Below are 60,948 nucleotides of genomic sequence, written 5' to 3'. Positions count from 1 at the left end.
TCTGGAGATACTTACCTCCATAGGGAGTACCAGTAAGCCGCGCTCGCTGGGGTTTAAACTTTAGTGCTTCCGTGTCACACAGGCCATTAGGAAGCCAAACCGGATTTTACACCTTCCTATTGGCCTGTGGGAGCTTTGAAATGACACCCCTACAGAGGTATTTCAGGAAGCAGGGCGGTAAATCACTGGAGCTGAAATGAATGGAGTTCAGCTTCTGAGACACCCTGCTTCAAACCTGTATAAAATAAAAAATGTGATTGGATTGCCACTTTAATCTATGCAGTGTGCATCAGGTTGAACGTGTAGGTGTGTTTTATTGAACATGTGCAGCGGGATTAAAAATACGCTAATGCAGGTATAAAGCCAGCAGCTACAAATTTAAAAAAAAACCATTATGAATACATTTATTTCCAGTGGGGTTAATGTACATGCTTTCAAAAGATCTTCCCAATTCCCATGCACAAAAGTATACTAGGGAGAATGTGTGTGACGGGAGGGGGTAACCAGGTTATACAATAAAGGTTAAGCCCTCTGGTTACCCCTGAAACCGTGGGGTCCCTGGTAACTCCATAAGCCAGCGACCAGGGATAATACATGTGGAAAATAAAGTGACCCCTGATTTTTTTCTGTTCCCATGTTCCTAGAACTGTGAGATTTCTTGTGTGTCAGTTTTAGGTGGGGTATTTGGGTAGAAATGCAATTATTTTGTTTTCAGGAGTTCAGGGACCAAAGCTACCGGTAGTCGTTTAATTCTCCCCGGCGAGCTGGCATGATTTGCCAGTACGCGGGGTGAATTAGACTGGGGCAACCCAGTGTCCCCCAGAATCCTGGATTTCGAGCCCAAATCCATTTTGCTTATAAGTATAAGGTTCCTCAAAGTGTATACTTTAAAGTGTATGTTATAATGTTTTAGACATTTACTATAAGACTCTGTACAGTCAGCTAGGGCATCAGCATAGATGCCGGCAGGTCTGTAGTTTAAAGGGGAGACGGGATCTTGAGAGGTGTCGGGGTGCTAAGTGGCCCTGGCAAGGCGGAGTACTGGGTACGGAGAACAGAGACCCCCTGCAGGGAGGACCCTCTGGTCTGCCAGACTCAGTAGAGCCTGTCCAGTAGGTGGCATTGGATTGATTGGGGGAAGCGGCAGAATGTCGGCGCATTTCCCATTGGTCAATCCGTATGTCCCGCCCACGGGCATCCGAGCCAGCTTGACACACCCCTCCTCTGACAGCCAAAGGACGAGCCCCTTTTTCCTACTGGCTGGCGGGGAGAAATTCCCACGCACTGATTGGTTGCTCCTCCTTCCTCCATGCTGAACATAGAACAGCGGAAGGTATGTAAGGAGAAGCCCCAGTCGGAGAACCAGACCTTCCTGTGACTTGAGTTGAAGCTAGGGCAGGCTTTTCAAAGTGGCTTTGTTCAAAATAGCAAAGCAACCGGCTTTGTTTTGAAGCTAGAAAAGCCTGCATTGCAGAGACCAAGTCCTGTCTTTTGCAGCCAAGTTCTACAAATCAATGTAGCGGGTGCGGCCAGGATTTCTTGCCGAAATCAGTTCCAGGACCACCAAGACGAGGTCCCGGTCAGGACGTCCGGAACAAGGTTCCGCTCAGAGTACGCGGACGCCCTGCACCTAGGAAAGGCTAGATCTCATACCCCAGTAAGTGTGTATATTTCTGTATTTTGTGTCTGTGTTTCTGAGGTCTCTATCCAAATAAACCTTATTTTATTTCACTGCCTTGTTTTGCCTATTGACTGATCCCTAAAATATTAATGTGTTAAAAGACCTGGGCTACCATGACCATGTGCGATATAGATGTAACGCCTCTTTATTTTACTATACTTCAGTCTATGAGGTGGGGACCTGAGTCCGTACAATCTTGGTAACCCGCACACGTGTGTGGGGCCAGCAAAAAGGGGACAACACAGCAGGATATGTATAACAGTTTTATGAATGAAAGGAACAGGTATAACACAGATCAACACCCACGTGATCCTTATGATTAGGTTCACTACATAAATATACACAACACAATTGCCAACTACTCAGCATATCCCAGAGCTGTGTGTGTTAAAGTCACTATCCCCCCAGCCTCCCAATCCTGGGTGCTCAGGCAGGGCTATGAGACACTAGGAATTCGTTGGAGCTCTTTGATCAGAATGTCAGTTGTAGGCCTGCACTTCAAAGATAATTGTAAGTGGTACCCTTTCCTCTGACTGCAGGGGATCTCCCCCTTCAGTTGTACGTCTCCTGTAATGCTCCACTGTGCCGACAGCCCACTCTGATCAGTTCTCCTGTTCTGCTTCACTCTGTGCCGACAGCCTTACTCTCAGGTGCATGCAGCTCTGATCTCAAAATGGCTGTCCCCAGCACTTAAGGTTCACACCCTCTCATAGTCCCTCCTTCAGCAGCCCTGTTACTGGCTTAAAATAGTCACATGTCCCTGGTGTTTAACATTCTAGAGGGCAGCATCCTGTGTTTTTATACAGGGGGTTACAGCAATCTAAATCAGGTCAAACCTTTGGTGCAAAATAAAACTATTAAAAAAAAGTCATAGAAGACCTTGCTTTTAATGGGTGAACAGGTTTTTATGCACGTGTGCTAAAAGCACATCTCAGCAGATCTGTTGTCCGTTCTACTTCTGCACAGAGAAGGAGGGCATGAGTTCTGGCAGGAGGATTCTATTTCAATATGGAGTCCTAGGGTTATATCCACACATCCCTCACAAGGGTCATAAGGTCACGTTACCTAACCTAGGAATGGACGTTATATTCCCCAAGTTAACGTGGAATACACAAAGCTAAATACCAAAACACCCAGATCTCATTTGCATGCTGTTATCATCATGCTATTGTAGCAAAAGATTGCATGATTTTCAGGATGTTAAGTACATTTTAGCGTTACTCTGATATCAATACCCCAAAATAGATACTTTGCTTCAATGGAAGTAGAGTGCAAGAGCACAGGTCAATAATAGTAGATCCGCGTTATTCTACATGTAAATTATTTCAATCTGGACTTGTAACTGACTGATAATGGGATCTATATGGTATAATGTACATGTGTTGTGTGGCTAAATAGTACAGGGGGGCTGTGGGGAGTGAAGATTATTTTCTTTTTTGAACCATGACGGCACGTTACGTTTCCTAAAAATTCAAATTAAAATGTAATTAGTAAAACACGAGTTTCTATAAACTGCTTTAACTTTCTCTAGTTTTAGTTTAATAAAGCTAAACCAGGCAGTGGAAGTAGTGAGGGGGGGGCACAGCTGCACTGCACGTGGAGAATCCTGCCCCTCATCCTCTGTGACATCCATATACTTTTATAATGTAACAATGCTAAGGCGCAGATTGTGTTGCGTAATGTAGTGTGCGATTCCAAAATAGGACACAGCACGAACACTTATTTTGCAACGAAAAAAAAACCTTTATTGAAACATAAATGGATCCTACACATTAATAGCCATACAGAGAAAGGTTCTCAGCAACAATAAAGTTGCACAGAATCAGAAGCACAAATAAAGTACATGGAAATCCTTAGGCATTGTACAGTATAGAAAACTCACAATTGCACAGTGATTAGTACAAGTTTGGGTCAGTCAGCCTAGTTACACAGAGATATTGTTATTCAAGGAATGTTCTAGTATTCATGTAAAAAGCTGTATCTTCCTCATTGGGCATGGACAAGAGCACCAGCTCCCTGGCCATATCCAAATCCTTTGGGTCCAAAATTCTTTGCATAACAAGCTACAATGAAATAAATAAATAAATCACATCATTTCTGGTCATATGGCATATACAAATTTTTTATAGGTACAAAATATGGCATGCTATTGAATACATAATCTAGTGCATTTCAACCTTCCACTACAAATTGTAGTTCACCACCATGATAGATTCTAGGAATAACCTAAGAATCTGAGCAGGAGTGGGGGGGTGGGCGAGCAGGAGTGGGGGGGCGGGGGGGGGGGGGCGAGCAGGAGCAGGGGGGGGGGTGGGGTGGCGAGCAGGAGCAGGGGGGGGGGGTGGCGAGCAGGAGCCAGGAGGTGCAGGATCAAAAACTTTGCGCACCCCTGAATTAGGCAATATACTTTTCATATGAAGTGAAGAATTATAGGTAAACAAGCAAACTTCTGGTTTTGGCATAAGATCGGGTTGAGAATCCCTGTTTTATATATTTGTTGAAACGTTTTAAGTTTTTTTTTTTCGAGACACTTAAGCCCTTATTCTGTAAGGTGTGGTAGCGCAGATGATAAAGTCAATAGGACTTCATGCAATAGCACGGCACCTGCGCTATCACACCTTACGGAATTAGCCCCCTACAATGCAAAATACAGATATACCAATACATAACGTGAGCAGAGGTGAATGCAGAAGCAGGTAGACAATAGCACAATAGCAGCAGTTGCTGCGGCAGAGAAATGAGGTGACTAATGTCTAATTGTAGGAGTTCCAACTAACCATCTTAATATTTTACTTGCCTTTGCAGTAGATTTCTCCATCTTTTTCAGTCAGAGTAGTGGATTCTAGACTTTTTCCGCACTTTGCACATCTGAAGCAATTCTTATGCCATGGCTAAGAGTTAAAAGATGTAGAATTCACATGAGTAACAGGACTCTCCATCATAGCTTACCAACGGAACAACTATTTCCCCTCTTCGCTGTGAGAGAGGCCTGCAAGCTATTGATCTGCAATGGAAAGGTCTCTGGCAGCGATGGGGTTTCTCTGGCATATACGAATTAGTTTTATAGGTACAAAATATGGCATGCTATTGAATACATAATCTAGTGCATTTCAACCTTCCACTACAAATTGTAGTTTACCACCATTAATCATCACTATTCTTAGGGTATCTCAAGCCATGATAGATTCTAGGAATAACCTAAGAATTAGGCCATGGGTGCGCGGCGGTTACAGGGGTTTAAATTAAATGCCGGGGATAAATTAAGTGTATTTATGCCATTTTATTTCTGCACTCTGATGCAATATAAATGATTGAGCAAGGACCATCCTCAACTCGTTCTTAAAATAAAAAATAAATAAAAAAAACTACACACTTAGGGCCTCTCCATCCACCACTGTCAATAAAAATTAAATGGAATTAGTGCACACATTTTTCACTTAAATCACTTTTAAAAAGTGTTTGTGCACATATTCGTGCTTTGATCTATTTTTGCAGATTGTGTTTTGAGTTTCTATTCCATCAAGACTACAGATGTTGCAGATACTATTGGACACATCAATGCGAGGCTTTGCGTAAACATGATCTTGAAGGCTGCGTTTAAATCATGCACAATTTAAAAACACTGCTAATGTGCGCTTTAGTTCCTTAATAGACACGTGCATCATTGTGAAATGGCTTATAAAAATGCATTAATGGGGGCAGTAATGTCTGCTACATCTGAAAGTTTAGGTTTAATAACAGTTTGCAAAGAATTTGAATGGATAAGGTACAGCGTCAGAGTATCCGTACTGGGTATTTCCAGAGGGAAACGTGAAGCAGTAATCAAAAATCAATAAAGCATAGAATTTTCCATAAGCATAGTACTGTGAAAGCAAACTGGACATAGCCATGCTATTTTTGTATATATCCCGTGAGCTTCCCAAAATGAAAAATACACTGTTTTGCTGTTTCCATCCACAATAAAATGAAGACTGAAAAAGCAGGTCTACAGTATAGTGAAGTGGATTTGTGTGGTTATTAGACATGTGTGATACTGTAGCAAAACTGGCCAACATGGTTTTATTTTTTATTTATTTTACTGCTGCTTCTGGCAAGTGTCATGGAAAAGTCAAGAGAGATTTCCATTTTTGATAAAAATTTAGCCGTGGCTGGAAAAAAAGAGAAAGACCTAGTTCTTCAATTTTCCATTTTAAATGCCAGCCTATTGTAAGCAAGAATGCACTGGATTGAAAGTCAGAAAAAGGACAGAGTCAAGGTCTCATGAGATATAATCAAGCAGGCAACACGGGTTATGCTGCAATTGGATAAATTGAGGTCAATGGCAGTTACCACCAGGTTGGGTTATCCCCTGCATCGGTCCTTAGGAAATCCCTGGCTGTGTGTGGTCATGCTTCAGAATAACAGTGTAGCCATCTTACCTTTCCTGCTCCCATTACTTTCTCTGCAGCGTATACAGATTCACCACATCTAGGACACTTTTCAGCACCGCCAAACTTCTGAGCAAACTTGGAAGGATTTGAATTGGTGCTGGGACGTGATAGTGGTGTTCTGTAATTTTAAGAACAGGTTAAATGTGGATACTGGCTCTGTATTAAAAAAAAAAAAAAAGTATTTTTTTACAATATGTCGAGAGATTATTCATCAATTGTTACATTTTGCATAAAAAGTCAGTCATGTGTTCAATGCAAATAATTTCAAATATTGAAGGCTAATTACCAATCTATTTTAGGTCACATCGGAAAACATAACTTTAGTGAAGGTAATGGTTTAACATAACTCCGTTGGCTGTTATCCATTGCTTGAGTTTATTCGTGCCAACTTAGAATATCGACTTAATTAGTACAAACAATCTCATCCACTTACTCCTCTGGTTTAATGCCAAGTCTTTCCCCCCTGTCCATATTCAGAGTGCCTGCTCCTTGGCCGTATCCATACCCTTTTGGTCCATACTTTTTCCCGTAACAAGACCGGCAGTAAATCTCGTCATCATGAATAGCCATGGTTGTGCTATCCAAATTTTTTCTGCACACCACTAAGAATGAAAAGTAACAATTAAGGAAAGAAACTACCCTTTAAAAAAAACATTTTTTTTTTTTTACAAAAGCAACACAGCTGGCACCTGATTTGTAAGAAAATACAAGTTTAAGTAGACAAAATGACCTTTGTAGAACAAGGGAAAAAGCAGGACTGTAATCTCAGTAGGTTTTGTTTGCGAACAAATCCAGCTCACATTCTCTATTAAGGACATTACAATGGTGACATTTAATAACTGGAAAATGTGTGCCAGTTCTGATTGTGGCTGCACAAAAACATTTTTTGCAGATACCATTGAATGTTTTATTTCAAACATGATTTTTCCAGTGGGAAGCCACAGGATAGGAGTTGGCATATGTAGCACAATCCGGTTTTTTGTTTAACAAGTAGATGCCATTGGGCCATTTGCAGTTCCACTCATCCCAGATGGGTTGGAGGGGATGACCCAGAGACTGCTCATACAGTACACAGTAATTTAAGGTGAATAAGTACAGAAAGCGTGCAAGAGAATTTCGAATTTTTAAGAATGTGGCTTCCTCCTGACATTACTAAATCCTGGTTACACAATAAATAAAAAAGCCAAGATCCGTGTATTTCTAGCTTTTAAACAGCCATTTGGAGCAGAGTACGATCAGGATTCACCCTGCCTCCTGTAGGCAGCTGGGGAACCAACATGCAGGACATCTACAGACAGGCAATTTACTGTGAGACCTAAATAATTTTGCATCTTTGACAAGAGCTAGGTGCCCCTCCCTTATTGTGATGCTATAAAGCCACCTTCTTAGCCAAGTATCTTCTAGATTTAGTGGAAATACAACATATCCACTATAATAAAGCAGATTTTTCCCCCCCACTGCCAAATACAAAATTCAGTGACAAATAATGTCTTCTCCCTTAAGGAAGGGTAAAAGCATGGGGTGAAAATTGTGCATTTAAGGGATTGCAGCGTTAATGAAAATGCGATATTGCTGCTAGTGGCACTAAATCGCACAGAAACGCCCATTCAATCAATAGTACATTGCCTGCGATGGTGCAATGATTAGCACGGTCACACTTCAAAGAAGAAGCACATAGTCTCTGCTCTCTGCTAGTTCTGTATATACAGGTTCTGAAAGCACCTGTACAGGAAGGATATTCCCGACTTCACTAGGAATTAATCGGTGAATCAGTTCTAGCACAGTGTCCTCTGGGATAGAGATTTGGGCTTGCTACTGATCGCTTAGTTACAGGAGAAGTCAAGTTTGTGAAGATTGACATTATCAGGAGGGGAAGCTCAGGGCACCCCTTTTAACCTAAAAGCATGCCATTTGGAAGCTGCCAATACACTATCCTTAACGATGACTTCCGTCCTGTCCATGCTCAATGAAAGCACACCATGTACAAAATGGTCAGTACTTCCACTGAACAGGTTAAAATATAACATGCAAACTAAAATGAGGTATGTTTTTCAATAAAAACCATCAAAATATGGCTAGTACTGAATTCCTGAAAATATACTACGTATGCCTTGCTGAGAACATTTTGCCTAACAAGACATTTATATAGAACACAAAATGGAAACCACTTACTACATAGGAAGCAGCATCGATGATAGCTCTTCCCGTCACACTGGACCTCTTCAGCATGGTACACCGTTCTGCCACAGGCACCACATTTGTTTCCACCTCCCCAGTTAGGCATCTTGCTACTAAAAAAAATCAAGATAGCCAGTTGTTAGCATCCGCCAAAGCTACATCAAAAGTACTATGTCCCATTATATTATTTATACAAAATCGTAAGTATAGAAGGCAATGCTTCAAAAGATACTGTAATTATGCAGACAAGGAATGTACTACCTGTCTCGAAAGTCTGAAAATGCAGCTTAAAACCCCGTGAAATCTAAAAATATCTGAATTTTAAAAACACAACTACTGGATTCCTGACACCTCAAATATTCAAGTTATTTATCCACAAATGTGAAAGCATTTGTGACTCAGCAGAAAGTGGTCACAAACACTGTTCACAGGTACAATTACTCCCACAGGCTTCTACAAACTGCAAAAATGTGGGGGTCTTGGGAACGACATGCCAATGAAGTTAATCACTTATTTCCCCTTCATGCATTACAGGTTCATCACAACACCTTAACCGGCTGCGTCAACTAGTTTGTGTAAAGTCTAGAAACACCCATTCAGTGACGGGCAGGTCCATCACTTGGCTTTGAGCTGTGAAGATGGAAGCAAACGAGATTTGTGTACACAAAATGTGACAAAAACCTTTTATGAATCACATCTCGGAGCTAGGACAGGGTTCAAGAGCCAGAGTGAAGAATGATTACACTAGCAAGACTGCTAATTGATGCAAACTAGAGGGTCTTCCAGAGCAAAACCGCACTATTTTTAAACTTCAAGGACCACCCGTTCATGAGATCCTTACCAATAAGGACCATTAGGAACAGGAGGGGGAGGTGGGTAGCGGAGATTACAAATAAATATAAATACAAAAAATAGTGCAGTTTAAGGTTGGGAAACCTGGTTCTGTCCTGGGATGGGAAAAAAAATATGTAATTGCAGCTTTAATCTTTGCAAGGTAGATGTTAATATTTTTTTTTATTTTATCAAACATGAGGGTGTATGCATTAGATCCAATCTGGTGGATTTTAATAGCACAAAGAGAAAAAACAAATGCTGTACCGCACACACTCTTTGAATACTTACCAAATTGCAAAAAACAAAAACAAAAAACCCGGCCAATGGAAGAGCGACTTGATCAGCCGATGTTCAGGGAGACATTATTTTTATTTAATTGATGCCAATAATCATTTTGTGCTCAAGCTTTGGTGTCTGGAAATGCATTTACTTTTTACAGGAAAGTATTGCAAAATCTTGAACCAATTATAATCAATGCAGAAAAGAGATAATGGCCTTCTGTTACACTTTTATTCTTCCGAGTGAAAATAAGCCCAGGAAGGAAAAGGATAGAGACAGATAGACAGACATACTGAACAATAAGAGGGGCAGGGGAGTCAGAATCATACATTTACATAGCACCATGCTTTAATCGGGACTGCTTTCCATATAGTTTTACTGTTTTATTGCAAGCCATTAGTCTAGCACTCTACTGTAAACTACAGCGACATTGTTGTACCCGATGTGGTAAACTTTGCCCTTTAAAAAATACATACAAGAACAATGAAGGTCATTGTAATGTTTACATTTAGTGATTTAGAATGGATCATCTATTTTATTTATACAGTGCTGGACCAAAACAGTACAGGCACCCCGAGCAGGCAAAAAATATAAAAATTCGCCCCTCATCCTGCAGCGACACGATAATGTGACACCACATGATGTCCCAACGTGGTCATGAAAACACGTTGCCATGTGACGTCGGGACACTAAAAGAGGCAAATATGTGGAACATTCTTGCCTTTTTGATATGTGCGCTCTAACCCCAGCACCATCTTTAAATAGAGTTCTGCACAGCCGCAATGCCGAAGGACATTTAAAGATGGCGTGTTGGAGTGGCAGGCCGCAGGACTGAGCAGCAGCAAGGGACACTGACAAGGGCGCTCGGTCACGCAAGACATGGACGTAGCAGCTGCGCAGGACTCAGACATTTTAAATATGACGCCCCAGGCAAGTGCCTAGCTAGCCTGCGCCTTAATCTGGCACAGCATTTATATAAAACAGAACCATAAATACAACCTGGCTTGATGGGGAAACATCCCCTTCCCCCAAAAAATATTTAAGCACATGTCAAAGCCAAATCTACATATTTTAGATTTATAGGACTTCAAGTCTTTAGTGTACTTTATTAGACCATCTTCACAGCTGCATGCAATCTACAAACCCCCTCGTCAGCCAGCAGACATTGTACTTCTCTTTGCAGAATGCCATGGATGGGGAATGGGATTACACGTACTTCTTACTCTTCCACCGTTATTAAACACCATGTGGTGATTTTTCATAGAACATGTAAATATATATTTTTTAAAAATAAAAAAAATCGGAAGGTAAATAGATTGCTACACCTTAGTGATTATTATAGATCAGAAAGTGTGCAGCTCCAAGACAGGTTTCCATATTTCTAGTCATAAGATATAGTTTTCTTGGTCTTCATTTTCTTCTAGTCAGTGGTGATAGTTGAAATCCTCACAGTATAAAATCAGATTTGGAATAAAAATAGGGGCAAGGCTTCAAAGAGTAAAACAGATGTAACTTTCCCCACCTTTTATTAAAGTAGCACTGTGGAAACTATGCATCACCATTTGCCTTAGGATGAGATTGATCTATGCAGATTGATGTATATAGAACGTAAGATTACACAGTTACATAGATGAGGTTGAAAATAAAGACATACGTCCATCAAGTTCAATCTATGCTAAATTTAGACAGATACTTTATCCTATATTTGTATATACTTGGGTTTAGTAGAAGTCCAGTAGAAGCAATACACAAATTATTGCGCAATTACTTTTATTTAGCAACACATTGCCTTACGTTTCTTCATATTCTTTGCAAGAGTGTCAGGCCTCGTCCAGGGTGGTGCCGAGCGGGCGCGCACGCTCACGCTGGACCCGTTGCAACAATGCACGTGGCCTGCGTCGGCGGGCGGGCCTGCTCGGTGTTCAGCTGCTTGCCGAGCAAGCAAAATTGATTTTGCTGATCGCAAGCGCGTCACGTGAGCGGTTCGCCTAATGAGGGCGAACCAGCTCCCTGACATTGGGGCCGCGCCCCCAGATGCGCGCATCTAGCCGGCCAGGTAAAGCACGGCCGAGCGCCCGTTCCCTAAGCGTTCGAATAGCTGGTGTTGCAAAGGAGAAATGTAATGAGAAGTGGATTGTACAACATGTCTTTGGGGTACACAAAAAAGTGTGGTGTGTACTTTCTAGGGAGATCCACAGATTAAATTAACATATACAGAGCTTTTGAAATTTCAGACCCAGAAAGAGTCCAACGTGTACACACGCGCACACAAAATATATATATATATATATATATATATATATATATATTATAAAGACATGATCACTCAGTACAATTTGCATTCTCTCTCAAAATTACCAACATTAGACCAACCTTGTAAAAAGGCTTAAAGGTTTTGCCCATGTCCAGCAACCATAGAGTTATACATTTGAATTTTTTTTCTCATTAGATTCACACAAATAAAATCCACATACTGTATTTGGAAAGCTTACTTCTGAACAAATGCAACCTTTACGATCTAAATGTGCTCTTTTTGCAAGGATTCAGATATGAAGTGGTTCGTAAAATTTACGTTACAACTTCTGATGACGTATTCTACTGTTCAGCTAGAATTCCTGGCAACCACACCAGAACACCAAGATTAACATTCCTTTCCCTTTAAACAAGCATTTGGCCGAAATACCAAACAGCAGCTGACATAGATCAGGGCTAAATTGATTTGCTTTGAACACCAGCTCAAACTCTGTAACAAGTAGAACTTTTGTTGTTTAAGATTGTAGATTACCAATATCAGAAAAAAAAAAAACAACCTCTGTTCTTGGAACTCCTTCGTTTACTAATTCATTACAACTTTATTTTTTTAACTTTGACCGATACAAGATATCCAGATTAGCACTGAATTACATTACAATCGAACATAGGCACAATATTGCCTAATCACAATCGGGGTTGACCGGACTACCAAGGATTGTAGAGTCACTGGACAGAGAGCAAGTGTTTAATAAACCAAAAGTTTATTTAGCCAGAGACAACAGTAAAAACACACAATACTACTACAAACACTACCAAAACAGGTATATGGGGAAACTCCTTGCTGGAAGGTGCTACCAAAACGAGATTCTCTATGAAGGGAGGGTTTAAGTGGCCTCTTAGATCTAGATTCCACTTGGTTACTGGGTTATGAAGGCAACATTAGATAATTGTTGACCAGGTCTAGTAGGCAGATCACAATTGTTATCTAATGTGTAGTACATTGGGATACATCCGGGCAAAATATATTTGTCATATTGGCACAAACAGTATAGTATACAGAGAATCTTGATACCCTCAATTGTATCCCGGATTCATACATTTATGGATTGGGCTCAGAGAGCTGGTAAACTACACATTAGATAGCAACTGCGGTCTGCCAACTAGACCTGTTTTTCAACAATTATCTAATGTTCCCGAGGCCACCCATACCCTCCCTTCATAAATAGAGGACTTGGGGTATCCTATATACCCCGAGAGTTGTCGTATGTGCCTCTGTATATTTATACATATGGGTTCTCAAGTAATCCATTAGGTATTTGTCATCAAGGTCCAAGCTCTTTTAGGAGCTTAGCTTTTATACTGCGTCCGTCATGGAGTTCACGTCAATTCATACTTTGTTTGTCCATCAATATTTTATTTAGCATACTTTATTAAAGGCTAAGTTTTAAGATAATCTCATCATCCATCATAGGAATTGACGGCTATTTAAAAAAGGGTCTCTCTTGCACTAGCAAGTATTTGTTTATCTGGAACCTTGACGGGCAAAGTCCCAAGTATGGTACAGGACCACATCAGGGTCCATTCGACTAGGCTCAAAGACAGATACCGACAGATTGTACAAGGTCGATACACCGACCACTGCACTGACAGCAACTTTGATTGATATATATATATATATATATATATATATATATATATATATATATATATATATATATATATATATAATGTTAAAAAATCACGACAACTGACAAAACATTGTCAGCGTTTGCCCCCTCTCTCCACTTAGTGAGACGCTAACCAGTCTAGGGAGAGCCATGATACGGAAACCAGTCTCACGGCGCGTGGCGTATTACTGTATATGAGCCATGTGCAGGATGTCCGAGTTGTGATTTCTGGGGCGCCATGGGCCCGGAACATACGGCAACGAGCCCAAACATGGTCCGCTCTATATATAGACAGCATAGGCCACCAGATACAGGCCCAGAAAACACATCGGATATAGGGAAAATAAATGTCACAATAAACCGATGGCTGGGAGTCCTTCTCACCGTTTATGCTTCTATGTGAGCTTGCCCATCACATGCCTAAACTATTATTAATTATGACTTCTGCGCCAAGATATTAGTGTTCATTGCCCACTTGCAGAATACAGGATGTACATAAAACAGACCCTCTCCTTTCCATTACCTACAATTAGTTGACTATATAGCAACGTTTTCCTAGACTAAACCACCGACCATCTATTATGATGCATAACGTTTGATGGAAGTGGCTGTTTGAAACCAAATGCATTAGTATCCTATGGGCTAAACAAAGGATTTGTTTTTCCACCTTCCTCGATTAGGACTCTGGAACTCAGTCAGCAAATCCCGTTTTTTTTTTCCAATGTAAATCAATGCTATCACATAGAAAGATTCAAGTTGAGTTAAAATGATCTACGAAGGCTTTATATTTCATATACAAATGTGGTCGCCTGTGCTCTCCGGCTAGTCTTAGGAAAATCTGTGGCTCTCACAGAAACGTTGCAACATTTCTGTGATATTTCTGCAGCCAGACTAATGGCCCATCAGATTAACACAGTGGGGGGTCCCTGCAGTCCCAATCAAACGCATGGGACCCCAGCTGTGTTAATTCGATGGGTCATTAGTCTGGCTGCAGAAATCTCACAGAAATGTTGCAGAGTTTGAGAGATCGGCACAGATTTTCCTAGATTTTCCTGTGCTAGTCGGAGAGCACAGGTGACCACTTCTGTGTACACTGGTTATGTTCATGCTATATACACTTTAGTGGACACACGCACACACACGGCTGTACCTACAGCAGATATTACTGGCAATAATCAGGCAGGGCCATATCCTAATATAGGATTTATACAGTATGTCAAACATGAATACACTTTCGAGCTGCCATTAGACCTACCAGTGATTTATTGCTCTGCCACATTATATATTTGTTCACATTCCTTTGAATTAGGTCACTTATTGTATTAGTTTACTGAATAAAATAGGTTGGACTTGCAATACTTGGTTTACTTTATGCCCCTTGAAGCTCTACACAATAGGTAATGCTTGCCTATGGTATGGAAATCAATTTAGAGCGGATACGGTATGATTGGGTTAGTTTATTGCCGTTTGCAAACCGGGAGCCATTTAAAAATACGAGCCCGCCCTCGAGTTACTGATGGAGAACGAAGTGTGCATTGGTCACGTGGTTGATGCCACTTAGTCAACCACACCTGTTCTGAGTGGTCCATGCAGGAGCCGTGTTCTCCCGGTGGTCTCTATCGGCAGGAAACAGGCTATTTGCCACGATTATACCACTACCTCACTGAACAGCATTAGGAGTACTAGATTTTACCAATACAACTACTTGCCCCCAGCCTATCCTAGGTTCACAGGAAATGTTGGCTTTTTCACTCTGTTCAGCGAGACATACACTTATACACACAAGCTTATTAAGTTGATAGATCCTATTCTCGCTGAATACGCATTAGGAACAGTATATTTTGGATTAGATCCTCTGATGCTTATTGTTCTTACCTTATTGTGATGATTTTGTTCTGTGTAATTACTATTATAGCCCCACGGAGAATTTAAGACCGCTACTTTAACACTATTAAGATTTGATTTGGCAACTTTTAGTTTTGTTCTTTATACCACTTTATAGCGCGTTCTCTCACATGACCAATCATCATAGTCATGCCCAATTCAATATCCATGGAGCACTACAGTTTTAGTGCCACTTCAATTGGATTCTGGCATCTCTTAATTATTTTGAACCTGGATTACTAAAGATCAATTAGTACTTGATTACTTCCAGGTGGCACTCTAGACCAACCTAGGACTGTTTAGGAGAGTTATATTGTTAATGTTTAGAACTTGTTAAGTTTGAGGGGTTTTTTTTTCCCATCACACAAAAAAAACAGTGCTGGTACCCGGCCTCTCACCTCATCTCCATCGGGTTGCCATGCAATGATATGTTGCCATGACGACACGTCGTGACAAGAGGCCGCAGACTGAAGGTGAAGGTGGCGAAAGCAAGAGAAAACAGTGACAGTAGGTGCTGCTACACTGTACCGTCACAAAAAAGCCCTGGTGTTTCATCTTATTTTAATGTGCAATTTAAAAAGTTTATGTTTTAATTCAGTCACTAAACTTTTGATCTCGAGTGCATTACTGCAGTGTTTGAGTCACAAATCGAATTCTACAAAAAAAAAAAAAAAGCTTAAATATTACGTCCGATAATAAAATACAGTGGTAACATGGAAATCACGTAATATTGTAGTCACAAAAGTGCTATACAACATGCCATATATACCCATGGCCAACAGTTATATGAATATAGGTCTGTCACATACGGCACACCTGTGAACACGTGACCTGTATATGGGACAAGCATTAATACACACGGCTATCTAGGTCTACCCAGGCCAATTTTCTCCCTGCATGGACCAGCAAATGAATAATATCTTCCTCAATCTGTCCCAATATACCATCCATCTCGAACAGCACTTGTGAGCATGTGACATATGCAACCAGGGTTAATACACAGTCAATTCACCTCTCACAAGGTACTTCAAAATGAGTCAAATAGACACAAACCGCCACAGGAATGATTAAAAGTACGTAGAGAGCCTCTAGTTTCTGTTTATTAACAAAACTATGTACTCAACACAGTTCTTTCCAAACTAAAAGTGGCCTCATTTTAATCTGGTCTATAATAGTTACATACGCCTATAACATTATCTCTTACTGTGCATGCAATGTCTTGAATATAATGTATAATTCTGCTCACTTAATGTAACCATGTATTTGTCATCATAATTCTGTGCCCAGGGCAAACTTGAAATCGAGAGGTAACTCAATATATTATTTCATGGTTAAACATTTTAAAAATAAAAGCTGTTGTAGCCAAAAAAAAGGGTGTCAGAAAATGTAAAGGTCAAGGTACATTTTAAAGGGTTCGGTTTATTCTAGTGTTAGGAAAGCAATATTTCTGCACCTGCAGATGAGCCAATCTCGTCCACATCCGAGCCACTATTGCAATGTGACTGGTACCAGCAGTGTTGGGGTCATGCTTCCACTCAAGCAAGAGAACACTACGTTCTTAGAACTACTGTACGCTTTTTTGTTTGTTTCCCAATGTTGGGATTTTTTGCTGGTTACATTCTACTATTGTTGCAGTATCCCTCAACACTGAAGTAACCAAATAATCAATTAAAAAAAAAAAATTATATATACACGGTTTCTTGTATTTTTTCCTATATCTAACAATCAAGGTAAGGTATCCAGAATCATTTGTTAGTACACATGTAAATACATAGAGTTTATGATGCTTTCCGTGGATTTAATACTGTAAAGGATTATAGTAAAGTTGGGCGGGAGGCTTGGAAAGAACGTACAAAACATTTTACACATGTTCATTAAATGTTTCTCTTTGTATCCTTTAAAAAAAAAAAAACTAATTGGGGCAGAGGATTTTGTAGCATTCCTTCTAGAAGCCATTTTGATGTTAATGACCTATATTCATATATATCGTTATGGCATTCTGTATATCACTTTTGTCACTGAAATATAAAATATGTGATGCGTTACCACTGTATTTGATTTAACATTGAATTCTACTCTTAAAGTACAACTAAAAGAAAGCTTCATTATCTTCCACCTGGGAGTAGATTAGGAGATTAAGAACCGTGACGGCACAGAATGATTCCGAGAACACTGCAGTATATCACGTCAGGACACGACCACACATCCGAAGACACCGACCAATAGCTAATATGACATGATGGCTGTAAAGAAGCTTCAACTGATAACGAAGAATGCAAATTCAAATAAAGGTTTAAAGCTTAATGTATTCAGAGTTGGCAATAAAGATGGCTTATAAAAACGTAACTCCCGGGGAATAAATGAATAAAAATAGATTGACTATTGAACCATATGCAATAGTCTTACTGATTTTCCCCCCCCAATTGTGTCACAAATGTGGGGAAAGAAAAATACAGCCGGGATATAAACTTCCGTCACAATTTCAGACTCACAAGATATTTTGAGTGCAGTGAACAATATGCATGAAGTGCAGTGACATGAATACCAAGCACTTTGTTATTGAACGTTATACGTAGATGCAGCAAATATCTGGGCTGTGAACATTTGTTGTAAATACACTTGAGGAATTATTTGTTTTATTGAAGTGAAAAGTCATAAGACAAATTAAATCCCACAATATTTTTTCTTTTCTCAGTACAGCTATTGTGTCAGTTTTTTGTCCATCTCAAGAAGAATCTGTAGGGAGAAAAAAAAAAAACCACACCCACCTCAGAGAGCAGAGACCTGTATTATGCTTAGAAAATGTCACAATTCAGTTGAAGTCTCAACATTACTGCTCTCTGAAATTACATAAATTGTTAATTCAGTTCCAAATCATTGGCAATTATGGCTGCAAGAAGAGCTTCACTGTGTGACAGATGTACAGTACTGTCATGGTGTTTTGTTCCCAGTAGATTATGGTTTGCGGAAGCCAATTCTGGACATAGTCACTGGCTGCGTAATAGGGTTTAACAAAATCAATGCAAGTTGTGAGATCTTGGCATCCCTTTCCTAGTTATGACATATTCAACTCAGTTTTGAGTTTTAACTGTGACCCAAAAGCTGCAAGACCAGGTGAATTCTTGGACAGCAGCTCTAATTCCATTGGGAGATTCAGAGGCAGCAGAACTCCTTACTCTATATTCTGTGACACTGCTTCTCCAGGTTGAAGCTCAATTTGAAGGGAGCGCAGAACGTCACCGATTTAGAGAAGAAAAAAAAAAAAACCTACTATTTTCCTGTAACAGCTACCTGAGGGAACACCTCCACTACACAATTAATTTACAGTATGGAAGTAAAATAAAACAATTTAAAAAAATACTTCTAATCATCACAGGCTTTTCAAATGTAGAGAGTTAAAAGCGCTCAACATTTTCAGAGAGACCTTCCCAGCTCCAAGACTTTGTTACTGTACAATTCTAGGCAACGGTCTTGAATGGAGTTTCCTTTGTCACAGCAAGAGGCAGAATAGGATGTTTTGCTTGGGCTTGTTACATTGTTCACAAAGGAAGTACGGTTTATCCATTCATAAGTCTAGGGTTCAGTATAGCTACAGTACATATTCATAAACCGAACTGGTCGGCAACCATTTAAAAAAAAGAGAAATAGAAAAAGCAAGGACTCCAAGTTAAAAAATCCGTAAGGCAAGGTGCAAGTCCCATAAAAAAAATGTAGAGTATACTTTACCATTCAGCAGAACAGCAAATAAAAAGAGGCAGCACTCACAGGTAAGTATCCAAAAAAGTGTACTGTATTAGGACATATACAGAACCAACATTTCGATCCCAGGGAGCGATCTTCAGGGGGGTTTACACACCCCCCTGAAGATCCCTCCCTGGGATCGAAATGTTGGTTCTGTATGTGTCCTAATACAGTACACTTTTTTGGATACTTACTTGTGAGTGCTGCCACTTTATTTGCTGTTCTGCTGAATGGTAAAGTATAATATATACATATATTTTTGGGCATTTTCTACTAAAAGTTCATTAAAAAAAAAAATACACAAACATGTATTTTCCCATTAGCATTACCCTAGTTGTGCAGCCAGGAAACGGATATAAATACCGCCTTCTGCATTCAGTTACTGGGAAATAAGACTAAATTCTGCTAAAATCTAAAATGTTGACCAGTTAATGCCCTCTATAAAAATGTAAACAGAACCAGTGGCGTAACTAGACATGCGGTCCCCCGTGCAAACTTTCAGGGCCCAATTATAAGTGAACGTATTCCCATAGATTCAAAATTAAATATACCCATACACAAATATAAAATATATATTAGTCACGTACTCACCATTTATTTTTAAGTCAGAAGTTCTGTTTCCGCACTTTTTGCTCAGCAAACACATCAATGGTATGATCCAATAGGCCCAAGAGTGCGGCAAATGTATATGGGGCAGACATTTTTACCGCCCTAGGCTTGGATCTAACGGGAAATCCGCCACTGGGTAAAGCAGAGGGTGGGAACATGTGCACTCATCCACAATGAGATTCAATAGCTTTTTTCTTCACATTTGTGTAAAATTCACCACACACTTTAAATAAATCAGAATAGTAATATAAGATAATACAGCTGAACCCGGTTATAAACGCGGTCCGCAGAATGAGACCGCGTTATAACATTTTCAAATGGCGCCACGAGGTCATGCGACGTCACGTTGCCGTTCGACAGAGTGCTAAATTCTGCTTTTGCCATAGGCCGCTCTGAATCCTTAACGTCGGAAACTATTCCAGGTCGGCTAGGTGGATACGCAGTAGTTTCTCCGAAATCGGATTCTCCAACTTCTGACTCCGCACTCTGGTAGGTCAGTTGATTTTGCAGGATCTGAAGTGCCCGCATATACTCCTTTCTTGGACTTCGCAGCTATCCCTTCAGCTCTCCTGTAATTCTTGGCTCTTAAAGACCTGCAATTCCCACTCGCCCCCATGGAGCTTCTGCGCAACACAGGTACTAAAATGCCTTGTGATGTTTCTGCATCTGCTTCAGGTTTTGCTGCTTGATTTCAGCAGGAGCTGCAAGATCTTAACAAGGCAGATTGCTCTGTTGCTGCGCTTTCATTCACAATACTTCCTCCCATACAGAGGAGCATCTCTTTTCCTCCTCTAGTTGATCTTTGAGATTTCTGATCTATTGCTTCAGATGTTTGTCTGTAGCCACTACCCAAACGTCTTCATCTGATTGATGCAGCTGTAGCAGAAGACTTGCAGCTGTATTGCTTTCCTTAGCCTCCCAGGTCACCTTTCAGCTTGTAAAGTTGTCAACTGTAGTTTAAGCTTCCAGTGCATTGACTTTTGCTTTGCTTCACCTTTAGAAAATTTGCCAGTCAGCTTGGATTTCTGGTTGCACAAGCCACGCTTCAGAACTCTCCGTTCAAATTCATGTTTAACCTCTCGTATACAACTCCCACTGTAAAGCACGTTTCTCTTCAGTTTTAAGGATGATTTTGTCAGACAGACCTAGTCTTAGCTCGGCTGCCTATGGTTATCTTTTGATGTCTTGGAAAATAGTTGACTCTTTAGAAGCACGTATTTCCAACAAATTTATTTTCTTTGGCTCTCCTGCAGTTCTTACTCTGAACACTCACATTGCCCATTCAAATCAAAATTATGTCGAGTAGATAAAACTATTAAAGTACTGTACTATCACAAAGATGGAGTTGCTGGATCTCCCTCCTATACTATTGCAGAGAGTGGTGTTCAGCAGCCTGCCAAATACATAGTCCATGGAACTTCTCTCTCCCCCCCCCCAAGCTTTTTCCAGCGAGTGTCGGGTGGTGAGAGTTTTCTGGCTCTTCTGCTTCCTATTCATCGCATTCAGGGGGAACAGCACATTTTTTACTCTTGTAATGTGTGCAACACGCGTTATTCTTTGGCAATCTTTTCACCACAAGTGCTTCTTCTGTGGCACTCTTGGGTACCCATCTTCCACGTTTCAGTGCTTATATAGCACGTTTCTGCCTCTTGCAGACATCTCTGGATCAGTCTCAACTTTTGCGCCTATGGCACACGTCGCACAATCTGCCTTCTGTTGCCTCACCTCACTTCTCTAGATCCCACTTCAACCACCATATGTGACAAGACATACTCTGAGTCCCCTTTTTATATGGGCAGTGGTACCAACACAGGTGTTACAAGAAAACCAGATCCAAGGATATCACTTTTGTGGTTTGATTAGCAGACTCAATAAATTGGCACCTTGCTCTTTAAGAGAAAAGAAAATCAAAACAAAAACCTAGCTCCATCATGCAGCACTGACCAAACTTATACTGCCATCCACCTTACTAGCCTAGAACATACCAAGCGCAACAGGCTGTGCTAAGCCAGATCCCGAAAATCTCCCCGACAATTTCTCACAGTTTACTGCTGCAGAGTCTGCACAGAGGTTGCTTCTGGAAGCCCAGGGATTCTTCCAAACAGGGATTTTCCTTGCTGAAACGGAGAGTTGCAGGGAACAACTCCTCCCCACACCAGTCTTAAGTGAAGCTCTGCTCCAAGTTTTGCTCTTTAAAAAAAAAAAAAAAAAAGGAAAAAGTGTATCTAAATGCAGCACCTAGTATGCATGTATACAGAGACCACGATGTACTCAATGGTATACAAAGACAGGACGCTAGAATACAAGAAGTACAAACAAAAGACAATAGGAAAGGAAATACCTTCCTCGGAGAGATTACAATCTAAGGCCTCGTCCAGGCCGAGTGATTGCTTTAATTTGTTTTGATCTCACGCGTACAAACTTTTGTGTCCAAGCTGCGCGCGCACAGCAGCACGATAAACATTTTTGTCGCGCTTGTCCTGGTCACGTGTGCACTTCAGCCAATGAGGGTGAAACGTTTGTGACGTCACCCCCCCTCACTCGCGCAACTAGCCAGCCACGAAATAGACCAGCACCTGACGTCACTCCGCTCAAGCGCGCTCCCACACACACGAAATGCTTAGCCACAATGGTTGGTAAGAGCGACTGTGGGTGTGGGACAGTAGCCATTGGTCTAAGCTATTTAAACGCTTAATTTAAGAGTCGAGTTTTAAGGTTTGACTTCAAGGTGGGGAAACAGGGTGCTTGAAGTAAAAAGTGATATAGATATATAAATCAGACCCATGTCTTAGATCAGGGGTGCACAAACTTTTTGCCCTGTGCCCCCCCGCCTGCTCTCCCCCACTGCCTTACCTTGGCTCAAGCGGCAAATGGCGCCGCGTGTATATGGCACGTGACACCGCGCCGTCATTTGATGCCGCATTGCGATGGCGACGCGTCGCCCAAAGCCGTCCGAGTCAAGGCAAGGAAATTTACAGAGGCCATGCGTGGTCTCCCGGCATTTAATTAAAATGCTTTGGAGAAGCGCATGGCCTCCGTAAGCACCAACCCCCCCTTCCGCCCCCCCAAAAAAACCATCATCTCACAGACCCACCATCTTAGATTATTTGTGACTTTAAGGGAAAGTCCACTATTCCCATGCACCCGCAATCTACATATAGGTTTTGCTTGTACTCTAGATCAGGGGAGCGCCAACTTTCAGCTGCGCCCCCCTGCCTGCTCCACCTTGCTCTCGTGCCCCCCTCACCTTGCTCGGCGGCGTCAAATGATTCCGCAATGTATGGGAATGTGCTCTATGCCTTAAAAAAAAAAACACATAACACACCTTTGGGTCCGATTTATGGTGAATTTTATAATGTTTAGACACATTTTGTGATAGAACACTTTTTATATTCCCCAGGTTCTCTAGAATTTGCATTCTTAGGGGTCTAGAGGTGCCCTATGTATTGGCGGCCACAGGGACACTAGGATGTATATCACAAATTCTGTTTTGCAGTTAATGTATTCTTCTATATTAAAAGATTGACCAGTACTCTTTGATACAAAATGTAGTTTATCCTTGTCTTTGTGTGCACAAGCTTTGCACATAATACATCCATAAAACCCTTGGGTTTAATCGAGCCATGTAGGTTTGTTGTCAATTTTCTTTTTAAAAGTGGTTGGGGCCAGTCTACTTTTAAGATTGGGGGCTTTTCTAGAAATTACATGGAGGTCTGTCAGGTATATGTTCTTTAAGGACGGCATCATTCTTCAAGATGTGCCAATGTTTACATAATATATTTTTTATTTTAGGTGCTTCTCTGTTATACTGTGTTAAAAAGGACATATTAAAATGTTTGTTAATATTTTTGCTTTTATCCATTAATAAATCTTCTCTCAACATTATCAATTTTATTCATAGCTGTCTCTCTAGTGTTGGGGCTGTATTTTCTATCTTTAAAACTTGTTCACCAGAACTTCTGACTGCTGACGGTAAATATGTTCCTCTGTACAGTTGCTCTTAATTCTGCGAAGCTGTCTGTCACGAGAGCTTGCGACAGGCTGTAATTGTACACCAAAAAACTATATATATAAATATATATATATACCTGGGTTTGAACTGGGACGAGACTTAGATATGATAAATAGAATTTATTCCTTGATAAAGGTGAACACAACAGATTATACAATAACAGGCAAAATATAGACACTTACTTAAAGATTATGGCAAGAAAGCCAGCAGGATCACAGCCTGCCACTTCTCCCATTTGAGTTGACATCACAGCAAAACAGGTAGGACACATGCATGCATGAAGATCATTTGCATGAAGAACAATGAACAGCATGAACAACATGAACACATGATAGAGGGTGGACAGCTAGTTTATATACCGTTTGTCCCTCTATCTGTAACCTTAGGTGCCGAGACGGCTAGCAAATGTCCCTTGGAAGCTTTTGAAGCTCATTTTGGGACTTCCAGCTTGGGGTAGCCCCCCCATCAATAAACCCTTTGAAGCAGGGTGGACATTTGTCATGTTCACTCCTGCAGGAAACCTTGGTGTGTAAATGTGAGTTACCACGTTTACAAAGGCATCCTCTTCCCTGCTCATTATCATAGCAGGGGGGCTGCAGTTTCTCAGAACTTCAACCAAAATTTCATATTTACTGCAAATCATTGCATAACTTCCGTTCCGTAATACACAGTCTGGTGAGATATATTAATACGGCCGGTGGCACCTGACGCTCGCAGGAAGACCAAAAATTACATTGTAATATGAACATTAATAGAGATATTAATATCTGGCATTTCGTAACAGGTAAATGTACAATGTTTAGCCTCAAAACGATGGGCTACATCCAACGGATACACATATGTAATTCTTATCCTTTTCAGCCAAGGACATCTCATAGTATTCTTATATTTAATAAAGTTACTCACTTTTGATATCCTGTTGGGGGTAGCCCCCCCCCCCCCGGCCCCATCAATAAAACCTTTTGAAGTGGGCTATTGGCTTTTCGCATAACCAATTAGGTCAGTTACCTATTGATCAGGGCGATGTATCACACCTCTCTGTTGATATACACTTCCAGTGAATAGACTCACGTGAATACTCATGTGAGGCACCATTTGGTTCCTTACGCATTACAAAGACAGGCATTCTGCCTGTACATTAGCACACCATTAGCATTCTGCCGGTGTATTTCAAAAACTGCAAAAAGTCACTTTATCCAAAATATATGTCCCTCTTATGACAAAGTTATATTTTTAATATGTGTGTACTTGGGGGGTGACCCGGAGGCTGTACCCCAAGGCTCAGAATACCTTGCTGGCAGGCAAGACAGGTTAAAATATTCCCCTCATGTTCCAGACATCCCTGCCCTGCAGCTATTCCTCATAAGATGCCACCCATACAAGGCAATCCACTTACACGCTGACACAGGCAGTTGCAGGCCCATGAGGCAAAGGGAATACACAGATAACGCATTAACTAGCCCACTGGGCTTACCCAGTTAACCCCTGATGACCCAGTGTGTGTGTTATGCAGGTACTGATTAACCCAGACATTACAATGGGAAAGGGACACAGGGGAGAATACATTTACAGGTTATAACAAGGGTAAAATCACATTTCTGGGCCTCAGCCCAGTTAACCCCTTGTCTCCCTGGCGAGGTTAGAGGGGAGCCCTTGGGGGGTAACCCCGTTAATCCCGGGCCAAACCCTCCCTACCGCCACACTGTCCATATGGGATGTTTCTAATCCAATCTGGATTATGGCAGCTGCTTTCCATAATGAAGTTATCATCAACTTTTTTTTTTTTTTTTTTTTTTTTTAAAGTTCTGGTTTTAAGCATACTATTTTCTACATAGATAACAAGGTCAATAAATTCTAGCTCTTTCTTACTCCAATTAGTTGCAAATTTCAAATTCAGATCTTTTTTACATACGTGGGAGACAATGATCTCTAGCTCTTCGCCACTACCCCACCAGATAAACAGGATGTCATCTATGAATCTCCGCCAGGTGACCAGGTTCGCAACGAGTTCATGGTTAGACCAAATGCGGTCTTCTTCCCATGTGCCCATGAAGATGCTGGCATAACTCGGTGCGAACCTGGTCCCCATTGCTGTAACACTTTTGTAGATAAAAATTATCATTGAACCAAAAACATTTCTTCTCTAAAATAAATATCATTGACTCAATAGGGAACTGTACCTGTTCTTTTAATTCACCAACTCCTTTTAATATTTGCTCAACCGCTTTTACCCCATCTTTATGTATAATTGAGGTATCAAGGGATGTCACATCTACTAATATTAAATCATTGTACCATTCAATATTATCTCAAATTCAAATAATGTCTTGTATCCTTTACATATAACTTGAAGGTCATATTTCTGTTAAAAAAAAAAAAAGGGGGGACAAATTACTAGTTAATGATTCGAGGCCTGATATTATCATCTATCTCCCCGGGGGGTTGTCAATACTTTTATGAATTTTGGGGAGAAAGTAGGAGTGGTAATTTAGCCTTCTCACTACATAAATACTTGAACTCATCTTCATTTAAGATCACCAAATCTTTTCCTTTTTTTTTTTTTTATAACTTTCTTTTATTGGTTTTTCAAGGGTATTACATACAAGTATCATATTGGTACCATTCAATAATTTGAGTGACAGACAACAGCTAGACAAACGTGGGAGGGGTAGACACGACATTGTTGGGGAGGTGGGGAGGGGAGGGGTACTAGGGGTGGGGGGGGGAAGGGAAGGTGGCGCTGAGGAGGTAGCTTTGTTCTCTTCCTTCACTGGTCTCACCGTGGCACTGTAGGCTCCGATCTATCTGTGGTCATGTTGCTCCTGACTTGGCTTTAGGGGGGGGTCATGTAAATTGCCTTAGCCTACTTTTTAAGCTTAGTTTCGGTGTCATATCTCCTGCGTTTTTGTTCCGTCTTCGAAGGAGAACCCATCTGTCACTATCAAAGCCAGACGGCGGCATTGCTCATCCCTGGGATATCTGTCTGTGCCAACCATAGCGACAAGACTTTTTGGTAATTTGTGCCAGTGTCGTTGACCAGACTTGTCAACTTCTCCATCTGGCAAGCAAACCAAATTCTGTTCCGGATTTTATCTATTGATGGAATTGCGTTCTGGTTCCACAGTGCTGCGGTCTCGCACCTCATTGCCGTGGCAAAATGTGCTATTAATTTGTTGCCTGATCTAGAGACCTCATCTGTGGGCCTACCCAGCAGGAACACCCATGGGTCAAGCTGAATTTTGAGGCTTAGAAATATCCTCTGTAACCAATCCCTAATTTGTGTCCAGACAGGAATGAGTCGTATGTGCACCAGATCTCCCCGTTCCCCGCACTGTCTGGGACAGAACGGGGAAGCTCCCGCGACAAATTTTGCCAATCTAACTGGGGTGAGATACCACCTCATTAGTACCTTATATGAGTTCTCCTTCAATGTCGTACATATCGAGCTACTGGCCGCAGCCTTAAAGATTGCTGTCCAGTCATCGTCTTCTAATGGTCCTGTCAAGTCTGTCTCTCATTGTGCCATGAACCTGGTTTTATGTGAGCTGTCAATGTCTACCCTGACCACCTCTCTGTAAAGAGCAGAGATGAGTCCCCGTGTATCGGTTCCCCGATCACAGAGCTTCTCAAAATTGGTTAGAGGCGGCCTATTCGGGTGTTTGGTATAGAATGCCCGGACCTGGAGGTATCTAAGAAATTCCGTGTTGGGTAGGTCCGTTTCTGACTGAATTAGAAATGGTTTAATCGTGTCGCGCCCCTCCAGGTCTTTTAATCTTCGCAACCCCAATCTCTGCCAACGCATGAAGTTCTTATCGATCAGCCCTGGAGCAAAGTCTGGATTTCCGTATAGGGGAGTCATCAGAGTATGTTTTGAGGTTAATGAGTGATTATTTTTAGCCGTATCCCAGACCGAGAGCGAGTTAAGCACAGAGGTCAGCGGATCTCTGAGATCTTTTAATCTAGATTTAGGATACCAAATTAGGTCCGTAAGCTCTAGCGGGGCGCATGCCTCCCGCTCCAGTGCCGCCCAGCGCCTCTGCTCCGGATGACCATGCCACTGTGTAATTTGGCATAATTGTGCCGCTTTATAGTATGCCATCAAACTCGGTACCGCTAAGCCTCCAGTTTCCCTAGGTCTTTGCATAATTGACATTTTTACCCGCGGTGTTTTGTTTTTCCAAATGAATCTAGTGACTGCATTCTGCAGGTTTTTAATGTCAGATCTCACTACGGGTATCGGAAGAGTTTGGAACAGGTACAGTATCCTAGGGAGGAGGTTCATTTTCACACAATAGATTCTGCCAATCCAGGATATACCGTATGCGGACCAGTCCTTTAGTTCCTTCGTGAGGGCTCTTAATAATCTCGGGTAGTTCTCTTGATATAGATTGGAGCTACGATTGGTGAGATAGATCCCTAGATATTTTATAGCCTTGGACTGCCATTTAAGCTGGAAGTTAATTTCCAATAATTTCTCTGTTTCCTTTGGGATGTTTAGATTTAGTGCCTCCGATTTAGATTGATTTATTTTAAAACCAGAGATTCTACGAAATTTTTCCAGTAAAGCAAATAGATTGGGCAGCGAGGTAAGCGGTTTCGTCAGAGACAAAATTATGTCATCTGCATATAGAGCTATTTTATGCTCTTGGGAGTGGATTTGTATTCCCGAAATATCGGGACTGCGATGTATGTGAGCCGCTAGCGGTTCCACGCATAAGGCGAACAACAGGGGCGAGAGTGGGCATCCCTGTCTGGTCCCGCTTTTGATTTTAAACAACTCTGATGGAAAACCCTGATGTACCACCCTGGCAGTCGGAGTTGTATATAATGCTTTTATTGCCCCTAAAATTTTACCTCCGAACCCAAATGCTCCAAGCGTGGACTCCATGTATGGCCAGTCAATCCTGTCAAAGGCTTTCTCCGCGTCTAAACTTAGCACTATACCGCGGACCCCGTTGGCATTAATGTAATTAATTATATCTATTATCCTTCTAGTGTTGTCGGCCGCTTGTCTATCTCTAATAAAGCCAACCTGGTCCGGGTGGATAAGCCTTGGCAGGATCCCGCTCAATCTATTGGCCAGTAATTTGGAGTATATCTTAACATCCGAATTGATTAAGGAGATCGGCCTATAGCTTTGACAATTTGTGGGATCCTTGTCCTTCTTATGAATTATAGATATCGACGCCTGGAGCATCTGTTCCGAAAAGGGTTCCCCCGCCAAGACTCAAATTTTTTGTAGTATAAATTAGAGAACCCGTCGGGTCCTGGGGCTTTAGAGGGTTTTAGATTCTTAATGACCGCGGTCAGTTCCTCCAGAGTGAAATCAGTCTGAATTGCCTCGCGCTCCAGTCTGTTCAGCCTTGGAAGGGCTGCCTCCTTTAAGAAGGTCTGTAATAATTGGTTTGTTTTAGGGTTGTGCGTTACCTTCTCCCCATTATAGAGCTGTTCATAAAAAAGTCTAAATTCTTCCACTATGCGTTTAGGGTTGGAGGACATCTCCCCAGATTTAGTTTTAATAGCCTGTATATTATAACTTGGTTGCCTATTCCTGATCCTGTTAGCCAGCATAGTATCCGGTTTGTTGGCTTTCTCAAAGAATTTCATATTGGTTGGTCCAACTCATGTCCCTCTCAGCCTGGGATGTGAGGAGGAGGTTAAGTTCTATCCTTACATCCTTCAACTCCTTAAGAATGTCCCCTCTACGTGATCGGCTATGTAGTATAGAGAGCTCATGTAACCTCTTATATAGCTGTGTTAATTTTATTTTCCGTCTTGCTGCTAGACTAATCAGCATTCCTCGCATCGTGGCCTTATGGGCCTCCCACAGTGTTATATGGGAATCCACTATGCCTGTATTCGTGACAAAGAATTGCCTAATCTCGTCTTTAACTGTCAGGGCTATTTCAGGGATCTTGATCAGGGACTCGTTTAGTTTCCAATTTGCCCCCGGGCTGATCGTCCTAATTTGAGTGCATTGTAGCTCGATTGATGCGTGGTCCAACCATGAGATGTCATGGATTATAGTGTCGGTGATTTGTGGGACCATTCTGCTCGATACAAAGAAGTGGTCTAGTCTACTATAGCTGTCATGTGGGTGTGAGTAAAATGTATAGGTACGCTCGCCCGGGTGCTGTTCCCGCCAGATGTCTACCAGACATCCTCTTCGTAACCCCTCTATAAGAGCTGTTGGCCCTATTTGTCTCGCTTTTTCCTGTCTCGGGGATCTGTCTATTCGCGGATCTAGGACCTTATTGAAGTCTCCCGCTAATATTATGTTGCCCACTGCCCATTGTTTGAGTTTAAGAAAAAATTCTTCAAAAAACTGAGGGTCGTTTTCACATGGGGCATATATACATGCCAAAGTTATTCTACATTGCTGTAGCTGGCCCACCAGTATTATATATCTGTCTCCTGGATCACGTTTTATTTTTTCCAGCTCAAACGGGACTTTGTTAAGAAAAAAGGAGTTGCCATTTTATTCCATTTCTTTGGCTGAGGCGAGATAGAACCTTCTAAAATTTTTGTCTGGAAACCCTGGGTTTTTGTTAGAACAATAATGCGTCTCTTGAAGAAAAAGAACATCAGTTTTCCTACGCTTAAATTCTGCAAAGGCGATTCTGCGTTTTTGGGGGGAATTGAAACCCTTAACATTTTGTGATAAGAACTTTAGAGCCATGTTTGTGTGTGTAGTGAGTCTCTGTGGGTGCGGTGCTTTTCCTTCCTACCCGTGCCTTGGATTTTCTGTGGCTGCCAGTAGCGGTGTTGCTGACCTCTTGACGTCGTGAGACCTCCTGTTGGGGTGCCTGAGGAGGGGGTGGGAAAACACATAGGGAGATGACAGGGAACATACAGCCTTGTAACAAGTACAGGGAAAACCAACTTGGTCCTAGCTGACCTATGGTTTACTGCCTGGGAAAACCGCCAGTACTCTGGATGCTCCCCTTTTTCTGTCCGAGATTGCGGGGTGTCTTCCAGATCACGGATTCCCAGGTCTTTGACCGGGCTGTGGCTTAAGGCCGCAGTCCAGCCCCAGGGGCACATGCCAACGGGTGGGGATAAGGGCAATCACCTGCCCCCCCCCGCCGGCAGTGTTAACATTATCCTGTGATAGCAATATTCCTAAACATCTAAAGTTTAAACTCAACTATGTAATTAGTTAACTAAAGACTATCCTCTAAGCTCAGTTGTTGCTGCTGTCTAACTTCTAGCGTCTACAGTGTATTAGCTACGCTATAATTTTTGGTAGACTTTTTTGCTCCTATTTCTCTTATACTGTCCCCTCTGCTCCCCAGCCGGGGAATGCGTGCACCGCTCTGCGGAGACCCCCCCCCCTCCTTGGCGTATCCTTCGTCGCCTCCTCCGATCCTCCGTTTCAAACGTCTGTGCCATTCGTTCCTTCCTGGTAGGCGCCGCCTCTGACGTCATTTCCCCTGCGACGGGGCTCTGCGAAGGACCGCCTCCCGACATCCGCCCGATCCAGTGCGCATAACCGCCTGCGCGCAGCTGAAGGAGGTGTGTCTCGGGGGTGGAGCTGAACGGAGCTCCCAGGTTTCGCGCCCAAACTGCGTCCGCCATTCTGATTTGGCGCTTCTTCATCAGCTCTTCCCGCGGATCGTATTGGGACACCATTTTGGTGAGTATATAAAGTCTCTCTTCCCTTATTCCTTTTTTCCTCAGATTTCTTGTATTTTTTAGCAGGGATTTTACCGCTTGGGCCCGGACCATCGGGAGGGGGCTGGGGGGTGACATTGGAGCTTGTAATCATCAGGCAACTTTTAGTGAGGGTGATAGTCTCTTTATTTGCAGAACAACGGGGGTAATAACAGTAACTCCTAGTTCTGCTGGAACTAGAAAACAGTCAGGAGACGCCTTCTTCAGGCAGGTCTTGAGGGTCTTGGTTTTTCCTGACGATGGCCGGCTGGGGAGTCCACCTTTTCCCATTCTGCCTGCCTTGGAGGGCGTTCTCCAGGGGCTTCCAGCTGCAGCACATTCGGTGTGTCCAGCCTTTTCAGGAACTCCTGACCATCTGACAAGTGCTTGAGGACATGAGACCGTCCGTGCTGCACCACAATCAGGGCAAAGGGAAAGGCCCATCTATATCTTACATTTTTGTCTCTTAAGATTCTAGTGACCGGTTGGAGAGCCTGGCGTCTGGATAGAGTGATCGGGGAAATGTCCTGATAGATGGCCATCTCTACTCCCTCAAATTTCACTGTAGGGGTAGCCCTGGTGATTTTGCAGATTTCTGCTTTTGTGGTAAAGTGGTGTAAGCGTAAGATTACATCCCGGGGGGGGTTGTTAGGCAGTGGACGGGCCCTCAGCGCTCGGTGGCACCGGTCCATTACCAGTTCTGTCTGTCTTTCCCGGCATTATGGAGGTCATCCATCTATTGAGCATTGCTTCAGGGTCTTGTATCTTCTCAGGGATCCCCCTAACCCTGAGGTTGTTCCTCCTGTCGCGGTTTTCGCTATCCTCGTGGCGTTCTTCCAATTCAGCCACTTTCCGTTCCAGTGTGGTGACCCTGGAGTCTGTCTCTTTTTGGCATCTAGTGGACTCCTCCATTTTTTCCTCCAAGTCATTCGTGCGGGTTCCGATGTTTAAAATGTCTTTCCGCAGGTGTTCCACCTCACCTCTGAAGAAGGTTTTAAGGTCGGAAAGAAGCTGCGCTATCTCCCTCTTCATAGCGCCTGTTGGGTCGTCCGTCCCTACTTCTATCTCCGGTGCGGAGTCTGAATCCGATGCCGCCATGCTGTCCGTCTCCCTAGGCTTTTTAGCCCCCACAAAGTAAGTGCGGACATCTACCTTGTTTTGATTTTTTTCTTGTGGCCGCCATGTACTTTTGTGCTGTGGGTGTTATATTATTGATTGCTGCTATTTCGCTGCTGCTAAGTTGAGTTTTGCGAACAATATTTATTTAATTCCTGCCGGCGGGTTACGGAGCTCTCAGTTCAGACCTCCATCTCCGTTCCTGTCGCGCATGCCCAAATCTTTTCCTTTTAATAATAAAGTTTTCAATTCTGTGAAAAATCTCATAGTGGGGTTATGATCTAATATTAAGTATCAGTATCGTTAAGAATTCTGTTGGCGTCACCTACATTAAAAAAAACTCTGGCCCACAACAACCACCCCATCCCCTTGTTTTATTACAATGTCATAACTTTCTATTAGACTTTCTAATGCTTCACTTTCTTTTCAGGTTATGTTTAAAATGTAGTAGATTGTTGTGTTAATTTATTAAAATCACTAGTCACCAAATGATAAAATACCTCTAAAAACAACCTTTTTAATGGCTGGCATAAAAAGTGGATTTAGGCTTTAAATTTGGTGTGTTTAAAACTCTCACTAGTCCTATTTAATGGTAACTGTCTCATTGACATCTCTCCTTTTTGTGCGACGCTTGATTTAAAAAAAAAAAAAAACCTCTCTATGGTCAATTTCCTTAAAAATTGATTAGCATCAATAGAAAGTTAAAAAAAAAAAATTGTTGGGGCCTATAGTTGGTGCAAATGTGAGGCCTGTTGGGGCCTATAGTTGGTGCAAATGTGAGGCCCTTAGATATTACATTCTGTTGAAATTCAGTTAGTTTTAGTTTACTTAAATTGAATATATTGCATGTTTTCTGTGTGTTTATGTTTCCCCGTTTCAATAAGTTTTGTCTTCCTCCAACCCTTTTTTTTTATCCCACAGGGGGTTCCATTTCTTTTAATGGGGAAACCCGATTCTCCTGGTTTCTCACAAATCTAAAAATCTCCCTGCCCCCCCCAAAAAAAACCCCACACACAACAAACCCCCACTCTTGTCCGAGTTTGTTCATGATCTTTACCATGTCGTACATCTTTAGGATTTTCTCAAATCTCTCTCTTTGTTTGAAACATGGTAAGAAGGTTCTTCTCTTTTATACAGAGATTTTTGATATCTAACGCTTTGAAGTGGGTGATTCTCTATCCATTGTGTCTAAACCACTTCTTATCCCTTCCTCTCTTTTCTTGTTAATATGATTATGATACGTGCTCTCTCTTGTTGGATTCTTAAAACTGAGTTTCAAAATAATTTTCTCTTTCTAAATTTCTATTAGTACTCCAGTTTTTAAAGTTCCCTTTGGCATAGTCTTCTTCGTCTCGTTTAAATTTATTCTGTTTAGTATTGACTATATTTTTTTTTCTGTAAAATCTTACCATTTTCTTTAAACACTGAATGTTCTAAAGGTGGCTCTTTTCTCTTTAATGGCATGTATTTCTTAATCTAAAATGGCCATTTTCTTTTTCTGCTGTTGATTTATAAGTTTCATAAATTCGTGTGATGTATTATCAAGGATGCTTTCCCATGCACCCATATCAAAAGAAGGATTTTTCTTAATCCTCTGGAAAAAAATTTGTTGGCCAAATATTTATCTTTAAAAAAACAAAAAAAAAAGCAGCTGCCATAATCCAGATTGGATTGAAAACATCCCATATGGACAGCTTCGCGGAATTAAGAGAAACATACTGAATTTATCGTCAGAAAATACAGCCCCACCACTAGAGAGAAAGCTAAGAATAAGATTGATAATGTTGAGAAAAAAAGATTAATGGATAAAAATAAAAGCAAAAATTAACAAAAATTTTAATGTCTTTTTTAAACGCAGTATAACAGAAGCACCCAAAATAAAAAAATATATTATGTAAACATTGGCATATCTTGAAGAATGAGGCCGTCCTTAAAGACCATATACCTGACAGACTTCCTGTCCTTTTTAGGAAAGCCCCAATCGTAAAAGTAGACTGGCCCCAACCACCTTTTAAAAGAAAATAGACAACAAACCTACATGGCTCGATAAACCCAAGGGTTTTATGGATGTATTACAGTATGTGCAAAGCTTGTGCACACAAAGACAAGGATAAACTACATTTTGTATCAAAAAGTACTGGTGAATCTTTCAATATAGAAGAATACAATAATTGCAAAACAGAATTTGTGATATACATCCTAGAGTGTCCCTGTGGCCTTCAATACATAGGGTGCACTCCTATACCTCTAAGAGTGCGAATTCTAGAGCACCTGGGGAATATAAAAAAAAAAGTGTTCTATCACACAATGTGTCTAAACATTATAAAATTCACAATAATTCGGACCCAAAGAAGTTAAGTTTTAAAGGCATAGAGCACATTCCCATACATTGGAGGGGAGGAAACTGACAAAGTCTAGCCAAACGAGAAACCTTTTGTATCCATAAGATGCAGACCTTAATGCCAAAGTGTTGAACGTCGATATTGACACTGGTGAATTTTTAATGTATATTTATCATAATGGTATTCACTGTTCTTTTATACCTTTTATTAAATGTCTTTCATTCATCTGTGCATCTTTTAGTGAAAGAATATTCATTTCAATGGTATGCACGGCCATTGTATTTGGTTGCTTTTTATTTAGAATGTACTACTATATTTAGCTTGTTTTTATAGATTGTGTTTAACACTCGTTTCCCATTTATTCTTAGCTATTTCATCACGCGTCAATATTATTCATGTATTTATTAAAAATAGTGTAAGTAACAACTTTGACAAAGACAACTTTGGAGGGGGAGGGGGGCTCGGGTGAGTTGCGCTGGCAAGGAGGAAAACTTGAGGGGGGGCTCGGGTGAGTTGCGCTGGCAAGGGGGCTATTTTGGAGGTGTTTGGAGGGGAGGGGGGGCTCGGGTGAGTTGCGCCGGCAAGGGGGACTAACAAAATGGTGTGTTTGGGGGGTGGGAGCGGGACAGCAGAGGTCACTCCCCCCCCCCCCCCCCCCCCCCACCCAGTGTAAGAGGGAGCGTGTGAGACAGTCAGTAAATATGTGGTGGTCATAACCTTTTTTATAAATTTATTAACAATTGTTTAATCTAAATCCCTACATGGATAATAAACACAGACAAAAAAAAAGTTAAATGAACAAGTATAAATATTTATTGAACTACATTGGTAACATAACTTTTTTTTAAACTTTAATTTTAACTGAAAACGTTATAGTTTGAAAATACATTTCTAGTTATCCGCCTCAAATTCGGCCACCGCTTCGAAAACAAGTTCTTGAATTTTTTGCCGCAGCCGAAGCTTTGACAATTTGTCCAGAGGCATGACATATGGAACCAAGCTTTTAAAGAACTCCAGTTCTTCGTTAGTAGTCATCATGGCTTGCATCAAACCGTATTATATTTTTATTTTATTTGGACCATTTTGCGCTTCAAGTCTGTGTTGGGACGCTGCTTTTTAGGTGCAGGTTCCAGCGTTGAAACTGAAGCAACAGGCTCTGAGCTCGGGTCATCGTCAACAAAGGACAACTCCACGAAAGGCTCTTCCTGGCTTCTGGGTTCTTCCAAATTTGAAGAGGATTTGGCTGGCAGCATTTGCTCCTTCAGAAAGCTCATCAGTTCGAAATATGGCCACGTCGATGGTCCTTCACCGATGCATGGTCCAGGGTCCCATGAACGTGGTGGGTTGCACTTCTTCAGCTCCCGCCAGTAGCCATACCGAAGGTTCTTCCACTTCGCCTTTGCAATTGATGCTACAAAAAAAAAAATGGCATCAATTTTGATATAAAATTCATTTTTTATACTATGGATACTATCGATTGATGACACATGTATACAGGCGTATGGGTATGCTTTTGGCGGGAAAGAAAAATACACATGTATACACATACCTGGGGGGAAAATACATGTATACAGGCGTATGGGTATGCTTTTGGGGGGGGGGGGAAGGCAAATACACATGTATAAGCATAAAAGGGGGGAGAAATACTTACGTGATGTGTTCAGTAGCTGCGCTCTCTCTTTCCAGAGCTTATTGTGGACATTTCTGTCATGATAAGTTCTGGAACGTTGGTTCCACAATGGATCTCTGAGGGAGACCTCGTTGATCAAGTCCTCAATAAGTGCTGGATCTATCACAGAAAACAAGTCACAGCACACAAGCCACAGCACACAAGTCACAGCACAAGGCACACAGAAAAAGAATCACAAAAGTTTTACTTACATGTATCCATTTTTCTGCTTCACTTACCTGTGATTGGTTGTTGGCCGCCACGTGACTTGGAACAGAAATCCCGTCGGACGAAAATGCTGCTTCCTCAGCACGCCTGCTGACGCTCACGTGAGCCCCCTCTAAAGACATCCTCATGGAGGATGCAGGGGCTCAGCGCGGAGCGTCAGCACTGCTTAGCGCGGCCTGTCCTTCTATGGACTCGGCCTTATGGTGTCTTACAAGAGACAGTTCAGAGATCACCTTTGCTTCTTTATCTTGGTCTGCAATTGACTAGCATTATAAACATGCACTACAGACCTATACAAATACACACTGCAGAGAGGTGTAGCCATGCATGTAAAATGGTCTGCAGTTGTCTCTTCTGCTGGCAGTAGACCTGGTAAGTTACAGGGATGCCAGCAGTAATCATGGAGGTTTGCCCTCACACCCTGGTGAGGTGCCCTATGTATGTATGGGAGTGGCTACATGCTCTGAGTCCACAGTTAGTGACACCAGAGATGTGCCTGTTTCCTGAGGTATATAAGGCACAGCACTGATAAAAGTTAGTTGTTGGAGGGAGAGCGGTGGAGAGAGTTACAGGAATAAGTCTGTGATGAGACTTGGGAAATGAAGGGCCCACTAGTGCAGTAACTAGTGGCCCGTTTCTACATCAAGCCTGAGAAGGCCGCACTGTGTCCAGGGACCTGGCACAGGGGTGATCTCCCTACGGGGAGAGGGGATCCCACTCCATTGGGAGGGCGTACCTTTTCAAGGGACAGTACGGCGAGATGTGCAGCTGAGCTACACGCTGCAAGGTGCAGTATGTCCATACCAACATCAATAAAGATGCCCTGTTCAAAGACAACCCCACTGTGCGAGTGAGAAGTTACTCTCCAGTGGAAGTCACCACCAAGAAGGAGTTCCTCATCAGACCCATCTCCCTGCGGACGCAGAGATCCTGATGAGGTGGAGGCGCTGCACGTGATATAGGTAGGACTCGCACACACTACCTCAGTTGCCTGTCTGGGTTGATAATCCCCGAACACCATCATGCGGGAGACTCAGGAGTCCTGTTGCCGACAGGTGCACCACCAGACACGACCATGTAATGGGGGCTGGATAGACCACAGGGGCCAATATGAGATTGGGTGGGTCATGCTAGAGGGAATACCCGTTACAGAGGGATTCTGGGAAATGATACAACAACTGTGTGGACACACACAAAAACAAAATAAACGTAAAGGGAGGGTGCATAACATTCAATGATGGATACAAAAAAAAAAAAAAAAAGGACAGGTCACTCCTATACTCCCAGAAAGTGAAATATATATATATCATCATTAATGTGAATCACTATCCGTATTTGAGTGTATATATATATATATATATATATATATATATATATATATATATATATATATATATATATATATATATATATATATATATATATATATATATATATATATATATATATACATATACACACACACACACACATATACAAGCATATACAAGCATATAGTAATATTTCCATTTGCTATATGCCTTCCTATGGAGGGTTTGTCACTTTTTTACTCGCATAACTCCACATATACATACATACATACATGCAGTGGAAGTGTATTGTGTGTGTATTTACCTACGCACTCACTCCACATTTCAGTAACATACATATACATCTAAATAATATTCACATATACACATTTGCTATAAATGGAATTATTACAATTTTACATTATATACACGTGCAATGAATGGAATAAACACTGTAATAAGTTTGAAATCACCTATCCGAGCTGCTATTCATGGCTGATCCCTTTTCTCCAGCTTCCTTGAATGTACTATGAGGAAGATCATGTGACCAGAAAATAACAGGACACTTATGCTAGTGCACGTTTAGAGAGAGGGAGGGCAGTGCTGACAAAGGGGTGTGCCAGGGCTTGTGACAGGACATGAAGGGGCAGTGCCTTAGCAAATGCTTGTGTAAATAGAATACAAGAAAATTGGTTTTTCAAATTTGTTTTTTTTAAAAACAGAAAATGCTAAAAGTATTTTTTCTTACTACAGAACTGATTTATTTAAAAAAAAACACACATGCAGGATATTGAGTGAACTGCAGCTTTAAACTCTCTAAGGCTTGTACATTGATATAGAAACGGGTAGTTTCAAAGCATCTGGAAAAGATTTATTTCAGGGAACACCAATGCTGAATTAGGCTTTAACAATATATGTTTTAATGTCTTTTTGATTCAATAAAACTTTTATTATTTTGACTATTAGTAGAGGTTGCGTGCATCCAAGGGTTATCTCTCTCGTAAATTCACAGTATCCTCTCACCCGGATAGCACCCTTCTAGTACGTGTAACCATGCTGTAAAATGGCTACAGTCATCTCTCCTGCTGACAGTAAGGCCTGGTAAGTTATGGGCATGGCAGCAGTAATTATGGAGGTTTGTCCTCACACCCTGGTGAGGTGCCCTATGTATGGATGGGAGTGGTCACATGCTCTGAATCCATGATTAGTGATGTCAGAGTTGTGCCAGCCCCCAGAGGATACATAAGGCACAGCACTGCTCAAAAGTTAGTAGTTGCAAAGCTGTTCAGAGGTTATGTCAAAGGTTGTTGCTGAGCTGGTAGTAGATGATGAAGCAAGGAGCAAGTCTGAGTACAGACTTGGGAGGAGACAGCTCATAAGACTGTGACCAGGGACCTGGCACAGGGAATATCTCCCTAAGGGGAGATAGGGAATCCACCAATTTGGGAAAGGACACCTTTCAAAGGGAAGTGCGGTGAACATGAGCGGCTGAGTACAACCGCTGTGAGGGGCAGCTGGCCCGCCGCAAGTCAATAAAGATGATCCTGTTAAACCATACCCTCGTGTGTAAGTGTGGAGTGATATCACATAGAGGAGTGCACCACAGAGGAGTTCCTCACCAGGACCATCCACAAGAGGACGCTGGGATCCTGATGAGGTGGAGGCGCTGCACGGGATATAGGTAGGAGTCCAGCACACTACCTCGGCTACCTGTCTGGGTTGGCAATCCCCACACAACATCATGCGGGAGACTCAGGAGTCCTGTTGCCAACAGGTGCACCACCAGACACTACACTGTAATGGGGTCTGGTTAGACCACAGGGGCCAATGTGAGATTGGGTGGGTCAGGCCAGGCCAGAAAATCCATTACATACGTAATTAAACATACTACATGTAAAAGCTGAGCAGTAACCCCTTCTCGTGTTGCAACATTTCTGATCATCTATCCTCACAGTTTGAGTAGTGGTAGTTTATAGGTAAGAGATCTGTTTTTAAAGTAGAATAGCCCCATTAGAGCCCAATAGCCATGCCCAAGGAAAGTGATGTTGTTATCTCCTGGTGCCACAGTCACTGAAATGTCAGAAGTCTGTCTGCGATAGATAGATCTCACCACACACAAGTGACTGTGATCCAAGGCGTTTGTTGGCTTGAAGGCATCTTCTGGAATAGCCCCACTTTGTAAATATGACCCATTTTTACCGTTACTACTTTATAATTAAATCAATATTTAGCTAAGTTAATAAAGCAGTACAGATTGCACATCCCCTTAAGATTCTCTTTGTAGTGTGACCAAGCCTGAAATATATAGTAAATTAATATGAAAAATAAGTGCAATAAATAAAGCAGCAGTCCATTCACCACATACTGTACGTATGTGAACCACGAGTTCTCTCACTGTGTTACTGGATCTCTGCAGGGTACGTGCGACTCCATAGCTCAGGGATATACATTTTTCATATGGGCATTTGACCCCATGAGAAGCTTTCTGCAGTAAGTGAATCAGCAAGGCAGACATTTTCAGTAGTCTTTACTGATTGGCTCACTGAAACCTTCCGGCTGACCACCATTTGATCAATCCCAGAATTGACAAGGTGCATGGAGAAATAGGTTTAAGAGCTGTGTGCCACTAATTTACAACAAAGGTGTTCTTGCACTAGAGACCAACCTGTTCAAATAACTGGAAGAAAAAAAAGCTCAAGCAGCCCAGATTGCCGTTTTAAAGAAGGTGCAATCCTTTGAAGCCAGCACACAACCTATTTTCAACAAAGAAAACAACCCAATTGGCTTAATTAAACTTAACTAACTGGGCAAAAATAAAAATATAACAGCTTGTGTTTTGTCTGGAAATTGCATTTCTTTAGGGGCTGTTTTGTCAATCAAGTATTTTCTTGGAGCTATCCAAATGTGTAAAAATCTGAGCACAGCTTTCGCAAGAATATGGGGCTACAAACAAAAAAACTAAATTAAAAACACCTTTATTTACTCTGGTGACACCATGGACACAGGTCAATAACTCTATCTGATCGACCCGTTTGTCCATGTTGTCAGAGTAAATAAAAGGTTTTTTTATTTTATTTACTTTTTGGTTTGTAGCCCCATATTTTTGCGAAAGCTGTGCCAAGTTTTTTACCCATTTGGATCTCTCCAAGTATGCTGTGAACGTGATGCACGCACGGATACCGAACTGCCTCAGACTGTGAGTACATCTTCCTCTTCTTTATGCATATGGAGACAAGTGTGTGTGTGTGTGTGTGTGTGTGTGTTGCTCTAGAGAGGTTGTCCACAAAGGTGATAGGACTGGGTCAGACTGTTTATATACAGTTTGTCCTAGTATACACCATACAGTAGGACTTTATACACACATACTACCCTTTCATCTGAGCTAATCTACACACTAAATCATGGATACTCACTGAGGCTCTTATGTACATCTTCAAGCAAATTGAATATCCTGAGCTGTTATATATTTATGATCATTGATTCATGGATCTTGAGCACTGATATCTAGAACTTTGTTCTTTTTTCTCAACAAGTATTTTCTTTATCGTTAACCCAGAGGTGTGCAAAGTGGGGGGGCGCAAGATTTTCCTGGGGGGGGGAGAGAGCACGGGACCTCTGCAACCGCCCGCTCCCCCCCCCAAAAAAACAAAACAAATCTCACACACCCCCGTTTGCGCACTTGTGCCTTAACCCATTGTCCTTGTGCTTATTGAACATGAACATAGTTACAGACAAATGGGAGTAGCCACACACCAAAAACAAAAAACAAAAAAAAACACACACACCTCTCACCTTTACAAACTAATGCTAAATGAGAATTATTGGTGTCATATTTTGGTTACAAAAAAGGCCTCAGTCAGCCTTTAAACAGGCCACTGACATTAGTTTTGACTTCGTACTGTTTACTGACCCCTTAACTTTTTTGGTGCCCTTATGACGTACCTGTACATCACAGACCCCACCTGGCAGGCCCATTGGATCTCTGGCACGGAGTAGGTAAAAGGTTCTTTTACACTTTTGACTAATGTCATACAAGTCTGAGTGAATCAATCCGTAATTGCAACTTCATTGGGTATCCTAAGATTGACTGTCACTTGATCCTCCCAGAAGTCATGTAATCACTTAACAGATGCAGGACCAAAACACAATGAAATAATAGCCAAGTTGGTAGTCAAACAAGAGGGCGACTACGATGGAAGTTTACTGGGAGACACTGCTGTTTATAAAAAAAAAAAAAAACACCCAACACAACACACACGTAAAGCAATTCATGTGATCACTTTGCTAACAAAAGCTTCAATGTATTGCAAAGCAGCAAAATGGTTAAATGACACAGGCAAGAAAAGTAATCACCCAGCACCGCTGTCTGTATGCTCACAATTTTATCATCCACACCCAACATGACTGATAAAAGGATTTTCAAATGACCATAATAAAACAAATATTTCAAACTGGAGGTAATCATACCAAAAATGTTTTTTAAAGTTGCAATGTTACACAAAACAGAGGTATACAGATTAAGGAAAGTGGTGCAATTGATCGGCAAAAAAAACCACACACACTTAAGTTATGGTGGGTAAAAAAATAAAGTGACAAAAACCCTCCACATCAAAGCATATGGAAATATTACTGTATGCTCATTTAGACATGCAAATGAGCATGCAGTAATATTTCCAAAAAAAAAAAAAAAAAAAAAATTATATATATACACACACACACACACACACACACACACACACACACACACACACACACACACACACACACACACACACACACACACACACACACACACACACACACACACACACACACACACACACACACACACACACACACACACACACACACACACACACACACACACACACACACGGTATATATAAAATTAATAGGATTTTTTCCCTTCATTGAATCTGGTACAGTTTATTTTACACATAGACCCCCCATTGAATAAATCAACATGGTAACTGGTAATTGTCTGACCGCTTTTTAAAGCCAGTGTAGCACACCAACTTTGGGCCACTGAAATACTACAATATTATAGGATGTCCCCGTCTCACTTTGCAACATGGAATATCTAAATCACCGCAAACTCAGTAAATTGCTGCTCAATACCCTGACAATCCGGTTTTAATAAGGCACGTGTCTTACAACAGGGAGAGTGTCATGAACCGACCCGTCTTTTGCATGAACAGGTATATATTAAACGTGAGAACTATGCCAGTCCTCAGCTTTCATTCCCTTAATTAGATTCTCAATACTAGCTGCTCACAAGTACTTACCAGGAGGAGACAAGCACACCCACCACGGTTCAGCTCCTGTCTGCCTGAGCAAGTGAATGCGTCTGTTCTCTCCCGCTGTGCAATGCTTGTATGCGTCTGCTGGGCGGAGTCTGGGCTTATATGTCACACATCACCATTCGGAATATGGGAGGTGTGGGAGAGGGAGAGACTAAAAAGCTCGCACACTGCCACATACTCTTCATTCCAACCCTCTCACATGACATCAGGCTTCCCACTCTCACTGAGGTTTCATGTTAACCCTTTCTGTGCAGGTTGCAAGTCTCCCCAGCTGCGCACTATCGTGGTTAGTAACTGCTGTCGCATAGCTATTGTTGCAACTCATGCACATCAGTGATTGAAAAATAGTCAGTGTTTCAAATGTTGTCCACCTGTAGTAAGAAAGCCACCACTTGGAAGAATGAAGGCAGTATTGTCCTTACACTGTAGATTAGGAGGTGCCATATAAAACGTGCTACATTTTATTCTGCATCCAAACCAGAATACTGGAACATTTTAAATTACTATAGGTATGTGAAAAATGTAAAGATTCAGTAGTTTTTAATATATATATATTAAACCATTTGTTACATTTTCACATGGTGGAGAGTGCGCTTCTTTTATATATGTAATACCCCTACACCCACCCGGCTCCAGAAGATAGGGTGTACACACAATCAGTCTCTCTTGCACTGCAAACAAGATTTCTACCTGCTTCAGCATAGTGTAGCTGAGCCAGTTTTACCTTTGTCTCAGGGCTTCTCCAGTGGATCCAGGCCAAGGCTGTAGTGAGGAGTAGAATAAGTAGAAAAGGGCGCCAGGAACTTTTAAAACAGGATGCTTGCTTTTATTGTCAGCAGGATCAGCATAGCACACAGCATAGACAGGACAGGTTTTCGGCATGTATATCTTGCAGAAATTCCCCCTCTGCCTGCAGTTCCTTCCAGGACCCACACTGACCCTGGCTAAGGCCCCGCTGCCTCAGACCACGCGCCCGCACTGCAGACAGGCGGCGCATGGAGAGGCACTTGACCGCTATATGCGGTCTGTAGGGAGCGGGGGGGGGGGGGGCGTGGTTTGAGCAGAGGGCTCTCCGTGCTGTCCCCCCTTCTTCCCCTCCCCCGTCGGTCCATCCGTCCCCCCATGGGTACTGAGCACTGGGGTGTGTGGGGGGGACAGCAGCCCAGCACAGGGTGAGCCGGTTTTCGCGCGGGGAAGGGTTAATGGAGCACCCCTCTGCAGGTGTCTGGCTGGGGAAGGGTTAATGGACTGGAGCAACGTTTTACAGGTCTGTGGCAGGGGAAGAGTTAGAAGAGTTAGTGAAGCAACCCCCCCCCCCCCCCCCCCCCCCATCCATCTGCTGCTGGCCGCAACCTCCCCAGCACTCGCAGCCTGAAACGGGCACCAGAGCTCTAGACAGCTTCCCTCCTCCCCCTTGCCCCCTCATTGGCTCCCTGCCGCACCACGTGACGCGTCCCCGCTTGGGATCACGATCCTCGTGTATCCCCTGCTGGCTGACGCGTTGCAGTGTGCAGCGAGCCTTGCAGGGAGGGGGGGACTGGGGCTGGCTCGGGAGGAACTCATGTCCGGTGAGTGACGCGCACGTGGCCGCGCTGTCGGAAGCAGCGAGACCCCGGCCTAAGGATGAAGCAGGCTCAGCCCCATACCCCTACACCAGGCCTGCACAACTCCAGTCCTCGAGGGCCGCAAACAGGCCAGGTTTTCAGGATATCCTTACTTCAGCACAGCTGGCTCAATAAGTGGCTCAGTACGACAGCCACTAATTGAACCAGCTGTGCTGAAGTAGGGAAATCCTGAAAACCTGGCCTGTTTGTTGCCCTCGAGGACTGGAGTTGTGCAGGCCTGCCCTACACTGATCTAGACTACAGCCCTGCTCCCTGCAGCATGGGAACCTCTGTTGCACCAGGCACATAGCACCTGTCTGCCCCAGCACACTCTTTCTCTCTAGGGTGTGTCCTCACCTCTTATACCCAGGGGGTATCAACCTTTCCCCTTCTCTGTCTCTGGGCAAAACATGCTGTAGCAATCTATCCCCCCACTGGACACATGGCCTACTAGAACTTTCCGAGCTCTGAGTCATACCTCATGTGCCTGGGATCTGCAACATTGTATCTTATCTCTGAGCCAGCGTAGGCCGAGCTCAGACTGGCTGCTACGTCTGCGCGCTTGCGTGGGCACCTCCGCCACGCGCTCCTGCAGTCCAGCGATCTGTGCTCAAACTGCAGGAGTTGGGTCGCGGCGTTTGGGTGCGTGACGAACACGTCACGGAGCTTGTTCGCATTTATTGGCTGAACCAGCTCACGTGACGTGACTGCAGCCCCAAATTTCAATTTGGGTTGTGGTGGCAAAATGTCAGTGTCAACGCTGTAGTTTGCCTCCACAAGCAGTTTCTAGTGTGACAACTGTCATCCACTAGCCCCAAAGAGTGACAAACGTGCGCTCGCACGTAAGCGCGCGCAAGTCGCGTAGCATCCTGTCTGATCTAGGCCTAACATTCAGGACCATGTGTAATGGGTTTAACCCCTATACTGCCAGAGTTTTAGAAGGGTGCTACACTCTCCCCTGTGAAAATTTCTCGCTGACCGTGCGCAAGGCAACGTGTGGCATAGCATCACAAAACATACCACCGGGCACAATTACTGTATATAATAAAAATACAGTTACCGTAATATAAATGTACAACATCAAATTACATAACAGGTCCCTTCTCTAAGAAGAACCAGCATATACAGCGCATACCAGGTGCTGAAGCATATATACATGGTAACAGGATAGTGCTTCCTAACTATCCCTCCCAGACTAGTGGGACAATATCTGGTAATAAACACATAGGTGATTTCCCTGGCTCCCACCATTTGAAATTGAGGACAATTTTACTAATCACAGATAATTATGTTACCTCCCTTCAAATCAAAGAGCACTCTGCACATACATTGTCCATCAGCATTAAGGGTTCTGGCAATTGCTGAAAATCATCCTTATGAACCCTCTATTCCTTTGCATGAAAACTTTGCCTGCTCTGATAGGTTTGGCTAGGTTGGTAGTACAGGCTTGTCCTGGCAACACACAACACACGGGCTACTCACCTATAACATTAGCCTCATGAACTGCTTCTTTTAGACCTGAAGAAAAATCTCTGTCCCTCTCACACCCTTCAATACTGGGGCACACTATCTCAGCCTCCTGCTTTAATACACCCTCACCTAATTTCTTCACATTAGGTCTAAGCACAACCTCAATAGGTACATCCTCATCAATGCATTTCTGAGACACTAACTCCTGGGGTTGCAGCTCTGTCTTCCCCACACTCATTGTACCTTTGCCGCCTGATGGCTGCAGACTGGTCAGGTTTAAATTTACCTTTCTCCCACCAATGTTCTACTCTAGCTCCCCTCCTTACTATAAACCTAGTCCTGTTGAAAAGAGGAATATAACCCTGGAACTGGGAACCCCAACAGTTGAGTGCTATCCCTATCTTACTAGCATCAGGCATAGAATCAGCAGACATATTTTTAACCATTCATTGCTGGGATACATTGGGAAACACATTTACTTTATCAGGCTTACGTTTAAACAGACTGTCCAGCTCACCAAAGTCCTGGATCCCCACGGGTGCGGTTACCTCCAGCACCAGAGTAACCAAAGAGTCCTGGCACATAGTCCCAGCAGCCACAGCAAGCAATCACTGTCCCACTGTCATACTCACTTGCGATCTGTCCCCTGGGATCGCAGACACCAGCGCAGCTTCAGCAGCGGCAGGCTCACGGGCCTCCTTGAGCTTTCTGCACCGCAGCAAAAACGGATCAGTATCAGCGCCGCTCACCAACAAAGACGGGGTCCTCACTGGAACAAAAACAGGCGATGCCTCAGACAGCACCATCACCATAGGTAGACTTTTCTCTGCGACGAACGACTCTGGAACAGCAGCAGCAGCCTTCCACAAGGGACAGAACAGGAACGGCAGGAACCTTGATCAGATGATGTGCCCACAGTGGCACAGCATCTTCCTCTGCACGGCACTCTGCGATGGACGAATACAGCACAGCAACCACCTCTTTACTGGGGGACTCAGGAAGGGTAGGTACCCTGTCCTCCCCCAGGTTCTGTAAGGGCGTAGTCACCGGTAGTAGCAGGGCATCTTCCCCTTGTGGTGCAGGAATCTCAGGATTATGAGGGGCATAGCTCCGTTAAAATACAGAGCAAAGGGGCATTCCTCTTCCCATAAGTCACAGCATCCGTCGATTAGTACCACACTCCATTTAGATCCACAGATTATTTTGCAGAGCCTGGCTTTGGATAAACTTGGGAACTGCTTCAGGGCTACGCATATGTCATGTCCCTCGGTACTTAGCGGAACTTGACCTAGGACTGCGGCGTGGCTGACAGGTATCTTGCTTCTCAGTGCCCACTGATAAATCTGCTGCCTGGATGGTAGCCCCACCTCCCTGTCAAATAACATGGTGGCAAAACAATTATTGGGACCCACACAGTTCCTTCACTCCTCTGGCCAGTGCACAAAAGGTAATCAACTCCTCAAGCCCTATGTTGGCAGCGCCAAGATGCTGGCCTTAATGGTAATAGTACCGTCTCAGAGTCCTTGGGCTTCGTCGGTAGTCCTGGTATCTAAGAAGGATGGGACCACCCAGTTGTGTGTGGACTAGCGACAGCACAATGCCCAGACGGTGTCAGATGCCTATCCGTGCCCCGCATGGATTCGCTCCTAGATGAGCTTGCGGGCGCAAGGTACCTGACTACCATTGATCTGTCCCGGGGTTATTGGCAGATCCCTCTGACCCAGGAGGCGCAAGAGAAGTCAGCTTTCATCACCCCGGGTGGCTTATATGAATTCCTGGTTATGCCATTCAGGATGAAGAATGCCCCGACTACCTTCCAGCGCCTGGTCAATTTTTGCAAGTGCATACCTGGACGACATAGCCGTATTTAGCCACTCCTGGGAGTAACATCTAGTGCATGTAGCAGCGGTGCTGAAGAAGAACAGGGAAGCAAGGTTAACCCTTAAACCGTCTAAATGTCTAATCGGTATGGCAGAGGTACTGTACCTCAGGCATAGGGTAGGTGGGGGACAACTCAAGCACGAGCTGGCTAAAGTGGAGGCAATTCTCGAGTGGCCAGTGCCCTGTACAAAGAATCAGGTTATGGCTTTCTTAGTGTGCGGATTCGCCGTCCCGGCATTCAAGGACCATCTCCTCATCTTATTGGCCCTCCGGTGACAGACACTCAAGATGCGCATTCTTCTGGTCCTGTGACGCGCGCGCGCGGACTTTGTTCAGTCTGCTCCGGCATCTGCGAATCCTGATCCCGCCCTTCGCCTGGGTGTACGACGCGGGCGCTCATCCAGCCTTCCCGATGACGCACGCGGTAAACTCCGCCCCGCTCTGTTGATCAACAGAACCAGTGTGGCAGTGACACATGCTCTAGGCTCCGCCCCTGCTCTGACGTCTCGGAGAACCGGCGTGGGACTAGCACTCTCTCTAAACCCTGCCATCTGAAATCTGTGACACGCGCGGGCTGCAAGCAACCTCCTACCTGATCAGGCTGCATCATCGGGCACACCTGCGTGCACCAGCAGCCTACTAGGTTTCACTTCCTGGTTACTCCCCCGCTTGCTATTGGAGCCTCCTCCTTTATATAACCTTCACTTACAGCTTACCTTTGCTGAGCATAGTCGTTGTGACGCCGTGCCTTGCCATATCTTGTTCCTGAACCTTGCCTTGCCTGACCTTGTTGCTGTTAACCTCTCGTTTCCTGAACCCTGCTTGTACCGTGGACTCCGACTCTCTTTACTCCTGATCCGGCTTGTTGACCCTTCTCCTGGCTCCTGTCCTGACCTTGGCTGAAGTACTCCAACGATCCGACTATCTCCTATCCTGCACCTGGCTACGTACACCGACTATCCGATACTCTCCAATCCTGAACCTGGTTACGCACACTGACGATCCGCAACTCTCCACTCCTGAACCTGGCAAGTACCTCAACTACTCTAATATCTATAATCCTGACCTGGCCTGAATGACTACTCTACACTCTAGGCCCGCCCGCGTGGCTGTGGGTCAGCGTATCTCAATTCCCTGCCTCAGCACCGCGGTCGCGCTTCGTTTGTGGTGAGCTACGCCTTACACTTAGGAAACGCTTGCTACTATAGAAAGTTTGTGTCCCAGTATAGAGCCCTGGCCAAACCCCTGACTGACTTTACACAGAAGAGAGTCTCGGTTTGATGACTTGGTCTCCCGCTTTCGGGGAAGCATTCCAAGCCCTGAAGTCTGCCCTGGCTGGTGCTCACATCCTTGCAGCACTAGACAACAGCAAGCAATTCCTGGTGCAGGCCAATGCCTCAGTGTAAGAGATGTGTGCAGAGGTACATTTAATGGAGACCGATTAGGGTGAAATTAAATCCCGACTTTATTGCGCCTGTTCCTTTAACAAGGCAAAACATACAAAAACAAACAAAATAAAGGCCTACTCCAATTCGGAGAATAAATAAACCTTTCCTCTAGCCCTTTCTAACTGGGTGGGGTAGCTAAGCTGGTTACCACCCTAAACATATACCGTATACATATATATATATATACACACACACACATAGTCATGTGAAAAAGAAAGTACACCCTCTTTGAATTTCATGGTTTTACATATCAGGACATAATAACAATCATTAGTTCCTTAGCAGGTCTTAAAATTAGGTAAATACAACCTCAGATGAACAATAACACATGACATATTACACGGTGTCATGATTTATTTAACAAAAATAAAGCCAAAATGGAGATGCCATGTGTGAAAAACTAAGTACACCTTATGATTCAATCGCTTGTAGAAACATCTTTAGCAGTAATAACTTGAAGTAATCATTTTCTGTATGACTTTATCAGTCTCTCACATCGTTGTGGAGGAATTTTGGCCCTCTCTTCTTTACAATGTTGCTTCAGTTCATTGAGGTTTGTGGGCATTTGTTTATGCACAGCTCTCTTTATGTCCTGCCACAGTATTTCAATCAGGTTGAGGTCTGGACTTTGACTGGGCCATTGCAACACCTTGATTCTTTTCTTTTTCAGCCATTCTGTTGTAGATTTGCTGGTGTGCTTGGGATCAATGCATTGGGTTGCATGACCCAATTTCGGCCAAGCTTTAGCTGTCGGACAGATGGCCTCACATTTGACTCTAGAATACTTTGGTATACAGAGGAGTTCATGGTCGGCTCAATGACTGCAAGGTTCCCAGGTCCTGTGGCTGCAAAAACAAGGCCAAATCATCACCCCTCCACCACCGTGCTTGACAGTTGGTATGAGGCGTTTGTGCTGATATGCTGTGTTTGGTTTTTGCCAAACGTGGCGCTGTGCATTATGGCCAAACATCTCCACTTTGGTCTCGTCTGTCCAAAGTACATTGTTCCAGAAGTCTTGTGGTTTGTTCAGATACAACTTTGCAAACCTAAGCCGTGCTGCCATGTTCTTTTTAGAGAGAAGAGGCTTTCTCCTGGCAACCCTTCCAAACAAACCATACTTGTTCAGTCTTTTTCTAATTGTACTGTCATGACCTTTAACATTTAACATGCTAACTGAGGCCTGTAGAGTCTGAGATGTAACTCTTGGGTATTTTGCATTTTCTCTGAGCATTGCACGGTCTGACCTTGGGGTGAATTTGCTGGGATGTCCACTCCTGGGAAGATTGGCAATTGTCTTGAATGTTTTCCACTTTTGAATAATCTTTCTCACTGTGGAATGATGGACTTTAAATTGTTTGGAAATGGCCTTATAACCCTTCCCAGATTGATTGACAGCAACAATTTCTTCTCTAAGATCATTGCTGGTGTCTTTCCTCCTTGGCATTGTGTTAACACACACCTGAATGCTGCAGACCAGCAAACTGCTAAAACTTTGGCTTTTATAGAGATGGTCACTCTTGCTGATGATCAATTAATCAAGGGCATTTGATTAGCAGCACCTGTCTGCTACTTAGCATCTTTATTCCTATGGAAGCAGTAAGGGTGTACTTAGTTTTTCACACATAGCTTTTCCATTTTGGCTTTTTTTTGTTGTTAAATAGATCATGACATGGTGTAATATGTCATGTGTTGTTGTTCATCTGAGGTTGTATTTACCTAATTTTTAGACCTGCTAAGGAACAGATAATTGTTATTATGTCCTGATATGTAAAACCATGGAATTCAAAGAGGGTGTACTTTCTTTTTCACATGACTGTATATACACAACAGTCCAACAAGAAAGTCTCTTATCTGTTTCTGTTGTTGTTGCTCTAGGGGAAGGCCTCTATGTTCTCCTGGGTCAGCATCCTTGTGTGCTGTGGCTCTTCACTGTTTCCAGGTATAGAGGTCTTGTCCCCTTGTCTTGCTTTCAGCATACAGTCCTGTGTGCATCAAGACATCATATTTTCCTCAGGTCAGCCCAGTTAAGTTAAGGCTAAGGAAATCTCTGAAGTCCTCTTTCTTCTTATGTCAGCCCAAATGTGAGTCGAAGGAATCTCTCTCCTGTTTCGCACATCAGGCTTTTTCTAAGAGTCCTAATCAACCAGGTAGAGTCTGGTTGATTTACTGTGTGCAATTAACCAGCACTCTGCTGGATTTAGAGGCAGTTTCTCTCAAACTTTTGAGTTTGGTGCAGTAGCAGCAGGTACGTTAGAAGACGAGACTTTCTTCCCAAAAAGTTGGAGACTCAGAGCGTGGGACCAGTGCTGGGAGAAGCGCCTTCCGTACCATCCGCGTCATCGGGTTACTGGAATTGAGGAAATCAGAAGGGGCGGAGTCTCAGAGCGCGTGAGAACGTGACTCACCCGGCTCATGGGAGTCACGGTGTCATATCCCTTATATATCATATGTTTTAAAATAACTACAATGATGTAAGTCTTGAATTCAGGGGGTTTATTCTTTGAGATAACTTTTCTTTTAAGTACAATCTGCACTATTGCAGTCTTTTCTTTTCTCCTTGAGCCCCAAAGGAGTGAGTGAATTTCGACCCACGTTTGCACAGTTCTGGGATGAAACTCATGACTGGGCAGTTAATTTAGAGGGTTATTCCCTTTTTCGTAAGGATCGAGCAAATAGAAGAGGAGGTGGAGTATGTTTATATGTTAAACCGGATCTAAAACCTATTATAAGGAAAGATGTTTATGAAGGGAATTATGCAGTAGCTGCAAAGGCAAATAAGATCTTATCTTGCATTAAACGGGCAATGGATGGTAGGGAAGTAAACATAATTATGCCCCTTTACAAAGCATTAGTAATACTGTATGGAGTACAATTTTGGGCACCATTCCTTAGAAAGGACATTATGGAATTAGAGAAAGTGCATATAACAGCCACCAAATTAATAATGCTGATGGATAACCTGATTTATGAGAGGCTAGCTAAATTAAATGTCTTTACATTAGTAAGGAGGTGTCTAAGAGGGGATATGATAACTATATACAAATAGATGCAGGGACAGTACAAGGAGCTTTCAAAAGAACTATTCATTTTGCAAATCTCCACATTTCTTGAAAAACTCGCAGTATTTATGCAAAGCGTACTGTGCGACATACACACATCTCCATTACTCGCCTCTGTATCTGGAGTTCTGCCCCATCACCCCTGTTAATAGTCACTTTCTTTGCTTTCTACTGTATTTTCCTTCGTCCAATCACGAGTCTCTATTCTCATAAGTGTATCTGTTTTCAAACCTTGGTCATCTTAAATAACTCTATAAGAAAAAGTATTTTGTCTCATACAATATCTACCCTTGTGCATAAGAGGTGCTTAGCTCTTCGTCATCCAATATTGGCAGTAAATCATTTGAAAGAGCTTTTCCTGTATTGTTTAAAATATGAAAGATTCTGTTTTCAGATAATCTGATTGCTCTGGTTTGAGAGTGTTCTGTGAATGGAATGTGAATGTTTTTGACCTCACAGAGTTAGTGCCCTTACTGTTAAAGTAGCATTTCCAACCTGTCTGATTTGATGCTTTTGATATTCACATCTGATTGCTATCACTGTGTATGAATATATTGGTCATGCACCTGGGAGCACATTTTAGAGATAATATAATAGTTAATGAGTATGGTGAGACTAAAATGGAAGTCTTTCTAGGTGAACCAATTGATGGGAGTATAATCGGTTGTGTTAACCTGTTGAAAAGGTGTACCTGGACATGGTTGCAAGCTTAAAAATGTTTGGCCAACAGATTTAACGAAGGAAAGAATATGTATAAGTGGCACACCACTGTTAATAAAAATGAGTGAAAGAGTACAGACATACCCCACATTAACGTACGCAATGGGACCGGAGCATGTATGTAAAGTGAAAATGTACTTAAAGTGAAGCACTACCTTTTCCCCACTTATCGATGCATGTACTGTACTGCAATCATCATATACGAGCATAACTGATGTAAATAAGGCATTTGTAGCTCCATAGTCTCCCCGCTTGCGCACACCTTCGGTACAGGTAGGGAGCCGGTATTGCTGTTCAGGTTGTGCTGACTGGCGCATGCGTGAGCTGTCGTTTGCCTATTGAGCGAGATGTACTTACTCGCGAGTGTACTTAAAGTGAGTGTACTTAAACCGGGGTATGCCTGTATTCCCTTTTGGTGCTTGCCTCCTGCTGAGCCCGGCGTCCTAAAGCTGGATCCATGAAATGGTAGTGAACAAGGATTTGAAAGAGCACACAAAAGACTGAAGTAGAGTAAAAAACTTCTAATTGAATTCAGATTTAACTAAATAGCCCATACTTATGAAAAGAAAAAAAATATATAAATTAACTAAATAATATGTCACATTGGATGTGCATTGGGGCTTTTTGTTTACTGTTTGCTATTTGAAGTCACTTTCCCAGTAGCACTCTAGTTGGCACTTTCATGTATATAAATACCAGGGACGGATCACCCATTAGGCATAGTAGGCATTTGCTTAGGGGCCCACAAGATTAGGAAGCCCCGCCACCCCCATACCATAGAGGTGTGTTTAATTCCATTCAAAAACAAAATAACAAATATATTGAAAAGTTTAATACATACAGATCTTTTAATTTGCTAGATAGGATATTATATCTAGCCATGGATGGGTTTCCGTAGTGATTCCAAAAAGTTGCACCAATGGAGGCTGAGTTCTAAAACATGAAGCATACTTTTATGGAATCATAATGTCAGTTTAAACATAAGAAAATATGATCAAATAAATGAAAGTTCACCTCCACATGCTGCTGTCTGCAGAATATGCTGCCTTGGAAGACTTTAATTCCTTTTATCTGTCAGTCAAGGTATCCATTTCAAAATCACTGACATTATTAACATTAAAATGATAGAACCCCCTTTATTTATATCCTATACATCTGTGGTAATATTGCAGTGGATTGGGTAGCTGCTTAATCTGCGTTGCGTTTTATTTACTGTATGGTCAGGCAGCATGACTATCATATGAGTTGCATGAGGCTTGCTTGGCAGTCAAAATAGCAAAGGCCGTATGTTCACGTCTTCAGCTTCATCACAGATGAAGTTTGAAGAGTATTTTGTTTTTCAATACATTGAATTGTTGCCTCAGTTTACTTGTAACCACTTTTCTGCCAGAGGGACTTGTGATTGAATGTGCCTCAGGCTCCTATGACAGTGGAAAAGCTAATGGTAACTAATCATAACCATGCAACTGATATTTAGTAATTTCCTCTAATTCCACATTGCAATAGACATGGATGCTGTTCAGCAGTTAGTGCTATTTATTTATAAATTATTTTACATAATATTTTGCACTTATCTTATTACATTCAGCATTAGGCCCAGGACATAGTTGTCACGACCTGGGAGTCACACCGCCCTCGGCGTGCTCCTCACTTACCCGCGTCTCCTCCGGACTCTCCCGCGCCTCGCAGCGATCCTTCCTCCAGGACGCCGGTCGCCATCTTGCCTAGACGCGCGCACGCAAGCACTCCCCTTCTACTGTCGGGCCTGGGCGTGTGTCCGGTCACGCACACGCAGGAACGTCCACATAGAGGAGCGTCAGCCTCTTAAAGGCATATCGCCCATTTGTAATGCTGCAATCAAATACATCCGTTTGTCTACTCCCTCCCCCAGGAGTTCCTCTGGACCTATCCCTGACTCAGTCTGGCCCATTCACACACCTCCACCTTGCTACTCAGCCATTGGACCCTCTTGCCTATATATACCCTGCAGCTTCATTAACTCATCGGCTGAGCATAGAACCAGTTGTTCTCATCACTCTCTGCCTCCCTAGTCCTGTCTGGTCCAGTCTTGTTTTGCAGTCTTCCTCGTGTACCGAACGGCTTCCGCTACGTCTACCCGCACCTCTGGCATCCCGAACTCGGCATACGGCAACACGACTCTTCGCACCTCTGGCATCCCGAACTCGGCAGCTACCAAGTGACACACACACACACAGTGATACCCGCCTCCCAAGCGCGCTTGCTGTCTCCTCTGCCATGACAGCAAAAAGCTCCTGGCAGAGTGAGCGGCAGCAAGCAAGAGCCAGCAGCAGCAGCACCTAAGCGCTTACTATGTCCCAGGCCTTAGAGTCCACATAATCTCTGCAGATGTAATTTTTTTGTACACATAATTCTACACAAGCAGCACATGTATCAATATGGAATGATATGTCAGGAAATACTGTGTCAGCGACGTGCTATTGTGGGTTACATTTTAACATCATATAGTCAATTATACTAGTTATATATATATTTATATGTATTTATATGTATTTGCATATGTATTTTGTATTTGCAATTTGTATTTATATGTATTTGCATATGTATTTATTTGTATTTGCTCGGCTAACACGGTACTGATACCACTACATGTATATATATATACATGTAGTGGTATCAGTACCGTGTTAGCCGTGCTTCAATAATCAAAAAATAAATAGATGATACCGAAATGCTTTTATTTGTGCGAGCTTTCGAGATACACTTATCTCTTCTTCCGGCGATGTTACAATGAATGAAGCAAGCAAAAGCTATACTATAAACAGTGTCTATTGGAATGTTATCTGTGCTGGTCCTTCCCCCGGTGTGGATGTGTTTTATGGCTGGAGGTGTCAAAAGGTTACTGAAAGCAAGTGATGAAAGAGTGTGTATGTGTATCAGTGTGAATAAAAATGAATGGAGAGCCCACAGTATATACAGTGCTTTACAAAAGGTGTGTGTGGAGTGGGAGTGGATATAAATGGTGTGGGTGGGTGTGGAAATGTGAGAGTTAGTAGCACAACTAAAAGTGTGTGTGGATACTTTGTGGTCCCTATTGGTGTATAGGGATGGAAAAACAAGGAGTATAAGTATGTGTGAGAGACAGCTGTCTGTGCATACATATAGCACAGTATGTACAGACATGGCCTGTAGCGCTCATGGGAAGAGAGTTCACTTGTGTCAGTAATGACTCATAAAATTTCGATCTCTGTTTAGGCCACTGCTAAGTGTCCCGAACAGTTGCATAAATTTGTATTCATGCAACCGTCTCTCTTTCGCATTTAGCCTCTCCCCTCACACATGGTGCTACATGCAGTTGTCTGCATTGTATCTGGCAGCACTGTGGAATCTGAGTTATGGATCTCTGCACTTATACCAACTGTGCCCCTGGAGCAGCGGTGCGCAAACTCCCTGCGCTGCGCCCCCCCCTACCTTCTCTCCGCCTCAGTTGCGCCCCCCCCTCGCCTCTAATGTTGCGTCAAATGACGCTGCGGCGTCATTTGACGTCACATCTCTATGGCAACAGGTGTCATTTGTTGTCATAGAGACATGTGACTGGAGCCGGGTAAGTTAGTTTACAGAGGCCTCGCGCTCTCAGCACGGGGCCTCTGTTAACGCCGCACCCCCCCTGAAAAATCTTGCGCCCCGTTTGCGCACCGCTGCCCTGGAGTACGCCATGTTTCCTTCCGCTGCAGATTCCATCTCGGCTGTCCATGGCTAGGGTCACTTGGACTCAGCACTACACTAGTGAGATTATACCCCCACTCCTTGGGATTCCAGTAAAGCATGGCTTGCTGACTCCTACCTGTGATCCGGTTATTCAAACTGCGCTTATTACTTCTACACTTGTGAGTGTTTTCTCCAAACCATAAATACATTAAAATGTAATTACGCTATGAGGCATGCGCTTCTGTTCTTTCTCTTTTAGAAATCTTCCAGGAACTGGGTTATTTCCATCAGAAGCAGCTAAGACCCCAGGGATTCGTCCCGCCCCATCTAATATACAGTATATCCTCTCACTATTTCTGGCAATTGTACTTTATGTGGAAGTAATTACATATGACGTTTTAATGTGTGATAGTTTAGCCCTGATTTATTCGTTCTGTGGCTAACTAAATCATTTTATTTGCTCGCGGTATCGTCTATTCATTTTTGATTATTAAGCTCAGCTAACACGGTGTCAGTGGTGTATATATGTGTCACGGTGTATATATATGTTACGGTGTAAATATATGTTACAGAACAGTATCGACTATTTGTTTTTGATTTTATATATATATATATATATATATATATATATATATATATATATATATATATATATATATATATACACATACCATATACATTTTAAGTTATGGTGGGTGAAAAAGGCGACAAAAAACATCCACCGTTAGCATATAGCCAATAAAGAATATCACTTGTGAGCACATTCACATGTCTCAGACAGGTCTTCACCCATGCCTTTCACCATTATCACCTAGCATACAGTGCTCCCACTGTCTGTGAGTGGTTTGTACTTGCTTTGCTAGTCCCATGCTGTACTTAAAAGCTGTGTGAAAGGCGATGCATCAGATTAAAGGGTCTCCATGTGAATGGAGGGAAATAACACTGATCTTTAAATTATACCTACCTGTGGTGTTACATCCATCCAAACACTACAAGAATCCTTTTTCTTAGGGTCTGAACAGGGGCATAGTCAGGCCTTTGCCTGAGGTAGGGCATTTTGGGTTGGTGGTCTGTCCTGCAGAAGGAACTATAGCTAGGATAAGCACGTCGCATCACAGAGGTAACCTGGCATGGCACCAATACAGTCTGGTTATATTCCGTGCCAGTGTATAGTGCAGTTAGGTTTTACTTTGAGTCAGTGTATAGTGAGTTCAGGTTATACTCTGTATCGTTGTTTACACTGACAATGAGTATAATCTGACCACACTATATTCTGATGCAGAGTTTAACCTGATCGCACTATACACAGACAGAGTAAAACTTGGCCGCACTGTACACTTACCAACCTGACTTAAATAACGTAGCATTAAGGTTCAACATTAACAAAATTTAGTGTTAAAGTGATGATTTGATACTGTATGATAATATTTGTTATAGCAAACGCTATGCTCTTTACAGGGGGAAACATGGCTTCGGGTTTATGCACTAAGCAGTGATAAGTGCTTTTAAGTGAGATAAATCCCTTTATAGTGTGATACTGCCTGCTGTGGGATTCACAAAGCAGTGTTAATTGATTTTAAGTGAGATAAAAAGCCCTTATAGCGCGATACTGCACTGTTATCACTGCATTGTGAATCTCACAGCAGGCAGTATCAGGCTATAAAGGCATTAATATCACTTAAAAGCACTTATCACTGCTTTGTGCATAGCCCCCAGGAAACCCACTTATCACTGCTTTGTGAATAGGCCTGATGTCTATAGAAGGCAAAAGGGGGGAACAGATGACCTCTATGGAACCTTCTTGCTTTTCCTTTGCATCCACACAATTTTCTGCAGTTCTTGATGCTGATCATGTCCATGGTTCTCAGAAAGCCACAGACGTGATCTTAAAGCTGCAGTTCAGTCAATATCCTGCATGTGTGGTTTTTTTAATAAATCAGTTCTGTAGTAAGAAAAAATACTTTTAGCATTTTCTGTTTTAAAAACAACAACTTTTAAAGACCAATTTTCTTGTATTCTATTTTAACAGCCATTTTCTAAGGCACTGCCCCTTCATGTCCTGTCACAAGCCCTGGCACACCCCTTTGTCAGCCCTGCCCTCCCTCTAGCACATGTCAGTGCAGGATTGCTCATGAATATTCATGAGCTTCCAGTGACAGACAAGCAGAATATAAACAGATCCCTTCACTAATTATGTCACCAAATTTCGACCTATCAATACATGGAGAAAGAATTGACCTGCAGCTATACAGTTCTTTAGGTAATTAGAGATTGCCCACATGAAACTATTGAAGTAAAAAAAAAAAATTAAAAAAAAAAAAAAGACTGAACTGCAGCTTTAACAGAAGAGGAAGATTTCCTTTTCCTTTCAGAGCAGTGGGGGAAGAATAAAGTAAAATGTGTATTAGGCTGAGTCCACGCTGGCGCTGACTGTGCTTTGCGCTTGGTGCGGTTACCTCTGTGAATGTTAATCCTCCCGCCCACGAGGCGCGCGCTCATGCGCGGGCACGCATGCTCTCCCAAGCTTGGTGCTTGGGGAGACAAGGCAAAGTGACTTTCTGGCACAGAGCAGCGTCACATGACTCTTCTCTGACCAATCACTGATGAACAACCTAAAAAAACAATCAGAATGCAGCCTGTAGCCAGCCAATCACAGTGCAACCCATTTCCTGCCTGCTTGAGGCACAATAAACCTTGTCAGTGTGCAGTACTTTATATTTTTGCTGCACTACATAGGAAAAATGGACAATTGCCACATTGAAATGTTCATTTCAGAAGTGTTCCAGAGAGATCCTCTCTGGAACCAAAGAAGTAAATTTTATTATGAAAGGAATGTACATGACAATCTTTGGAAAGAAATATCTACAGTTATGGACGCACCCTGTAAGTACTTATTTTATCATAGGATGTATAAAATATTTGTTTTTTATTGAAAAACATTGACTATTATAATTTATCAGAAACATGTTTTTTTTTTAATGATTTACTTCATGATATACATTTATCTTTTATGTATGTAAATTTTTTATTAAATAATGAATAAATAGTTTTAAAGGACAGTCAAACTTCATATTGCATGTACATGTAAAATATGTGTAGATGCAATAGTTAATTATTACTGAGAATTTTGTCATTTGTAATGAACATGAATTATTTATTCATACGACATGTTAAGTTATACATTGGTCAACTATTTCAATTTTATATCTAAAGTCTTTTCATGAAGGTGAAGTATGCAAGAGCAAGTGGAAGAACTTGCGAGATGCATTCCGGAGGGAACTAAAAAAAGTCCATGTTCCACGATCTGGGGAAGCAGGGCCAAGCAGCGAAGTTACCTCGACTTGGCCTTTCTATACTCGCATGCTGTTTTTGTTGGATCACATGATACCTGCAATAACATCCTCCAACCTGGAGACCTGCATCCTGACATTGGAACCTATTGATTGGTCAGTGGAAGAAGTCACCGCTGATGAAGATTCTTTTCATCTGCCTTCTACTTCTCAGGAACCACCGGCAAAGAGACCCAAGAACGGTCTAGCTTTGAAAAGAGAGCTAGTAGCAATTGAGGCCCAAATACTGGAACTTTTATCGGCGGCATGTGCAGCAGAAAAAGATTCTGAGTTGACATTTCTAAAAAATCTATTACCGTTGATTAATGAGCTGGGCCTCATTGCTAATATAAACTACGCAACGTTTTGCATGATGCCGTAGTAGCTGCGGTTCTCGAATTCAAATCCCATCATTAAAATAACTTGTTTTGCATTTATAAGTATTTACCTAGTTTAATAAAGTTAATGTTGATATTAATACTGTATCTATTGCACTATGGGAAAGCCAAGTTTTATGTATTCTAATGTTGCACTATTGTTCCATGTTGGAAAAGGTTTATGTTATTTATATATTTATATGTT

The 60,948-nt window shown here is 42.5% G+C and overlaps 1 protein-coding gene across 2 annotated transcripts; it reads right to left on the bottom strand.

The window, feature by feature from the left end:
* Window positions 1–3,400: 3,400 nt before the first annotated feature.
* CSRP2 (cysteine and glycine rich protein 2) lies at window positions 3,401–43,911 on the bottom strand. 2 transcript variants are annotated; one of them, XM_075600205.1, is made up of 6 exons: window positions 43,893–43,911; window positions 8,284–8,402; window positions 6,545–6,713; window positions 6,100–6,229; window positions 4,479–4,572; window positions 3,401–3,744 (listed from the first exon to the last, which is right to left on the bottom strand). In XM_075600205.1, exons 2-6 carry the CDS (start codon window positions 8,393–8,395, stop codon window positions 3,668–3,670), a joined length of 582 nt encoding a protein of 193 aa, XP_075456320.1. In that variant the 5' UTR covers window positions 8,396–8,402; window positions 43,893–43,911; the 3' UTR covers window positions 3,401–3,667. The 2 variants fall into 2 exon arrangements, with proteins under 2 accessions (XP_075456320.1, XP_075456321.1); XM_075600206.1 differs by lacking the exon at window positions 43,893–43,911 and adding an exon at window positions 43,151–43,309.
* Window positions 43,912–60,948: the final 17,037 nt, after the last annotated feature.

Source organism: Ascaphus truei, chromosome 5, assembly GCF_040206685.1.
Source record: "Ascaphus truei isolate aAscTru1 chromosome 5, aAscTru1.hap1, whole genome shotgun sequence".
NCBI lineage: Eukaryota > Metazoa > Chordata > Amphibia > Anura > Ascaphidae > Ascaphus > Ascaphus truei.
The sequence above is the reverse complement of the archived record's forward strand: the minus strand, read 5'-3'. Positions and strand labels throughout refer to the sequence as shown.

Coding starts and splice junctions, on each gene's coding strand:
- CSRP2 (XM_075600205.1), bottom strand. CDS start 8,395: ATGCCTAACTGGGGAGGTGGAAACAAATGTGGTGCCTGTGGCAGAACG. Junction 6,230..6,544: donor CTTGGCATTAAACCAGAGGA/GTAAGTGGATGA, acceptor TTAAAATTACAG/AACACCACTATCACGTCCCA. Junction 4,573..6,099: donor AAGTAATGGGAGCAGGAAAG/GTAAGATGGCTA, acceptor TTTAACTCTTAG/CCATGGCATAAGAATTGCTT.